This window comes from Archocentrus centrarchus, chromosome 12 (genome assembly GCF_007364275.1).
Source record: "Archocentrus centrarchus isolate MPI-CPG fArcCen1 chromosome 12, fArcCen1, whole genome shotgun sequence".
NCBI lineage: Eukaryota > Metazoa > Chordata > Actinopteri > Cichliformes > Cichlidae > Archocentrus > Archocentrus centrarchus.
The window spans coordinates 22,873,014-22,933,961 of record NC_044357.1 but is presented as its reverse complement, the minus strand read 5'-3'; the positions used below and the strand labels follow the sequence as shown (position 1 = coordinate 22,933,961).

At 41.3% G+C, this 60,948-nt stretch overlaps 1 protein-coding gene across 2 annotated transcripts; it reads right to left on the bottom strand.

The window, feature by feature from the left end:
- Nucleotides 1-633: 633 nt before the first annotated feature.
- On the bottom strand, nucleotides 634-28,743 carry sh3bp2 (SH3-domain binding protein 2). Of its 2 annotated transcripts, none has more exons than XM_030742877.1 (13): nucleotides 28,556-28,743; nucleotides 8,538-8,677; nucleotides 8,335-8,437; nucleotides 7,151-7,268; nucleotides 6,741-6,808; nucleotides 5,458-5,543; nucleotides 5,287-5,367; nucleotides 4,525-5,179; nucleotides 4,192-4,315; nucleotides 3,835-3,890; nucleotides 3,462-3,537; nucleotides 1,876-1,935; nucleotides 634-1,760 (listed from the first exon to the last, which is right to left on the bottom strand). In XM_030742877.1, the coding sequence occupies exons 2-13, from the start codon at nucleotides 8,671-8,673 to the stop codon at nucleotides 1,632-1,634; spliced, it is 1,692 nt and encodes a 563-aa protein (XP_030598737.1). In that variant the 5' UTR covers nucleotides 8,674-8,677; nucleotides 28,556-28,743; the 3' UTR covers nucleotides 634-1,631. The 2 variants fall into 2 exon arrangements, with proteins under 2 accessions (XP_030598737.1, XP_030598736.1); XM_030742876.1 differs by lacking the exon at nucleotides 28,556-28,743 and adding an exon at nucleotides 19,393-19,754.
- Between the last annotated feature and the right edge of the window lie 32,205 nt (nucleotides 28,744-60,948).

The following is a 60,948-nucleotide window of genomic DNA, read 5'->3' as shown; positions in this document are numbered from 1 at the left end:
TAATGGTGTGGTGGATATTTTCTTGGCACACTTTGGCTCCCTTTGCACCAACTGAGCATTGTTTAAATGCCACAGGCCGCTTGAGTACTGTTGCTGAACATGCTCGTCCCTTTACGACTAGTGTGCTCCATTTGACGGCTGTTTCTAGCAGGATAACACACCATGTCACAAAGCTGTCAGATGATCTCAAAGTGGATTCTTGAACATTACAATGAGTTTGCTGGCATCCACAGTCACAGGATTTCAGCATCTTTGGGATGTGGAGGTTCACAGAGGACAGATCTGCAGTGTGGTTATTAAGTGGTGTATTCAAGATCTGACCACTGATGATGTGTGCTATGAACAAGAAATTCAAGGTTTTCTTTTATAATCTCAACATATATTTCTGTAAAAAAAAACAAACAGTATATTTACATTTTTACACATTTTTTTTTTTTTACAATACATACATACATTTACATATAAATATAGAGGGGCATTTTATAGTGCTGTACAAACAGGACACACAAAAACTCACGCATACGCAAAACCATTCAATTTCATCACTTTGTTTTTACCTTTCAAGGACACACAACACTGTAGATCATTTCTTTCATTTAGAAACCCCCCCCCCCCGCCCCCGTCACTTTCTATATCAGAAACCTGACAAAGAGACAGTTCCAGCCTGTAATGTCAAACTTTTTCTAATGTTAATTAATTTCTGAAGCATAAGCATTTATCGCAGGTAGTAGTTTTGGACTGTGCACCCAGAGGAAGGAGTTAGCCTGTAAACGACACAAAGATAAAGCCGATAGTTTGCTCAGTTAGCTGCATCTGTTTGGGATGATGAATCGTAGTCATTCGGGCCATAAAGTGGACAGACTGGAGTCTGAAAACGGAGAGCCGGTCTGTCCTAATATGCACACTTACACACCACCAGCATTAATGTAGTTAAATGTTGGCTTTTGGATAAACTTTATGAAAACCTGAATTTCATTTAAATCCAAAGAATTGGCAGTTATGGCTGAACTTTCATTTTAACCCCAAAATTAAAATATATGAATCTTAATGACAAAAGTGCATAATTAAATTAAATTAATTTCTAAATACCATTCAAAGCTTTGAGATGCTATTTATGTTATGTGTACAGTATAAGTTGATCAAATATAAGATTGTGCTTTTAATTTGTTAAACATCCAACCATCCATCCAACCATCCATCCATCCATCCATCCATCCATCCATCCATCCAACACTCCATCCCCTAACCCCTTATCTATTTGCTGGAGTGCTGGTCCATCCTGGGCAGTTTGCTAGACCATTGCAGGGCCAATGCAGAAGCACGACTTCTTTTTAAAGCATTTGGTGTCACAGCGCCCCTTTGTGGTCAAAACACATCACGACTGTCAGACTGGCCGGGCAGGTCTGTGGCTTGTTCAGCATGCATAAAGCAGCAGGAATTTACAGCAGATTTCTGATGTTCTTTAAAGATGTTTGAGTGTAGCTTTGTCAGAGTCTACTTCGTATAGTTTTCTCCATGTTTACGGTGCATTCCAGAGCACATCAGAGTTTTCTGCACTGTGACACAGACTGATTCCAGCTGCTTCTTCCTCTGGTTTCAGTTACAGTTCAGGGAGCTGCCCCTGCAGGCGCTCATGTCTTTGTGTAGGGCATCTGCAGGCACAGTGAGCCGTGGTGAGGAAGAGGATGGCAGTGGTAGTGTTCGATCAGCGTACACAGATTGGGGAAGGTCACATCAGCTTCCAGAAATATGCAGTCATCCTGCCAAAACAGCCAACAGGAGGCTTTATTACTCTGATGTGTAACTTCAACACAGAATATAATGCATACTTTTATTATACAGCTAAAATACAACAGAGCGCAGCAGGGTTTTTACCTCTTCAAACAGTCTGTAGTTTCTGGCTTTGCCTATGCTAATGTCCCACACCACCAGCACCTGGTAACACACCACAGATTCTTTTATTTAGACCTTTAAATCAGGAGCCCTATTCTCATTTGCATAAACATCAGCATCACAGACTTTAAGACGACTTTAAGACTATAAGATATGAGAACAAAAGTGGCATAAAGTGATCTACAGATGATATAAGGTAAGATAAAGTGGACTGGTGCTTAGTGCTTTTCAAGTCTGACCACTCAAAGCTTCAGACTGCAGGAAAAATATAGCTTAGCCACTTCAACAGGCTCTGATATTTTCTGTACTTTTTTCTGGACATCTTTTGCATATTTTTTATTCCATTTTATTTTATTTTATTGGATTTATTGAGCTATTTTACTTCATTAGAGCTATTTTTTTGCATTATATTCAGCCTTTTCCACAGTGTTTTATTATATTTTATTTAGATTTTTACTTATTGAGGTCCACATTGTATTTAAAACAGCTCTTTGTCCATATCATTTTGTTATATTTTATTTAATTTCTTAAAATTGAGCTCTAGTTAAATTCAACTTGTTACTTTTTTAAATTGTATTTTATTTAGACGTCCACTTCCTTTTCTATCCTCCTGAGACCCGAGCTCCTGTTTGCGATGCATTTTCAATTTCTCTTAGATATTTTGATTAGATGGACCTGAAATGTATATATACTAAGCTTCCTCTTTGAACAGGAAGTTGTATTTTGTTACATGGTTGTTACATACTTTTGTGAGAAAAAAAGATGTCCTCGGATGTGGACACTGGAATTATTTTATAGCATAGCACAACAAAAACAACATGACTTAAAGTATAAAATACTATTGAGCACAATGACGTATAAGGTGCAGCAAAGTCAAAATGTAATGTCCCCCATTTGTGGATGCAGGGTCTTAGGAGGCTATGTAATTGAGTTTTTCTTTTATTAGTAATTTTCCTTTTTGTTTTGCTTTCTTCTGTTTGGTTTTTATTATTAACACAGGAATGAAAATAAAGTATATCAAATTGTTTTACATCTTATCTTCATGTAGTAGTAGTCGGTCTCTTTTAGCTCTGCTTTTGGTCTCCACCAACATGCGCACAGCCCCTAAAGCCTCACTCAGACTTCTGTTATTAGCAGCTAAAGTATTATTTTTGCCAAAAGTCATAAACACTAGATCCCTAAAATATGTTTTATAAAACAGGAGATGGACATAAGGACATGTTTTTGTTTGTTTATTTTATTTTAAAACTACAGATTATTTAAGATTATGTTCCCAACGTAATCTCTGCAGAACACAGCCTTTTGAAAAGCATTTTCTTGCTCAGTGTTGATATTAAAGACAAAAGAAACCAGTAACAGAAATAATGTGTTCATAAAATGTACACGTATACTAATTATATCACTTTACTAATTTTACTTTATTATTATTACAAATTTTTAGGTATTTCAGTCCAGAATGACTAAAGATGGCAGTTAAATCTGGTGCTTTAGAATTCCTTAATGATAACTATGTGACACAGACTGGAAATTATTACTCTTTATTTAGCTACTAGTTAATTAATTATTACCTTTGCTGTTTTAGTTCCTGAGTTTCTGATGGCGTACAGTCCATCCTCCGGAGGAGTCGGACTCTCTTTGAATAACCTGGAAACACAAAAATAATAACTGGTTATGAGTTATTAGTGGAAAAACATTCAATAATAAAGTCTGAAATTGAAAAGCAAATGTCCCTGTGTGCTAACCTGAATTAAACTTAAAGTGACATTCATAAAAAAACAAACTGTAAGAAGAAACTAACAACAGTACATGAAATAAAGCAGAAAGAAAAGCAGCTTTTAGCCACTAGAGGGCAGAAAACACCACAAAGTGGCACAGCTCAGTTTACTGAAGAAGCGTTTCAGCTTCCAGCTCTAAATCTGAAAATAAATATGAGTTACATACTTTTCTACGAAGCTGGTTTCATTTGAGTCGATGAAGGCAGAGTCTGGCAGCTGCATCTGCAGATACAGAAACAGCTGGTTAAACAACGCATTGCTGGAGCATTTTGACGCCAGGCACATCTTTCAGGTTATTTCTGTGTCAAAACATTTTTCCCATACAGTCAAATTGCAACATAAGTTATTCTACATAACTACATACACGTTAATAAAGACTAAAATCCAGATAAATGTCTTTTAAAATGAAAGGGGAGTTCTCTGAGTGCAGTCATGATGATAGAAGGGGTTATCTAAAGCAGCATCTATTCCCACGGTAATTCAGCATTATCATGGGGTGACACATCATTTCACTCGCTCTTACGTTCTCATAGTCATCGTCAGAGTCGTCTCCTCCACCGTGTTTGGTTGAGTCGTGTTTCCTCCTGAAATCCGCAGGGGTTTCAGTGCTGAGGGAACGGAAGCTCTGGCCCTCTGGAGATGTTCTTCTGGGGAGAAAACATATCTTAGTCGTGTAGGGAAGCTTTTTTACATTCCTCTTTTCTACATGGGCTCAGTCGGCAAAACACAGTGTGCCAATGAGACGGCTTTGGAGCTATTCAAAGGTGGATGTTTTCACTTTGCAGTCACACAAAATTAACCTGAATTTCACTGTTGAGACAATAATGCAAAGTTTTTTTGTTCAAGTCGGACTTACTGGAAGGGTGTTCCCGGTGACCTGGTCTTGGTCGCAGGCAGCAGAGGTTTGACTCCTATTACAGGAGGTGTGGTTATCGATGGTTTATTGTGTAGTTTAAGTAGTGGAGAGGGTGGAGCGTGGCCAGGCAGTGCTGGGTGACTGGAGGATGTCGGACTAAGGAATGGATTTGGTGGAATCGGCAGGTTTGGTTTATTGCGGTGGTAGTTGCTTCCCAGTGACTGGCTCCCTCCAGAGTTAGGGGGACAGGGGCTGGGACCATTTAGGACCATCCTGGTCTCTAGTTTTTCACAGATGGGCAGAGTAGCCGGTGACTGGACCAACACGGCCGGCGTAGGCCTCCTGTCTCTCTCATTGCCCGTCACCCCCACGGAGGTCGACCTGCCTGGTTTCTTTAAATTGGAAGGAAGAGGTGGAGGGACCGAAGGGCCAAAAGGTAAAGGTGGAGGTGGGCCTTTGCTAGAGTCCTTCTTTAAGCAAGGAGATGGAGGGAGTGCAGAAGGTGGAGGTTTCTTGGGGAGCAGAGAGGCTGGGGTTTTGTGTTGTGACGGGATGGGAGGGGGCAGGACTTTGTGGAAACCTAGACTGGAGTCCTGACGCTGGGAGACTGGCACGGGTGGAGGAGGGTAAGAGGGCGGTGGACCTGTGGGTCGACCTGAGCAGGAAATGAAAAAAAAAGAAAATCCGTATGAGTTCCTGTTTCAGGTGAAGATTATTGTGTTAAGGAGTCATAACTAGAGGGAAAGGGTTGGAGGTGGTCACCTGGACACGATGGGGAACAGTCATTGTCTGGCTTCAGATAGTCCTCTTCATCGTCATCATCATCATCGTCCTCACCATAATCTTTACACAGAAAGACAATTTATGAACACACAAATATCATACATCACAACCTTATATCTTATGCATATATATTCATCTTTGAGGTCTTACCAATTTCAGTGGTATCGACAGGATGTTTAATATCCATCGGTCTCTCGATTGTACCATAGAAACTGTCTGCATCTGAATCTGAGTCACTGTCACAACAAAGAAAAGTGCATCATTAATAAGTAATATGCTAAAAAAAGGGGGGGGGGGTATTGACTGCAGGATCACTAAAGAGTCAGAAGGTTGCTAGCTTACAAGCTAGCAAGAAAAATTGAAACTTATGTCAAGATATTCAAGCGTTTTAATACTGAATAGCAGTAATAACTTAAACTGAAGAAATTCATGTTGTTATTACATCAGCTAGAAGGTGAATACATTTCAAAAATCATGAATACAGGCACAAAAAAATGTCACTGTTGAACTATTTTGGACAGCTGATGCCTTCAGCTTCCTGCTTCCAAGGAAACTGTGCAGTGTCAGGGAGCTTCCTGATTGGCAGCGCTAAGTTCAAATTTCGAGATATTAACATGAAAATTTATGATACGTAACTCAAAATTTTGACTTATTTTCTCAAAATTTGGGGTTACTAAGTCGAAATTTTGAGTTAAGGATGGTGATTTTTATTTTTTAGTGGCAGAAACAAGCTTCCGTAGATCTGTCACATTGTTGTGGAGGAATTTTAGCCCTATTTAGCTGTTTAATTCTAGAATACTTTGGTATACAGAGGAGCCCAAATCATCACCCCTCCATCACCATGCTTGACAGTTGGTATGAGGTGCTTGTGCTGATAGGCTGTGTTTGCCACTGTGCATTAGGGCCAAATCTCTCCACTTTGGTCTAATGTGTCCAAAGGACATTGTTCCAGAAGTGCTGTGGTGTATTCAGATACAACTTTGCAAACCTAATTCATGTTGCTAAGTTCTTTTTAGAGAGAAAAAGCTGTCTCCTGAGAATCCTTCCAAACGAGCCCTCCTTGTTCAGTCTTTTTCTGATTGTGCCGTCATGAACTTTAACATTTAACATGCCAACTGAGGCCTGTAGAGTCTGCGATGTAGCTCTTCGGTTTTCCGCTGTTTCTATTAACATCGCACGGTCTAACTTTAAATAAATACATTTCCTGGGAGGTCCAATCTTTTCTGGGAAGATGGTGAGATTAACACACACCTGAATGCTGCAAATCAGGGAAGTGCCTAAACTTATGCTTTTATAGAGGTAGTCCGACTTGCTTAATTGGCAGCACCTGGCTGCTAATGTTTGAAGTTTTGTTAAAATAACACGACTATAACCTTTATTAAAGACACAGAGTTTGCATTGTGGTCAAATATGATAGGAGTCACTGATGTTACCTTGGCAGGAGGGCCTCTTTCCTGTCGTTATAGTGGTCTATTTCCCTCCGAAGGTATCGCATCCATTTCTGTAAGACATCAAGCAAAATATGACAAGTGTCTATGTGAAACTACATGCATTTAAAATAAAAACAAAACCTGAAGAATTTAATGTTTTGCCCCATTAATCTAGTCTAAAGACTGAAACACTGGGATGGTGGTCCAGCTTAAATGTATCTACGATTCTGCCAACTCTACTTTGACCAACTCTGAGAAACCCAAAGTGATTTTAGAAGTGCTTCTAAATCTAAATAATTAATAATAATTATTTAAAAAAAGAACATCTTCATCCCAACCTAGGTTTTCACTTATTTTTGTGTCGAGCTAGCTTTAACACATCACGGTCTTCTGGTATGTCTCCGTGTTCTTACCCTCCTCTCGTCCTCACTGGCTGCCGAGAAGAACCACGTCCTGTGTTTCTTACTGAAGTGGACGATCTTGAAAGGAAAGACGTTGCTCGATGTTGTCTCCTCCGCTGCTCTCATCACTCTGAGGAAGAAGATAAATGTAAAATAAGATAAAAATCAATGTTCTGCTCCAGTTGCTGGAAATGTACAACAACAACAAGTGCAACTCTGCTGCTAATGAGCCAAACATCCATTCTGCTGAACTGTAATTGAGATAATTACTACCTTAATGTGGTAAATTTAAATGTAATATACAGTAGTATAGGACTATTAAAAAAAAAAAATCAAGGAGTTTATTTTGATTACAATTTAAGTAAGAGTCCGGATTATTACTGAATCACTGGCTGTGAGTTAGGCTGTGATCAGACGACCTTCTTCCCTCCTTAAAGCCACGTTCGCACATACAGCACAGACTAGGAAGTGCAATAAGATTCCAACCACTATCTGTGGGGAAGACCTGGAAAAACATCTGGAAACTGCCCACCACTCCTTCAAGACTCAAGTGTCACAAAGCAGAGAACATGAGAACATCTAAAGCGGGACGCTTTCTACTCCAACCACCTAATCTATGAGCAAGTTTCAAAATGAGCAGCTTCACTGTGTGCCGGCTGTTATGTGCTGTGTTGCTTCTTGGGGAGTTTTTCTGTCTACAATAAGTACTTCCTCTCTTCCTCTCCTGCTCTCTCCCTTGCTTGGCAGCTGTTTTCATTTTTAAGACTTCTCCTCAGTGTACTGTTGACATATTGGGGCTCCAGAGGCTTGTAATAGGTACCGCAGGGCCATTTTTGAACAAGCACTCAACCTCTTTTTGCATTAAACCTTATAATCCACCCTTATTGTGTACATAGATGAAATGCTGTAGTAAAGCAGACATTGAACCAGTTGGGGTGTGAGCGTCTCTGGTTCTGAGTCCCACAGATGCACCAAATAAGCACACAAGAGGGTGCAGGTGCAAAGTGAGAGGGCAACAGTCTAATCATAGCTGTAGATAAACCCGGGTTTCTGCGGCTCAGGGGGAAGTGGCACACATGTCAGAATCATTAACCTCAAAGCACACACGTTATCATATTATTACTGTTCAGTACCAGTCAAAAGTTTGAACACACAAACTTGTACACTGGTACTGTATAATGATGCCTTTTACTGACCTGTTGTAGCCATTGAGAGAAAACGCCCCCTGTGGTGCAGCAGAGGTACTGCTCTTAAAGTAGTACACGCAGCCCTTGTGGATGATGATGTACCTCAGTGGCCCTGTGAAGCAAGCAACACGGGTTAAGACTGTGGTCTGAAAGGTGCTGTGTTAATGAATACTGCTTTTTATGTCTTTTTTTAAAAAAAATCATAGACTCACATTTCATTAGGCTGAACTGGCTGCCTCCCTTCTTGTGGAGGTATCCCGCAGTGGAAACGCCTCCCGGCATGGTGAGGAGGTTCTGAGCCCCGATGGCTCGCATTGGCACCGGCCAGCACATCTCTGAAGATGACATGGTTCTACGGCAGAGCAGAGGACAGAGCGTGGTGTGAATAACTTCTCCTGTTCTAGAAAGAACCAAATCTGCCCTGTGGGCAAACCCGCTTCCTCTCCAGCTCAGCTCCGTTCAGGGCGCTCTGAGCTACATCAGCGCTCACACGCAGAAATAGAGGCAAGACCACCACAGACATGATCACCCAAAACAACCAATGGTGAAGTCTGTTTTTGGGCTACACACATAATCATAGAACCGGAGTTATGAAACAGTGAACAGACTGGTACTCGTTTAGCACCTTTCCACTCAGCTGAGCACTCAAAGCAACTTCAGAGTCTCATTCACCCAAATTCTCATTACTTTTGTCGTAACATGGAGTAATGGTCTACTGCTGGTCACTGGTCCGGACAGGGATCGCTATAATCAAATCTCTATAAACAAACTAAAAACTAAAAAATTCTGACACTCTCAGAAATTATGGGTCAACTAAGGTTAACATGACATATACCATGAAACACCATATTACTAATGGGAAATGGTCTCAGTGGACTGGCAGATGCAGAGTTGGAGCCCTGCTGAGTCCGCCGAGCTGCTCAGAGAATCCTGTTTGAATTGGGCAGCTCGACAAAGATGAGTAAAAGAATGAACCTAAACACTTTCCCCTCACTTTCTTCTATAAAATCCTTCTCCTGCACCTGATCCACGTGTTGCCTACCTCCTGTTGAGCTTCTTGGTGATGGTCTGAATGGTGCCATTCTCCCTTAGTACGCTGACCGCGGAGGCTATCACAGTAGAAGCTATAGCCGGCAGTAGGTCCATGATAGAAGTGAGAAACTCTTTCTCAGTGCGATTTTACTCGCCCATCAAATCTGAGCAGAGGCAGATTTGTCCGTCCGATTTTCAGCTTCTCTGATCAAACTCTGTCTCATTTTCTGCTCTTCGCTGTCTCTCCCTTTCCCTCTCTGGCTGCCTTTGCTGATTTCTATCAGTTTCGCTCTCCCTCGCTCAGACGCTCAGGCTGAGGTGGTGCAACTACATGAGTGCAACACACGATTACCGCATGAGCAAACACACATTTTTAGTTTACGCAGGAAAAACACAAAATCCTGTCCTGTCCTTTTTCTGACTGTCCAAGGCTTAAAAGTAAATGTGTGTGAGTGTGAGAGTGTGTGTGTGTGTGAGAGAGAGAGAGAGAGAGAGAGAGAGAGAGAGAGAGAGAGAGAGAGAGAAATAAACATCCCTTCATCATGCAAAGTGTTTATGTGTAACTTCCAGTCTATCACCAGCATCTTTTGGCCTCAAAGGGGAAAGAAGTTCAGGAATTAAGTGTTTAGGTAGTAAATCCAAATCCACTCCCCCTCCCTGAGATAAAAAGACCATAGAATTAGATGGGAATGTGCTCATTTACTGATCTTAAGATGCAGGTCCTAGCAGGGCACTTCACAGATTACTCTGTGTTTAGGCCCTAGTATATTTGAAATAAACCTACAATGAGGTGATGATGATGATATGAAGGACTGAGGATAAACGGCTCATACTTTGGGGGAGACTTTGACGTGAATATCATAAAGAATGAGGAAAAAAATTGGGCTCAGAAATAAACCCCCTGCTTAAAAAATGACAAAACTGTTGCAGGAACGTAGTTTTATGAATTACTCTTCACACAGGACCAGTTTACTGTGGCAGACCCCTGACATCATAGCATCCAAACCCTTCCACCGCAATAAAGTGCAGTTGATGGTGAGTAGAGCAGGTTACAACCATTATTGGATTTTGTCAGCTTGCTGTATGGCACCAGAAGCTGCAACTGACTTGCTTGTCTTGTAGACAATATACTTAGTAGTGCAGTGTGTGTACTTTGGTCAGTGCAATGTTATATTAAACTGAGCAGAGAAAGCTGCGCACTTATCAAATACAGAAACTGTGGCTTTCAGCTTTTAGACTGTCGTGCAAAAATGTTCTAGATGTATTAATTATAAAGCCCATATAGTCACACATCTGAAACTAAAGTCTTGCAAAGACAGTTTAAACAGGCATAAACACCAACACAACAGTATTAATGCCTGACCAACTGCTTGCTGTTAGCCAACCAGCAGGTGTTGGCATCACCTGCAGCATACTTTCTCAAAGCAGGCTGCATGCAGTTACACTTGTTAGCTTGAGCGCACTCCAAATAGCAAGCACAAATATAGAAGTAGGTGACTTCAGAGATGCAACTGCCCACAATCAGCACGTTCCTGATCTGTCACACATGTTAGCAGTTAGCGTAGAAACTCACGCAGTGCTGTCATTTCTAGCGCCATTTAGAAAAGATGTTCAGATCTGCTATACATTTTGTTTACAAGGTGACTTTGTATTGCAGATTTATTCTGCTCTGAACATTTTGAAATGCTTATACAGATGGATGGGACATGCTCCCACAACTCCAAACAATATTTATTGATGATGAAGATGATAAACAGGTATAACAGTCTGTCTCTCTGTGTTGGCCCTGTGACAGGCTGGTGACCTGTAGAGGGTCTACCCAGCCTCTCACCCTATGACAGCTGGGATAGGCTCCAGCCCCCCCCCCCCAGAGTAGGCTAGAAGCTGTGGTGGCAGCAGCCCCACCACCTCCCAATCACCACACCCTACTCACAGTGTAACCAAAGCAGCCCACTTTGAGAATTAGAACGGAAAGTATGTTCACGGTCAGCTGGAGGGCGTGAAAGTTAGCTGATAACACAGGCAGAAAACAGATCACCGAGGTAACACTTCTCCCTATTTCTGACCTTAGGCTGCCCTGCTTCTTATCTCTGTATGTGTGTGTGTGTGTGTGTGTGTGTGTGTGTGTATGGGTGCGCCTAGGACTTCAAAAGTACATACAAAAGCTATCATGTGGTTCGCTCTCTGCCTGGCCCCATGTAATGTTTACTGATAATTATCAATACAGACCTCAGCAAACACACAAATACACGGCAGCCGTTCTGCAGTTCATCTCATCACAAGAATTTCCTGAAGTCCTCGTTCTCACTGCATCTCAGCCAGCAGAGAGAACTGAAACAACACAATGGTGATGTGACTGTGCACTCAGCATTTTGATGTTTGCTCTGGGAAGTGGGCTAAATGCCTTTTTTTTCCACTGGGGGTGTGGATAAAGGCATGTATGAGGTCAGCGTTGCAGTGCTCTTCTGCTCTCTGGGTTGTAACTGTTTTAGCCGTGCTTCTCCAGGAATTTAAAATAATACCCGTTTTCCCCACCTTATGTTGGGGTGTTTGAGCCCGGTCCTAGCATAAATGGGGGCTCTTCCGGGATCATTTGGATTCTTGGATCACTCTGCACCAGTCTCACACACAGTATTGAATGACTGGCCCCACATTTGCACATCTTGACTCATTTTCAGTCTGGCTGCCTCACCTCAACAGAATCTGGCAACTTTGTTCCCAAAATCAAATTTTATTGCATCAAAATGCAAAATTTTTAAATATAGCACAGCAGAGACAGCACAAAAAAGGAAATCCTGTTCGAATAAATAAAACAGAATTTCCCCCGACGCTGTCACATTAGGTCACTTCCTAACAAGTAAAACAATGAAACTTTCCACGTCAGCAGGGTGACAGGCTCTCTGGGTGCTGATTTCACATTTTCTTCTTCCATCGTGCGGCTCTTGCATCACAGATTTCATGACCAAAATACTGCACATAGCAAAAGACCTCAATGACATAAAACTAAATAAATAAATAAATAAATAAATAAAATTATCTCCCAAAACCTTGCAAAGTCACACCAAATAAAACTGCTGTGGGTTTATTTTGAAAGAAAAGTAGTGGGACTGAGCTTTAAACCCTCTCACCTCACCTACTGTTTTTTTTGAAGTTCCTGAAGAGATACTAATCAGAGAACTGCTGTTTCTCAGGAAGGGAAGCACAGCCCACATACCAGACGCATTCTAACAGATTTCCTCCCCGGACACAAACACAATGTCTGCCCCGAGCAGCGGTTTAAAAGTGACTTTTCACATTTAAACTGTGCGCTGATGCCAATTCGCCGTCCACCTGAGACAGAGGTTGAAGTTTGTTTCAAAGCATTCAGATTAATCAGAGTGGATATCAGCAGACAGAGACAAGGTGAACAGACTTCACGAGAAGATGATTGTGCAGAAAATGCTGTAATAAAAAGGCAAAGACAATTAAGAGGCACAATATAAGTTACATATCTTCATCTCTAACAGCCTCTGCACAGAGCCTGAATTGGGCAGAGAAACTCAACAGATCTTTTAAAAACTCGTCAAAGAAAGGTTAAGAACGGCTGCACTGTGTGAGAGCAGACAGACAGCAGCAGGCTGACTGCTCATTTCCAGACTGAAACTGAAAGTAGTGCAGGTTTAAGGTGGAAATTCCCCCAATCAGATCCCAGGAAATCTGCTTGTGTTAAATTACCTCATACAAAACCAGTGTTGCAAAGAAATACAAGATAACTCATTAAAATCCTGTGCAGTACAGAGTGGCGTACTATGTTCCGCTGAAGGACATTAGATTAGAAATAAAACAGGTTTAAGTTGTAACTTCAAGCATAAGAGTACAAATCAAATACATGAATTTTAGTATTTTGTAATATTTTGTATTGGAGTAGCTTTCTGCACCCAGCCTAACTTATCCTCATATTAAAAGTTTAAATTAAGCTGGAAAATCCCACCAATCAGACAACAGCTGCAGCCTGGATGTGACCTGAAAGGCACAGCCAGGGGCAAAAAAGTAGTAAAAGTAGTAGTGGTAAACTTAATTGCTGAAAGTGCTCCAGGGTCAAAAAGCCTCCAGCATTGTTTCAGCAGCATGGATGTGATAAGCCTCAAATTACACCTGAAAAGGAATGCTTCCCCCTTCTGATTATTTCATTGTGTTTCTGTATGTGTGTCTGTGTACACCGGATCCCAGACAAGATGATTTAACGTGTTTAAATGTGCCATAGTTGGTAGAAACACCTCTAAGCTCCATAAATGCTGCCGTGTACAGTATTAAAACTTCACTGAAAGTCACATTTCTGATCTGTTACAAGGTTTGTTACACAACGACATGCAAAAAGTCGTTCCTGGAAACACTGCACGAGCATCAGTATAATTTTACTACAAATATCCTGCTTTGGGATATTGTTATAAATTAGGAGTTTACTGATCAAATGAGAAATAGGGTCATTCTCTCAAAGACTTCTGTACAAGCACAACTGTTTACACAACCAGAGGAGTCGCCACCTGCTGGTCACTGGTAAGAATGCATTGCCTTCACCTGCCACAAACCCTTAGCTCTATCTAAGTGAATGAGCTCAGAGCTGCTAACTGGATTCCCTTTAATCTTCAATCAGGAGTTTTAAAACATTTCTTCCTGTTTTCACCCACAAAACATCCAGCAGGGAGACTCCAAAATAATCTGCAGCTTTTTCTCAGCAGGAGCCACCGTTCATTAGATCAGGGCAGCATTTGAAAGGTGAAAGGCTAAACTAAAGGCTAAAGGAGGAGGACTACTGCTGAGAGTGCACGGTAAAAGCTGGACATAATGATTCAAATAGTTTGGAGAGACTGGAACTGGAAAAGCGGATCCAAAAACAAACAACAAAATGCAGGTCGTTTTCTTTGTTGATGCATCATGTGTGTTCTGCAGCGACCTGAGGAGGACAGGTGGTGTCATGGTCACAACGATTTCATGGGTCTGACTTGTGAACTGCACACAAAGCCAAAAATCAACTCCATCTCTGAAGAGGTTTTAATAGATTTCCAGTTGTGTTCTTGTGTTGTGAGTCGTTAGTTTGTCTACAGACCACAGATCAAACTAAGACGTGCACACGTGTAAGCACAAGTACCTCAGTACCCACTGTACATGTCACAGATCTCCACATCTGTCAGGTGTCTGCAACAAAAAAAACCCACCAGCGTCCGCGCAAAGTGTGTGCTTCGTGCTCAGACCTGATAACGAAGCCCCTGACTGCTCACAACCCCAGGCTCACTCAAAGGTCACAGGTAAACCGCTGACACAGCTGCAGCTGACGGAGTGCGTCTTGTCCAGGAAACGGTGTCATATTGTGCTGCAGTTCATGTCTGCAGCGCACTTCCTGTTCCCCACCTCCCCTACGACCGACCACGACGGATCCTCCACCAGTTCAGCTTTTCTCACTGTGACTTTAATACTCAGGTGTGAATTCATGAATAGAAACTGAGGGTGAGATGATTTGAGATGGGTTTATTGTAAGTCATCAGTGTTCCCTTACTCCTGCCTGTGAAGCTGAGAATGATTAACACAGCTAAAGTGTTGTTGATTATCTTTTTTTTAATGATCATATTACTTTTGAATATCATTTCACACATATCAGTTCACAATGCATTATATCAAACACCATTGTGTGTTACTTCTAGGAAACAGCCACAGCCTGATACTGCATTTACGTGTAACTACAATAAAAGACGGGTTTCCTCTTTTTTACGTGCCATTTCTCATCTCCCTTGCGGCGCAGATGTTGACCCACTGCTAGTTCTGACAAAAATCTTCAAACATGAATTCTTTAATACACCTTAATAACCTTCAGCTTCTTTTAGCAGATTTTATGAAAACAGCTATTTTCAGACTTTCCTGCTTCAAGAAAGTCAGTCTGCTATTAGTCTGCAATCAGTTTATGATTAAATGGGGCCACAACGGCAATTAGACACAATCTGTTTGTGATAATATGCCAGTTAACTGCCATAAAGTGGAGAAAATTGCACATTTGCACATTAACGTCTTACATTCAGAGTCCAGGAAGCCTTCAGCAGTCTGTCTGAGAGCGGCTGCAGTCGGTCCGAGTAGGACCGCGATTGTTTGGAGGCAGTTTGCCTCCCACCAGATGACCTCTGCAATCATCTTGCAAGGATGTTGTCATCCTATTTTTATTCTAGTGTTACTGAGCCACAACTGTGTTAAATCATTCATTGCTGTTGCAACAATGCTACAATATATATCGTTTAGTTTCTCTTCATCCTGGAAGTAAATCACAGGAGTCGTTCCTCTGACTCGCTAGTCTAACGTGTTGTTGGGAGAGCTGTAAGTGGCCTCGTTTTGGCCTTATAGTTGTGGAACTGCTGCTAGGTGGAAAAAGCGGCCCAGGGCTTCTGCTACTGAACCCAAATCATGGTTTCTGTGTGTCTGCATGGGTCAGACTGATGTAAATTTCACCATCAGCCAAACACAAGAAACAAAGCAGACCCTCACCCTGCTGTCAAGAAGTTGCTATCATGTGAAACTAGTGGGCCATGCCTTTATTCAGAGCTGGATGAGCAAGTTAACCTGTAAGCCGCTCTGAGTCCAAACAAAGGGTATAAATGCAAAAAAATATCAAGTCTGAGACAGAACGCTTCACTTATTATGCCAAATTTTGCCTTTTTTGTGCAGCTGGTCAGCAACTGAGTCTCCAAAAAGCGCATGCAATCTTGTTCTTTATGGGAATGCCTGATGATTCCAGTGAAATCTCCTTGGTTTTTAACATGAAATGAATTCAAAGAACAAGTGACCAGCGGTGCGTGGGCCTGTTTGGTTCCTTATTAATATGGAAAATTGGAAAAGAGGAAGAGAAACAGAAAGTACTCTTTTAGCCTACACACACATACACACACACACCTGCAGCAGTGGGCTCATAGAAAGCTGAAATAGTAAGTACTCTTTCTCTACCTGCATCATTCCTTCCTGTGTCCAAATATGGCAGTACCAGTCAACAGGAACTGCACCGCCGTCACACTTCTGTAACGGCTGCAGGAAGGATTCCTCTCAGACTGATGCACACGAACACACCGTCTAAGTCTGCTGCTCTAAAGGATAAAAATACCACTGATCCCACTGCGGCTGCTTCATCTCTCTAAGATAACAAATTAGAATTTAGCAAGAAACAGAAAAATGAGCGCGTTCAGAAAACGAGAGGAAGGAAGAGTTGAGATTTTGCTCTCTGGCTGCATGCCCACCCTCCCCCACGACGCAGGGGTCGAAAACGTGAACGCACTTCCCGTAAACGTCTTCGTTTCCTTTCTCTAACGCAGAGCCTTCTGAGGAATCACCGCGATCAGAACTGATGTGAACCGGGCACCATCGTGGAAACTGATCTCCACTGGAATACAAAGTGGAGACACACCACCAAAACCATCAGTCACGATCCGATTTGATTCAGCGTGTTTGTTTTTAGGGGTGAAAGTAACAAATTACAGCTAATCCTGTTTTTGTAATAAATTCAAGACATTTTTTTTATTCAGATATTTAGGAAATACAAATACTTACATCCTACTTTGCATGCGTCTTTCATTCTTTGTGAATGAGCATCAACAACATCCCTGCTTCGACTTTGGTTTCAGAAGAAATCTGGTCCAATGTTTCATTATAGGGAATCACACCTTCACCTCGGGGTGTCTGCGTCCACTGCTTTCTCTTTACTGCCACCTCTGATGCATTCACACCTGTAGCCTACAGCTTATATTCTCATAAACACACTCGGCATGATTCATAATTGATGACTTGTGTTTATTATGACTGAATGCTTTTGGCTGAACCCTGTTATATTTTAATAGACTCACTGGTTGCTCTTCTTCCAACAAAGTATTCCCAGCTGCCTTTATTATACTGCCTGGGTTATATACATGACTGTAATATAATTTCTGTAGTATTTAAATGGTACTATTACAATAATTTCCAGCTCCATTGTCATACTCTTGGACTCTGCTAGAGTAGCTTTGCATGACTCATGGTTCAAAATAATCCTTAATCATCTTTGTGCAGTTTTACCTTTTGCAAACTGAAGCTTTACTATGAATCTCTCCTTTTGAATGAAGCATTAAAGCAAATAAAACTCACTGTAATGCAGATTATTTTTTTTAGCATATGGAACCAAACTGAGCTCAGTTGGTGACCTTAAAGTGAGAAATCATTTTTGTTGGTCTCAGATATTTTCTGCCGAGCCTGAATGACAACATGCATTTTAGCAAAGATTGTATTTGTGCAAACCGCACTTAACTTCAGTTGGGGGGTACTGCACTGTTTAGCTTTACGGTAACATAATTCCGTTTTGTCAGATGTTCCTACGTCCCCCTGTTATGAATAAAGTTTCCTCTGGTGATGGAGCTGTGGCTGTAGTGGCCGCAGAGAGAGAGCGGTTCCATTTCCTGTGAAGCTCGTGCTGGAAGCCTGGAGAGGTGGTCACTGCAGAAGTCACAGCAACCGTGGCTCGTGTCCTGCTGCTGTGCTTTTAGTTAGGATGGTTACTTTCACCAAAAAGCAGTATTTGGTTTGCATTTTTGGGTGAAATACACCCAGGTTGCATGCTGAAAAATGCTAAGTTGGGATTGACACAACTGTCTCGCTATTGCCATAACCTGGTGCACCAATCAAAATGCACCTTGTGCATAAATGAGCCTCGCCAGAAGTTTTGACAAAATGACACTATCCGATAACCCCGGGGATGAGAGCGAGCTGGATGAGCTTATAAGGTACAACAAAAAGGGTGTCTTTGAGTTTTTGAACCAATAAGAACGATACGCAGTTGAAGCATTTTGCCTGTTTTTTGGTAGCAGTTATCCAAACATCTCAGATGGTTGCACAAAAATAACCTGCGGATTGCCTCCAGCCCCCCCCCCCCTTCCCGCAACCCTGAAAAGGATAAGAGGAAGAAAACGGATGGATGGAGATTCCAAGGGGTGAAATTCCAAAAGTCAGAAAATAGACAAAAGTCTAAAGAAGACAAAGAAGAACTCACAGATACACAAGTAATACGCTATTCATACATCAATGTATCACTTATGTTGCTGACCCAGAACTTTTCAATCTTACATCAATACTTTTGGAGAAGTACGTTTACCTGCTAATAATCTGAACCCACTGTTTACATCCTGATCTTCAGCTTCAGTGGCTAAAAGCTGCATTTAGTTTGTGAAATGTGCCTACTAATGCCTAAAACAGGACATGACCTAATGTGCTGTGTACTGTCATGTTATTCTGTTGCATCATATTTAGTCTCACTGGGTACGCTCAAAGAACCACACACTTCGCAGGTTTAATGGCCTCTCACAACTCTTCTTTCTGCTCTACTAGAGCAGATTTCAATGCACAGTTTAATTCCTTCACTTGATCCTGTTGTCATGCTGTTTTTGACTGCACGGTGACAGTGTGCTGAAAGTACAATAGGTGCTACTTTCGCTCCCTTGTGTAAGCGTTGCTCGAGGTGAGCCGGCTTTACTTCTGTTTTGACAAAAGGTGGTAAAATGCTTCGGTTTCAAATGGGGGGTGAGGAAATTTGGATTTACGCTTTGGACTTTTCCGTCTTCCAAACGAGGTTTAACTTCTTCTCAGTACTTCAGGCTGAAATGCTCCATTTCACTAAGGAAATTCTCTAGCTTAACGTTGCTGTTTCGACACTCGAGGCAGCAGTGAATGCAAGCCTAAATTCTCTCACTTCGATTATTCTAACAACCAGACCAAATGCCATCCAATACAGATGATGCAAACCTCACTCTTACTTCAGCGGTTTCGCACACTTAAGACCAAAGATGATAATCAAATGACTCAAAAGAACCACTAAATAGCAGACACCTGCCACTCGAACACAAAAACCAACCAATGAGACATTCGCTCCCTCAAACAAGCCATAGAGCTGGCCATCAGACTGGCCCTCAGGTGAGGACGTGTTCAGGGACACATCCAAAGATAAAGAGACCAGACGAGCCGTGTCAGACCCAGCAGAGTGAAGGAAATGTCTGAACTTACATGATATCCCTTTGTTCCCGAATACACATCCTGGTGCTCGGTTTGGAGGTCCGTGCAAACGACTTCTTCTTCCTCACCGATGGAGCAGACATGTCGGCGGACATGACAGTGGCAGCACAGGATAATATACCAGCATACTTTTCAACCCACGTGGAGAGACAGCGGACGGATGTACGGTTGAACGGGCACAAGGTAGAAGGGATCGAGCCACAGAGTCAAAATAAGAGTGGTTATGCGTGGAAGTGTGAGAGCAGAATGCAGATGAATGAAAGAAAAGATGGGAGAAAATTGTTAATGGAGGAAGAAAAATAAACAAATAAACTAATTAAAGAAAGGATAGTGAGCGGAGAGAACAATCAGCTGTGTCGATTAGGAAGTCTGTTGATGATCTGAACCCCTGATACTCTGCCAAGCGTTTCCTGAGGGGGGCTCCTCCTTCGGCGCTGGCACCTCATTGGCTGACCGGTTTCAGCGTGTTCCTTCCTGCTTTCTCAAAGACGGCGTGCGATAGGCTGCTGCCTGTAGCCCACACTTCTGCAAACGCACATCTCATACACTTGGACACCCAGCTCCTGAGAAATAGGCCAGGGGACTTTCCGTAGCTCAGGACTGGAACAATTCAGAGGTCGAGCACAGAGACGCAGAGACGCCTGAAACAAAGCTGAACTTTTGTGCTACTTTCTCGTGTGTAGCAGCGTAACTATAGGAGATTCCAGCTTCCTTTTTGACCCTTAGCACAGACGTGTGGGCACTATGTGAAAGATTAAAAAGGCCTATACAAAACAAATAAGGTGCTTTGGTGCAGAGCTGGAAGAACAACAGGATGCATGTGTGTTGCAGTGCATAAATGTGTGACTACTAATGTGTTTGATTGCATAAATAGAGAGCCCAGAACATGAGTGAGAACTTGGCGATGGAGGGGGAGAGATCTCCACCTGAATCAGGATCAGGGAAGGGAAAGAGATGATGGCAAAGACAAGCACAGAGAGACGGATGATGAAACACGAAATGCTGTCAAGGATGGACAAACTTTAAGGACATGCAATGGTGACATAGGGAGTGAAAAGAGATGAGTGCTCAGTGCATGATGGGAATCCCCCAGCAGCCTGAGCCTGTAGCAGCATAACTAAGGGGTGGTTCAGGCTCACCTGATCCAGCTCTGACTGTAAGCTTCATCAAAAAGGAGAGTTTGAGAGCCGGTTTGTGTCTCCTGAATCCAAAACTCCCCCAGTCTCACAAATTTTAGAGACTAAAACTAAAAAGAAAAAAAAAACAAGCACCCTCTATAATTTTACTTTCATTTAAATTAAGATTTGTCTTCTATTTACACATAAGGCTTAGTTTTGAGTTTAATTTTAGCTCACTGCAATAACCTTGATATTGTCTGACAGTTTCACTTCTTTATAAAACTACAAACATCACCAGAGGACACCTGTCTGACTTTTTCCCACAGCACTGCTGTGAACACACAGGATGCTCTATGATTAATAAAACTGGCACACTCCCCCTTTAATGAATGTATATTACATATTGTAAAAAACCCGCACCAGTCATGAGCGGCCCTGTATCCATTTCTCTCTATTCTTCCCTCAGGTCTTAAATCAGTTTCGCATTTCCTAGTTTTGTTGAGCCTTCCTGGCTCCACTGCTCTTCTTTCCCCTCGTCACTGTTTCTCAAACAGCAAGAAAACAGTTCAAACTATATTAGACTGTAAAATAACTACACCCACTCAAAGGCTCAGTGAGTGATGTTGTAATTTAGTCGAATACAAGAATGTGCAAAAATAAAAGCGCACTGGAGTGTGATGTATCATTTAACCGATTCAGGACCAGCCAAGGCCCTGCATACTCTGACGCCTTTTAATGTATTTAATTTCGTTGTATGTATAATGACAATAAAGTTCTATTCTATTCTATTATTTACTGCTGTTAAAGCAGATGGGCTGCAGAAAAAAAAAAAAGAAAAAAAGACCACACCGGATGTCACGCCTGTCAGCGGATAACAGGAAACGGAGGCTTACATTCACATTGACTCACCAACACTGGACAATAGAAGACTAGAAAAACTGACTGATCTGATGAGCCTCGATTTCTGCTTGATGGTGGGGTCAGAATTTGGCCCTTTATGACCACAGTGTACCATCTTCAGGTGGCTGCTTCTACCATGATAACACACAAAGCTGTCAGATCATCTCACACTGGTTTCATCAACACGACGGTGAGCTCACTGCACTCAAGTGGCCCCCGCAGTCACTGTCGGGATGTGGTGGTATGTGCAGGCCATACCAAATCAAAGCCTGTGTTCCTCTCCCTCAGATGGGAGATGCTGCCGCAGAATGGATGTTGGTACATTCGAGCTTTCAGACACGCTAAACACGGGAAGTTGAAATGATGTCAATCCTTGTGCAACGTTCGGGTTCTCATCATCAAATGCAGCGGGTGAGGATATGCGGTCATTATATCAACTGGTTTGAACTCCATCAGCTGATTCATTGAATACTCACACGGAAGATGCGCCCACCTATTAACAGAAAACACTCCTATTCTCAAAAGATGTTGGGTCACTGCTGAAAATAAAACATATGTTCATTGCGTTTGCATGTTTTTATGTTTTATAGGAATATGCTTCTGAACTTCCTTCTTCAGTAGAAGAGCAACACAGAGACAGATAGTACATCTGATGGTGTTAATAAACAAGGAACTGCTATCATATCATCAAAAGTGTAAACATATATGTACTGTTGTGTGCTGGTTGGCAGCTCTGAGGTGTGAAACGGACGGTCAGAGACCGAGAGGTGCACAGAATCCATTTTTCCTTGTAGTTGTGCAATCCGCACAGCTTTCCTCTTCAATGAACAGAGTGGAGAAAGTTTGGCAATAGCGGTGTCGCTCTATACAAAAAAAATTAAGCATTAAATATGATATGAAAGACTGAATTATGCTGTGTTGCACCACGCCTCTTAATCTTTGAATTCAGGTGTTTTCGTCCTGGCAGCAGAACGCTGGACCATCCGGTCTACATGTGTTCTGTGGATTCAGCCCCTCTGGGTAATATATTAGGTTAAGGTTATACATTAAATGAGCAGAATTCAGCCGTTTTTAGTTGAAGGCAGTATGTATGGAGGTTGGTTTTTGAGCAGTCGTGGGGTACACTATGACTTTGTCCATTAGGACAAAACCGTCAACACGGACTTCTGATGCAGTGCCCCGAGGCATCTGAGGAAAAACAGTCAGAGGAAATGCTCTGAATGCCAGCGTATTCAAAATGCCAGACTTTTTGCCTCCCTTCAAGTGAAAATGAAGTCAAAATATCACACTGGAAAAAGATCACGCATACATGGAAATGGTACGAGTGCAATGCTACACGTCAGCAATAATGAGAGATCTAATAACAGCAGCCGCAGAGATGCAAGTGAAGATCAGGAAATTTGGCAAGAAAAAAATCCCCCAATGGCACCAATAGCCAGTATTGATTCCTCCTAAATTTAAACAAAACGGGGATCCAGTTCTTCAAAATATAAACATTGCTGAAATTTAGTTTCACAGAAATGAAATTTCTTAGAAAGTTTTTTCCGTAATGACACTCATGGTTCCTTGGTACATGCTAAATTGGATGCTATCTATTTTCCAGCTTCCAGCTATAAATATCGATCTTGATTCAGCAAGATTCCTCTCCAGTTGATTTGTCAGTTATTTATCTTTCCCAGGAAGGTAACTGAAAAAAGGAATCACAACTGATTTCTCACATTAAACATTATGCTAGAATAGACTATAATAGAACTTTAGTGATCTTTTGCAGGAAACTACTTTGTTACAGCATCAGTAGCAGCTAACACTAATACCATAAGATACAGTGAGCATGCAGGACAACCACACAAACTGCAGCTGCAACTGATCAAAATAACACTACGCATCAAAGAGAATGACTTGCAAGGCTGCAGCAGTATTACAGCTCAATGCGACATGCGTGCGGTGACATTTAATATACATACAATTGTGGACTGCTGGTTCCTGTTACACTTAGTCTGAAACCATGAGGCCTCAGTTTGACAGCCCGCACAGCAAAAATTTCCAAGAAACAACCAATGAAACTTCAGGAGGGCTGCTGCTTTTACTGTATCTGAGTCAAACAGTGACTAATGATCTATATATATGATATCGGTGTGAAGTACCAGTGATGTCAGTGGCGATGCAGAAAGGGAATCAGAACCAGTTCGTGTCCTGCTGGCGTCACATGATGCTTCTCAGCTGAAACCACTAAAAGTCCTCTTCTAACCTGGCCAGTCAGCATTTCCTAAAGATACGCAAGTTTATTTACTGCACTGTATACATTTAACCCCAGGAGGGCTAAATTGAAAATATCACTATATAATCTTAAATAATACAGTATATTAACCCTCAAGTGACAGAGGTGTTTTTGATGTTTTCAAAAATAGACCCTCCCTCATACACCTCACAGTGGTTTGTTTCACTGAGGTCCACAGAGTTCTTTAACATGGTTACATTATAGCTATAGGGCAGCCACATCTCCTAATACATTCTTATGGAGGCAAGAGGTCTGTCCACAATTAAATCCAATTTAACACGCTGAATTTTCAACCAGTCATGCAGTAGGTTTGATTTCCTATAGTCCACCTGTGCAGCACCTGTACGCACCAGCCCAACCAGAGCTAAGAGCTGATACGGAAATACTGATGTGATATTTATGGCAAAAAGGTGCAAGACTATTTTCTTAATGTATTTATTATTACTTATGTCTTTATTGTGAATAGAACAGAGGTGAGCGAGCAGAAGCTGTGCTGAAATTGGACAAAAATCTAACCTTTCATGAAGGTTTAATGACAAAAACAAACTTGAATTTGCAGCAGATCAGAAGTATGAGCAGCCAAATGAACCAACAGAAAGGATCCAGTTAGACGGGATCTTCAAAAAAACATCGAATTATTTTAAATGACAGAAACACACGACGAGGCTGCGGCTTTACGTGGCTCCACATAAAGCAAGAGTTCAAACGCTGTCAGCCAAATAATAAAGAAATTTTATAACTTTTTCTACCCCGACGTGTCCATAAAGACCCAGAAAAGACTTAAAAACCAAACCACGTCTCGCTGTAACCCCACTGTGCAGCTGCTGCCAGCACAGCTTCAAGCAGACGTGGAAGCAAACTGAATGCAGCCTTTGGTATTAAATTGACAGTAAGTATTGCATGAAACATGCATCTCAGTAGGACTGGGAAGTATGAGTCATTACAGAAATGCTTATTGGGATATTTTCTGTTTTCTGTTTTATAACTTTAAGGGAAATGGGTACAAAAATAGCAAAAATAAGGTTCTGGGCTACAGCACTTCTTTCTTACTGTAATCTCCATAAATAGAAGCTGCACATTAATATGTAGGATTTTTTTTTGGCACCCAAAACATGTTTGCAGGGTTTCTCCTGCTTCTAACGAGGCTTTTGATGGATGATTACACATGTAAGCATGATTGCTCTCATATAAATGCTGCATAAAGTTCAGACAAAGACTCTCTGTTACTGTACTTGACACATATAAATAAATGTTTCTGTTATTTTAGGCCTTTTTAAAAAAAAAAAAAAAAAAAAAAAAAAAAAAAGTTTGAATAAATTAAACTCCACTTTAAAGAAATGGTCCTGGTGATTTTCCTGAGGTAAGCATCATCTTTTTTATTGGTTTCATCAGGTTTTGGTTGAATGCGTGATGCAAATGTCTATTTGCTCAGAAGAGGAATGATTGCTTTTACCAAATGCATCAATAACCACCACTTATAACTTTCCCTAATTTCCTTACATTAGCAAACAGTGACTGGTGGGGATGGAAATCTTGGACAAATATCAGCTGTCCACACTGGCAGCCCTGAAAACGTGTTGTTGGTATATCAATTTAAAGAAAGATGCAAGCAAACTAACCGTGAGATTCTTCATCACGCAGCAAGATAATGACCCAAAACACACAAACTACAAAAGGAGTTCATCGGGGGCAGGAAGTAGAAGGTTTTAGACTCGTCTAAATCTTATTCACTTTAATCTGTTTTAAGTTTGTTCGTTCTGAGACCTTTGCTAACAAGAAAAATGGGTTTTGGGTCGTCTGATCAGATCCAGATGTAAACACCTGGAAATAAAAGCTGAGATGTTGATCTTTTGCCTCATATTGATTTCTTGATGCCAAACCCAAAGGTTTGCAGTCTACAGCAAAAATAAAAGAATTGGCCTCACTGTTCCAGTGCTTTTGGAGGGGAGTGTACATCAATACAATGCAATACTTCAGCACCAAAAAAGGAAATGTTCATGCATTATTGTTGAACTGTATGTTACTCAAGTTTTAGCAGTGATCAGAGCCACAGGACTCTGCTACAGAGAGTGTAAAAATGTGCGTCTGTGGAAGTATGAAACTAATCTAGCCTCGATGTTCATTCTGTTAATAACCTGTTATGTCATACGCAATGTTACAGAAAGAAGTGAAAGAAGTATTCTGGAGTAATGACTCCTAAATCCTGTAGCTATTAATAGAAGGAGGCAGTCTGAGCTACAAAATTCAACATATATATTTATTTGCTCATATATACTGTAGTTCTTAACCATATCGGCTCAATTCAGTCAAAAGATAGAAGAGATGTAATTGTAGGTAAGTGGAGACTCTCCACCTCCACAAATGAACCCCACAGGTCATTTGTGGAAGCTGTTATTATGACTTATAGATTAAATTTAATTTCCAAAGCTCTGCACTGAGAGAGAGGGATTGTGGGAATGCAGATGCTACGGTGACAGACTGGCATGCAGTGACAAAAAGACCCAACAGCAGGTAGCCTGATGGGGAGGACACTATGCACATGTAAAATGCTGATTGGCTAAAAAGTTATCTTGACTAGGAAAGGGAACAACAGCAGAGGAAGAATCATGAAAAAAAAACAAAAAACAGACCAGACCATTATGCCTGTGCTGCAGTAGCTCATCAATCACAATTTAAAGGTTATCAGCTGCAAAAAAAAAAATAAATGTGATCTTGACCTTGAGTCCAGTTTGGGTGATGCCCCATTAGGAAATCATTAAGTTTGATTTAATTCTGACCAATATTGTAGGAGGAGCAGCGATTCTTGTAAACTGTGGACGGACAGATGATCGTCACCATGGGGTGAGCTCATCGTTTCTTTGGCCAGATGACCTAAAAATGGAGCCACGGGAAGCACCAAGATTCTTCACTGATTTGAAGATTCAGTTTCACTTCTCTACAAGACGTTCCTTGAATAATTTAACTTCTGTGTTCCCTGCAGCAGCGGCTACGCTAAAGGACAAACCATAGCCTTAAACCTACATTCTTTTTAATCAATAGCAGGGGGTGATACCTGTGGTTGCAAAAAGATTTCCTGTCCTATAGAACTCAATGGAAAAACAGGCCTTAGGCTTGACCTCTGTTAGCACTTTCCTGATGAGGTTATAGTTTTATTGAAGAAAGTGTAGCAGTTAACACATTCGCCGAACACACCACAGATCTCGCTGGGGGTCTCGACTGCCGACTGCTTTTAAATGCCAGTAAAATAGAAACCACATATGATAGAGCAATAAGTCTTTTTGCATATAAAACCAGAGGATTTACACTTACGCATGATGCATTCAACATGTCCCAGAGCGCTGCATCCTTCCTCTAAGGGGTTCGCAAAAATCCCATAGAAAGCGCTAACAACAACACGTACTCCATGCACTTTATCATGTGCATTAGCATGTACAGCTATGACATTTCTGTATCTAGCATAATATGTAGATACAGAAAATGGTTTTCAATTTCTCTGTGGGTTAGTGCACTCTTTAGCTACCTTATGTAGTTACTATGGATTACCTTCATACATATTATTATAATTAGGGTTCTGATAGTTGTAATATTCCACACAATGGTACTACAGCATGAATAACTGTAACGATATGGTGTGGCAGACTTCTTCTATTATAGGTCTCAAAGGGCTACGACAGAGAAATATACAGAGCGAAGCAAACCCAACCCTGGATAAAAAGGAGGGCTGCATCAAGGCATATATGCAGACCCATCTGCTGTCGTGACCCCTTGTAGAATAAGGGGGTAGCTGAAAGTACCTACTGTACCTACATAATGAATAATATACGGTAAATGGACTGGTTCATAGATAACACTTTTCTACTGTACTTGAGCACTCAAGGCACTTTATACAGCATGTCTTCATTCACCCAAGCATTTTTTTCCTACACCTAAGTGCTTTCTATCTAACCTTTCACACGCTGTGATGAACGCATCAGAGAGCAACTAGGGGTTCAGTATCCTGCCCAAGGATACTTTGGCACGCAGACTGAAGCAGACAGGGATTGAACCACCAACCTTCCTACTTATATGAAGTCTATTTTATACATTTTTTACAAAAGAAGAATAATCCAGGGTAACTAGCTGTAGAGGCCAGCCTTTGGCTAACTGGCTAACTGACTAATGACCAATGGCAGCAATGCACATCTTGAGGTCTCAAATGAGGATTTCAGAAACCAGTGGGTGATGTCACAGTACCTATAGCCATCTTTTATACTGTCTATAAAACTTCCCATGGACCCTGGGGTGAAACTGGGTGTGCTGATAACCAAGAACATAAAGTCAGATGTTGTTCTTCCATTGCTATTGGCTTCCAGTGATGAATTCCTGCTAATGAAGTTTGAGGTGTTTGGAACAAACAACTGATTTCATTGTTCCCTGTAGTGGTCAAAAATATCTCCTCTCACTTTGCAACTCTACAGGATGAGCTGGGTTACACAGAGGTCATTATTAGTCACTAAATTGTTAATCTGAATAACAGGAAGTTGTACGACAATTTTGAAAATCATATAAAGACAGAAATTCTCTGCAAGATGTGGAAGGTTGAACTGAATGAAGCCTCGCATTTCACTGCATGTGTCAGTATGTCTGTCTCTTATCTCTCTGGTCCTGTGAATTCATCCATTAAAACCAACAAATACAACACATGTAAGAAGACACAAACTAGTAAAAGCTTTCTGAGCACTTGCATGTGGACCACCATGTCTTTCTGGTTAAAGAACTCTAACAGCCATGCAGACATCTCTTAGCATATAACTCGAACAGTCAAACAACACACTGCACACATTTTGGATGAACTGTTGAAATATTTAATGTAACTCACCCATGGATCGCCGCGTCAGCTGTGTAGCTCCTTTGTCTGTGTCATCAGTGGTTTCAGCCCTGCAGAGCTCAACTTCAGCCCACTTCACTTCCTGGCCTGCCTTTTTAAAGCTGCTGTCGACAGTGTCACAACACCCTCCCATAAACCACAAGATGTAGCACTCATTCAAACACAGACAGGCAGGCATACAAAGCTAGCATAAAAAAAAAAAAAAAAAGAAGCAAACCTGGCTACTGAGCCCTGCTCCTTTGCACGATTAGCCATTTTATGGTGTTACATTAACTCTCCTTTGAAGGATTGTGGAAGGTTGAGTTGCTTGAACCTTTCCAAAAAAACTGACACCAGTGTGACCCTATACATGTATCAGGTTTCACTGGCTGCAGGGCTGCCGCCAGAACTACGCCACTAACTTCCCCTTTAAAGCGCATGTGGACCACTCCTCCTTCTGGTCAGTAATTATGTCATAAACAAACACTAACCTGCAGCTATGCATACAACCCCTTAGTTATTCTAAATGGTGTATTATGGCTAAAAAGAATTTGAAGAAGGTGACGTGCGAGGAAGTTGGTAAGATCACTAAAATCCAAAGGTTTCAAAGGTTTACTGAATAGCACGAATGTGATCTGTGTTTTCACTTTATCAAAACTCTACTACGTAACCTCCATATGAAAAAGCGCTATGATATCATCCAGTGGTGTGTGTGGCCTTTTTGAAGTCAAATTTATCATTGCACCAGTACCATTTTGGTTTAATGGCATCAAAAGTGCTAGTTGTACCCTGTATGACCATTCATGTGACAAATAAACTTTGATTTGATTTGATATCTGGTCTCCTCTTCAAGGTCAAATGAGGCTAAAACAAACAAAGAAAACTAAATGAATATATATAAAATATGATACTATTCCCTTAACAGTAAACACTGCCAAGAGAGTGAGCTGCCTCGGAGGAGGTTTGTGCTCTTTGTATAGGAATATAATCAGGATCCTAACCAGTTGGTAACCATTTGAGCCGAGGCCCCCGCTGCAAAGAGTCATCTGCAAACCCTCCCCAGTCTGTCTGAGAGTGATTGCAGTCACTCTGTGTTGGACAATGATTGTTTGGTGACAAAATACCTCCCACAAGGGGACCTCTGTAATTGTGTTGTAATCTGAGGGCGGTGCCTGTGGCAGGAAGATGCCCAGTGACATAACGATCAGATTAACCCCTCCCTCCATATGACACTGCATGCATATATTTGCAGCCTTAAATTAAAGTCAGACAGATTATAAAAGTTCCACTATATGTGTAACTTGCAGTTCTTCCTTGTGAACCAAAGTCTGACTGTATTCATACAGTATACATTTTCCTCATGAATTGAAGCTCCAAAGATTTGCTCAATCATTTTAAACTCCACTGATTAAAAAAACAGTTCCTTTTGTGAAAGGTTTTGGTGCCAATGGGGCATGCTTTCCATCATTAGTAGAAAATGCATGTAAATGTGTTGATGTTTAGTATGCAACGATTTATTTTTTTTTTGGCACGTATTTTAGTTCATTAGTGCAGCGGCATTATAAATGATGTGTAGCAAACCAAAGGAGAAAAGGAGCTTGGGTTTGATCGGTGCTGTCAGCGATGGTGAGAAGTTTGTGTTTTTGAAAAGAACTGAAAAATTGTCACCACTTTTATGTTGAAACTGCACTCATGCTGTAATATGTGTGTGTGTGTGCGTGTGTGAGCGAGTGATTGCGGTGATGGGGTGTGGCTTGTGGCTCAGCTGCAGGGGAGGGGTGGCGCAGTGGGTTCAGGGGGGCGGAGCTTAGGGAGGCTGGGTGGCTCAGCTGGCCAACATGATGCGATTGTGCGTTTCCTTTTTATGCAGCAGCGTGCTGGGACCGGCAGGAGGAGGAGCAAGGAAGCTGGTGCCACGCACCAGAATTGAACAAGTTATTGTACAACAGCATTGTGTGGAGTCAGTGTGTGCAATAACGTGTTATCCTGAGTCAAAACGCTGCATCCTGTAACAAGCATGTTACAGTGATACATCTAGAAGCTGAACCACTGGAAATGAACACTGAATGAGGAATCCTGTAAATGAGTGCATGTTTGATTTGATCCTGTTCAGTGCAGTGGGTCACCTGTGATTAATGGGCTCGTCTCATTCGTGCTCACACACAGAAGTTGTTTTTCTGTTCTTTTAGCACGGTGAAATCTGTTTTGGGCTCGTGGTAGCCTAATTGAAGATGATATGAGTTCATAACTTGCAGTTATTTGCCCCCTTCCTGATTTCATACTTTGTTGCACATGTGTTACACTTAAATGTTTCAGATCATCAAACAAATTTTAAAAGTATGCTGATGTGCTCTTGGAGTAATTTTGGTAGCTCGGCCACTCCTGGGAAGGTTCCCCACTGTTCCAAGATTTCTCCACTTGTGGATGATAGCTCTCACCGTGGTTTGTTGGAGTACCAAAGCCTTAGAACTGACTTTGTTTCTCATCTGTTCTTGAGTTTCTTTAGATCGTGGAGTGTGCACTGCTTTACTTTGTCAGACAGGTTCTTGATTACACAGGTGTGGCAGTAATCAGTCCTATGGGTGGGTGTGGCCAGTGAAATTGAACTCAGGTTTCCAAAAAATGTATCTCGCCACAGTTAATTATTGATTTAGGAAGGTGGGGGGGGGGTTACTTTTCCACATAGGGCCAGGTAGGTTTGGATAGTTTTTCCTTAATAAATGAGATCATCCTTTCAAAACTGCATTTTTTGTTTAATGTTACCCGTCACAGATCAGCTGTGTGGCAGACAGGAGAAATCAGGATTACCGTATTTTTCGGACTATAAGTCGCTCTGGAGTATAAGTCGCACCAGCCAAAAAATGCATAATAAAGAAGAAAAAAACATATATAAGTCGCACTGGACTATAAGTCGCACTTTTTTTGGGGGGGGGGGGGGGGGTTATTTGATAGAATCCGAGACTCAGAGCAGAAATTCCATCTTGAAAAGCAATTTAAAATAATAATGGATTAAAGAACAGGGCGAACACGGTTACGCCTACGTTATGCTAACGTAACACATTCAGCTACATGACGCACAACGAACAGAGTACGTGTTCGGTATGTTAACGTAACATTAAGTTATTCAGATAACCATTTCATAAAGAACATGCTAACAAGTTAACCAAAACATCAATCCATTGAATTCTTCATCCTCGGTGTCACTTCTTAACAAATCCGTACACTCCGTAGACGAAGCGCCGCTTCCTCTTCTGTGTCGCGTTAGTCAGACTCGTCGTCAGCTGCAGTTCCAATTATTCCAGCCTTTCTGAATCCCAACAGGATGGTTTGGTTGTCACTGAAGCCCATGTTTTCTTGATCCATCCAATGACTTCCAGGAACGTTGGGTGGCGCATTCTCCCAGTTGCCGTTAAGCTGTGCTCTCCATCCATCATCCACTGCGCCCACAAGTTACGCAAGACTGCCTTAAAGCTCTGGTTCATGGAGATGTCAAGTGGCTGGAGTATTTTGGTTCATGTGTTATAAATTTCACATATAAGTCGCTCCGGAGTATAGGTCGCACCCCCAGCCAAACTATGAAAAAAAGTGCGACTTATACTCCGGAAAATACGGTAACTTAACTTCAGCTTTATTTACTGATGGTAAACAAGGGCGTACAGAGTTGGAACGGGCCAGCAGAACAAACTAGGGAAACTGGACAGCCGGACAGCAAACAGAATCAGAATCAGAAGGTTTTTATTGCCATATGGGTGAACAGGTTCACAGCCTTAGGAAATTGCTGCGGTACTTCGTGCGTACAGAAAAAAAAACAAAAAAAAAAACAGGGAGCAACAAGAAAGACTGACTACGGACATACAAAACACCAGCTCAACCTGCAACACAAACACATCCAAAATCCAATGATAAACTAGGAATCTTAAAAAACCTATCAGAAGAAACTCAAACAAGACTACAAAAACACAAAACACTAGGCAAGAGACCCAGGACCACGACAGTTAGTCCTGGGCTTGAATTTTGTGTTTATTTTTGGATTCCTGTGTTATGTTGCTTTGAGTTCTCTTTGCGTTTTCTAGTTTTTGTACAGCAGATATTCATGGTTGGTTTCTTACATCCTCGGGCTGTTCTTAGTTTTAGATTTGCTCTCTAGTTTAGCTCTTGATGATAGTTTGCTAATATTCCCTGTTTCAGTTTGTTCTGCCCTCCCTGTGTCTCTCCTGTCTTGTTAAGTCTCATGTTTTAGTCACTTCCTGCTTTATTTTGGGAGCCTTTGTCTTGGGTGTTTAGTATTCAGCTTTACTTCCTCTTGTGTTGTTTCCGTGACTGCGCTGTTTGTGTTCGCCACAGCTGTATTCATTTCCCCTAAGAAGCCTGTGTGTGTCTAAGAAGCCACAGTTGTGTTTTGTTGGTGTATCAGTCTTCCCGCATGAAGTGCTGCCTGTAAGTTAACTTAACCCCTTAACTGGCAGCAAATAAAATCACCTGAAACAACTACATAACACCCTCTGGTTATTATTGGCTCTGAACAACCCATTTCATAGCCTATTAATCGGCTGCGTCTGGTCCGCGGGCCGAATGAAGTGCATTTATATGGCAGGCTAGACCCGCCCATTTTGACTGACACCTCATTCGGCCAATCATGTTAAGAAATGGGTTTCCCAGAGCCAATAATACTCAGAGGGCGTCACGTAGCTTTGTCAGGTGATTTGGTGCAGCCAGTTACATGATTGGCCGAATGACGTGTCAATAAAAATGGGAGGGTCTAGCCTGCCATATAAAAGGGACTACAAACGGCCCGTCACCGGGCCCTTGCCAGTTAAGGGGCTACGTTTCTGTATCTGTGTCTTGCCGGAGACGGCATTTTGGGGTCCTCATTTTCATTGCATGACAAATATGCAAAATATGGAAATCAGAAAGGGGACAAATACGCATCCTAACCCTAACCCTAACCCCACACTCCTGGAAACCCCAGAAGCCCCGGCCCACTCCTCTGGAGTCACAGGTTTTAATCGGATCTCCCACTCTTTGTAGCTCTGTGGCTGGTGTGGCCTCCAGTTGCAGGTGTGGCTGCTGTGTTGGGAGTTCACTCACGTTTGATGGTGATACAAGTTCTGTGCAAATGTTCTAACAGTGTAACACTTCAGTTTGTTCAGCAGCAGATTTGCTCCCGTGATCTCTTTAACAGTGTTCATTTTGACAGCAAATTTTGATTTAGTTTTAGTCATAGTCTTTTGACGAAAATGTAATTTAGTTTTAGTCATAATTTAGTCATCTGAATAGTTTTAGTTTTAGTCGACGAAATTATCTTAAGAATATAGTCGACTAAATCTACAGTCGATTTAGTCGACTAAAATATTTAGTCGACTAAATCGACTGTAGATTTAGTCTATAAAGATTTTACACTCTTTATATATATAAAGAGTGTAAAATGTAAAGGCTAATCCACCACGGTGTGGAGATTTTCTCTAAACACAAACGCTAAACTGGGAAAAACACTTTACCCTGCATGACATTAAAATGCTGACCTTTGCATGGAGATCTGGGTGACTGGTTTGCAGATGTCGTTTAATATTTGTCGTGTTTTTACCCGAGATAGTCGCCCCACATGGTTTACACATCGTTTGTTTGTCACGGCATCAAAGGACAAATGTGTCCATACATCGGCTCTTCTCTTTCTCCCTGCTGACATTGGTTACATAACTTTGCAGCCCAGTTAATGCAGTAGAAATTTCTTCGATTACATAAATTGTCATTGCACATCCAAAGACTTACTGAGTCATTATCGTTGTAGGACTTGTAGGCTCACTTTACCCTCACTTTGCTTTACTTCTGGGCTATTTAACCATCCAGTTCATCCGAATTATTAAAAATTTATGTTCTCTCAAGGTGATATGTGTATGTATCCATGTACAGTAGCTACATTGCCAAGAGCTGACCAACATTTCCCAAAACCTGCCACAAGCAATATAAAATAATCAGCTATATGATTGTATAAAATCAGTCAGTTGGACTTATGGGTATAATCACTGTCACTTTAAATGTGAAGTATTTGGCAGGAAGGGCATATTTGGCTCATCTTCCTTAGTGTACAGGGGGTAATCAGACAGTTTCTGTCTGCTTGTCTTCCTGCAGTGTATGCATAGGGCTCTGTGGCGGTTTGGACAAAATGGAGGGGGGGGGGGTTAACCACAAGATAAAGAATATCTGCTCTAATAGCAAGCTGCAGAAACCAAGTGCACCATTTAAGTAAACAGGTTAAAACACAAATAACTGAGGAAAAAGTTTTTGGACTAATTCCCCTTCTGCACACGGTCGCGCGCACACATAAAAATTTAGTGGAGCTAAATTTAAGATTTATGCGGAGGTGTGAGTCAGACAAGAATTTTGGTGGGATAAAATCTTTTTTTTTTTTTGCTGCATGGTTTAACAGAAAGGCAGACACTATTGGAGAAAAGAGTGTCCACGCCCATACAGCAGTGCGACTGCAGCTGTTTCAGAAATGTTTGAGCAATAAAAAGATCCATAATTAAGGGCAAAGTGCACTCCAGATTCTATTCTTGAACATCTAAATCTCACTAGTTTTGTTGATTTATGTTATTATGCCAATCACAGACTGGTTTCTTTATTAAGTCCTTCTTAGCTCCTCCACTTCAAGAACTTCAAGGTCCCAGAGCAGACACAGTGCATGAATTTGTAACTACATGAAACAGATCATAACGCTCTGCAATAATATCAGCCAGTCTGAACCTCGTGAGGGAAGAATACCCACAAACCTTCGCTGGTAAAAGCTCCACTGCTGTGCCTTGATGGGAAAGCGTGCCTGCTTTTGCCTCTCTGGGTAATTCCAAAAATGCTGATCCTACCCACAATCATATTTAAATTTAAGCTGCTTATTTGTTTCATAGTGAAACTTCACGGTTCCCTGAGGAGATAAAAACAAACTGCGAAACAACTGAGAAATCACTTGCATGAATTAAAAGAAACAGAAACAGAGCTATTTTTGCCCCCCCTCCAAAAAAAAGGCCACCCAGACATTTTGTTTGACTAATATACTCTCCAAGACAAGTGAGTCAATTCAGTGCAAGTGAGTAATATATTGTACAATTTTAAATACAACCCATATAAAGCAATCCTAAAATATGATGAGGATGACGTTATGTGTGTGCCTCTGCTGCAAGCAGATTTGTTTACAGTAGCCTTCATCCATGATTTTACCCCCCACATTACCTACCTGGATGGCTGTGCAGTAGTTACCTAACAGAACAAGGACCTAATGATGATAACACTTCAGCTGCAGGGTCCTGGTATTGTCGTGGCTTACACAATGAACACTTGAGCCATGTGCCAAGTCGCTGTTCCTTCAATTGTTTAACATGTGTTCACGCTTGATCATAAAATTCTGAGCCAATAGACCGCCATAGGAACAAGGACAAATTGCACCACAGCTTCCTGTTGGGGGAGTTGTGAAGGTGCTGCAATATATTAATGCTTGTAAATACTCCTTAAAAATTATGTGTGGGAGTTACCATGCAAAGAGTGATTTGCATACTGCAATGTTTTTCTGAGGAAGGGACTCAGAGGGGAGACAGATTTCACAAAAACGTAGGTGTATGTGCAAACAAGGCAGGTATGCAGAGAGGTGGGTGGTGTGTGGAGACAACACAGGTGGGAGGAAGGATGTGTACAGAAACTGCTTCTCTTTGTTTAACAAATGATGGGAACACATCTATTCTAGAGACGTCTTCTTCTGTTTGGTCTGCAGGAGGATGTGAAACACATTTCTTTTTAATTCACTTTGAATGAAATGTTAATCATGTTTGGAGGTTTCGAACCGCAAAATACTGCAAGTATCAGCTCAAAATGCCAAAGGTGCTTTCAGTACTGCATAAAAACAGCCAAGAGTGCGCTTACACATTAGAGTCTATCCAGAGGGCACTAATGTGAACAATGTTGTTTTCATATTTCATATTAACAATATCCTTGTAGTTAGCCATGGGGTGGCAGATTATTAAGCTCCCAGATTGGATTCAGGGGACAGACACCCCTCTATGTGTTTATACTCCACTCTGCATTTAATCATTAGTTATTATTAATCTCTGTCTCTCTTCCACAGTGTGTCTTTGTCCCGTCTCTCTCCCATCAGCCTCAACTGGTTCTGCTGGAAGTTTCTTCCTGTTAAAAGGGAGTTTTTCCTTCCCACTGTCCCACAGTGCTTGCTCATAGGGGGGTCGTTTTGACTGTTGGTATTTCTCTGTAATTATTGAAGGGTCACCCTGAGGTGACTGTTTGTTTTGGCACTATATAAATAAAATTGAATTGAATTGACAAGTATACACACATACTCAAATATATACATACACTCACTTTGATCTTTTAATAAGTGGTGCTGAAGGTTCTACAGTATGTTTTAACTCGAGGCCAAGGCCTATTATCTTCACATTAGTGTTCATAATTGCCTACAACTGCTAGTTTCTCTTTGCCAACATTAAAATGATTTGTTTGACAGCACCAATTGGACTGACCAGTACTCAGTTGGGCTACTGTGGGGCTGACTCAAACTCCCTCCTCAGCTAACAGTTCTGATAAGATGTAGAGTTCATCAGTGGCTACGTCAGGGAGATCAGTCCAACACAGGTCAGAAGAAGACAGGACAGCGGGGGCATAGAGCATCTATTTACAAAACATCCCGGAGACAATTTGATAAGCGGCAGTCCAAGGCCACCAGGGAGCCAAGTTATTCAGTTATTCACCACCAAGGTCTGGAAGAAGGCCTGAATTGGTTAGAATGTTCAGGAACAACCCAAGAACCACCAAAGCTCAAATCTACTGTGAACACCAGCATCACTGTCCACAGTAGCTTCAGTTTTACATCACCACGGCCCAAGAGGGTGCTGACCAAGAAAGAAGCCCCTGCTTCAAAATCGACACCTTCAAGCTTGTTGCCCACATGGACCAGCTAAATGCCTTCAGGAGATAAGCTTTATGGTCAGATGAGACAAAAATTGAGCTATTTGGCCACAATGACAAAAGGTATGTTTGGAGGAGCAAAGGTGAGGCTTTCAAACCTAAGTACACTGGTGGTGGTAACGTCATGCTCTGGGGCTGCTTTGCCACCACTGGTAATGGTACATTGCACAAAGCGAAAGGAATAGTAAAGGTGGAGGACTACCTCCAAGTTCTTCAATTTCACCTCAAACAGCTAGATGGTTGAAACTTGGACACAACTGGGTGTTCCAACATGACAATGATCCCAAACACACATCAAAACTGGTTTTGGAATCGGTTAAGCAGCTTAACATTAAGCTTCTCTAATGGCTGTCCAAAACCCCCCACCTCAACTCTGTTGAAAACTGGTGGACTACACTACCAACCAATCTAAATGAGCTTTAGCAATTCTGCCAAGAAGCTTGTTGTTACCAAAAGCATCTGGTCGAGGTGTATGTATATCTTTGAGCCTATTTGAGAAAATCTCAACAATTAAAAAAAACAATTCTTGTTTTTTGAAGCAATATAAATGAAAATTATTTCAGAGGATAAAGTACACTGTCATGTATTTTGAATTGTTATTTTTTATTTTGTACATTTGTATAACACTTGAGTGCAAGCTGCAAGAACAGTCATAGTTAGAGTCAAAGTTGTAACAATGGAAAAACAATGCCATCAAAAGCCAGTAATTTTCACATGGCTTTAAGTCATGACGTCTATTTTGGTTTCATATTTGGTTTTCAAATATTTTAAGATATATTTAGTGCTGACTTGGATGTCTGAAGGTCGTTTTAGTGGGTGGGGGGAGACTGGCTCATAGGTATACGTCTCTGTGGTTATATGTTTCCATGTTCACAAAAAAAAGTCTACATACCCAAAAATAGCCACAGAACTGAAAACTTCCTGTGTTTGCAGAACTTATGCAAAAGTGAGTGCAATCACACTTTATGATCTTTATTGATATGTCCATGTCTCCACTGTTTTGAGAAAATGTGCAGTGCATTCATAAACGTCTTACAAATAAATAAAAAAATAAATGAGTCAAAACAATTAAGCAGTTAGACATAAAAATGTATACTGTGGTGCTAAATTTGAGGCTATAGAAACTATAAATAACAAGTAGCATGTTGGTCCTGCTTATTTTCACCCCCTATGAGCAAGAATTTGGCAATTTGAATTTAAAGATCTTAAATGCAACATGTGGTGATTCAGAGGTCTGGAACCAGGTCAGATACAATCAGCAGTCACAGCTGGTAACAGCAGGTGGGTTGGTTTAAAAGTAAGTGTTTTTGTATGAAATTCTTTCTCATCAGACAGATGTGATTGATTGCACGTAGGTTGTATCAAAGTTAAGTGACATTTAGTCACTCAACCAGAGCGATGCTTAACCATCACGCAAGCCTGTGGACAATAACCTGCAAGGAAAGAAGGTTGCTGCTATTAATGTTAAATGTGCAGTCTTATGCACAGAGAAACAACACATTTCAGCAACACTTTCAACATGATTTGATTATTAAAGAAGTGATTGAGAGTTTCAGATTGCTCTTAAATACATGCAGTATTTGTACGGACAACATTTAACCTTGTCTGTCACATTGGGTTGAGAATTACTCTTTTTTTTCTCATTAATTGATTAGCAAATTAGCCATCAGGGACTTCCTTAGTTAAGATCACATGCAGGATGTCGTGAATAATGATGGACAAGAGGCATACTCAACTGTAATATTGTACTAAAACATGAACAAACTCCAAAGTACTGACTTTAAAAATGACTTTATTCTCATTGCATATTCATGTTAAACCTAAAAAGCTCCAAAGCATTTTGGCATGGAAGACTACATGTGGGGGTTAAACAGGCTACCCGAACACTGGACTGCACTCTTCTCTTCCACCAATAAAAACCTTCCACTTGTGGTGTTACACCAATGGCAAACTTCCACCTGGGTTGTGGGGGAAATCATGTGCATGACCAATAGGAATCTTCAAAACCTGCACCAAGTGAAGGAGTCCAAAAGGGTGCCAATGCAAAGGCTGCAATATTCATCAATTTTATATTAAATTCAACCCACAGTAGCCTCAATTGCAGACAATATACAGGCATGTGAAAAGAAAGTTTTCACAGTACTCTATGTAATCCTGTGAAAAGGTAAGTACAGCCTTACTGCTTCCAAAGAAATTAAGAGGGAGAGTAGTGGCCAGATATTGCTTGCTATCAAGCACACTAGACGTTTTGGCAGTTTCAGGTGTGTGTTAACATCCCAGCAAATTCACCCTAAGGTTAGGTTAGGTTAAGTTTCCAAAGTTGAATATGAACAAAATACAAGACCTCTGGAACAATGTCCTTTGGAAAGACAAGACCAAAATGGAGATGTTTGTGTCATAACCAGTGCAGGAGCTAATTTAATGAGAACTCTGAAGCAAGATCTGGACTCACGCACAGCGCTCCGTTTAACAAGGTCTATCGTCACACAAATTAATGAATGCTCAAGAGAAATACTGCAATGCAAGAGTTCGCAGGTGGGAATGGGGTCACAGCTCTGGGGAAGTGGTGAGGTTAGCCAGTTGGGAATTTTCCGGAAGCCCAGGTGACGGTGGAGGGTGGACAGGCAGGTGAAGTTTTGAAGGCAAGCAAATGCAAATCTTTTCTTCAATGGAGCAGCCCAGCCCAGAATTGCAGATGAACACAAGAGGAAGTATCCAGCTGCCGATGCAGGTGACACACTGCATGTGACAACAATCTGGCAGAAAATGACAACAGGAGCCAGTCCTTAAGAACTGACTAGTACTGAGCAATTCAGGAACTGGTGTGTCAGCTGGAAAGCAGGAAACCGGGAGGCTCTGTGAGCAGGTGGAGTCCAGGAACAGGACCTGCATACTTCTACCTGAGAGTGAGAGAGGCTGAGAAGAAAAGGAAAACATACCCTGGACCATGACAGTTTGGCGAAAGCATCACGTTTGGCGAAAGCTAAACACAGTGTATGAGCACAAACACGGTGGTGCAGAGGTGATGATTTGGGCTTGTTTTGCAGGCACAGAATGTGGGTACCTTGCAGTCACTGAATCGACCATGAACACCTCTGTCTACCAACTTCTTGAATCAAATATGATGATGTCTATCTGTCATGTGACAGTCATCTGGTTGCATGACTGAAACTAGGTCATACAACAGGATAATCATCACAAGCACACCAACAAAATGGCTAAAAAAAAAAAGAATCAAGGTGTTGCAACGGTCCAGTTAAAGTCCAGACTTCAAGCTGACTTAAATGTTGTGGTGGGACCTTCAACAAATGCCTGTGAGCCTCAATGAACTGAAACAATATTGTAAATGTTATTTCTGCCAAATGTGGTTCTACAAGCTATTGAATCAGGGGGTGCAGTTTTTTCACCCCTCTTTACATATGAAGGCTTACAAAGGCTTGTAATGTTACTATCATGGAAGTGTATGACCATAGGGTAATTGATAAAGCCTGTGCACATGATATAGTTGTGTTAACCTGTCCTACACATGTCTTTTTGTGCTTCCAGTAAAGTAGATAGACACATGCTGTTAATACTGCTGTTTTGTGTGACATCTTTTTTCCCCTGAGTTGCCGCAATGAGGGTGGAGGACGTCTAATTGGCCTGACCATGAAAACCACAATAGCCACAAAAATAGAAAATATGCAAAGTCGGGAAACCTAGTATTATCTTTAATAAACTTTCTGTGGTGCATATGTCTTACCATAATTTCCTTCTCATGAGTATTATCTGAGTTCATGCTACAGTCATAGTATATCAGAAAATATTATGATGTTAATGGCCCAAGCAGGACAAAGACCCATAACGCAGCTTCAGCAGCTTTATACATGATGACAGGTTGTTTCTCATGACTCTTCTCACTTGTCATTTCTTGGTAGCCGCCTATCACTGTCAAAGATGTTGCGGCATGAAAAATGATTCTTCACCCAGTAACAGCAAAGGTCCTCATCCTCTGGCTGCATTTTCATACTTCAGCCTTCACAACACAAGAGCCTGAATAAAACTTGCTCTAAAACCTCTGAATATTTCCATATGTGACTCTAAACCATGTGAAACATGTAATGAAATATCAGGTTGGCTCTTTATTTTTGAATTAAGGATAAAGTCTTTCTCATCGCATGTTCCAAAGTGAGATACAGAGCATTAAGTCAAGAGCGGGATATAATAAAAACAAACAAGCAGATGTAGTAAAGATGTAGTAAACCAGATATGACGATATGTGAGTCAGAGCAGAGGCAGAGGGTGTCAGTGTGTGTGTGTTTTTTAATGTGTGAGCGTGCATTAAAAGGGGATGCTGCTGTTTCCCCTGTAGTGACAGTAACATGCATCCTTCCCACGTGTCACATCACTGCTCCTCCTCCCACGCTTCTCGCAGAGAGGAACACACAGCTCTATTATTATCCCTGACAGGAAGCACGCTGAACCACACCAGCGAACTCAGTCGACTCTCACTCAGTCTTTTTACCTCTCTGTCTGTGACTCATCGCTTCCTTTCGGTTGTTTGGTTGATGCGTTCTTCTTTCAGCTCGCATCCTCTCGCTGCATCTCTCTGCTGCTTTCAGCCTCAATAACTTTCAGTTTTCTTGAATGCTTTTTTCCCTCCTGCTTTGTCTCGGTATTGTGCATCGTGCCTTTTGCTTGCCTTGCAGCTTTCTGGTTACTGTACCTGACATTAAAAGATCAGTTCTCCTGAATTCCTCCTACATCTTGCGGCCGTGCAGATAATTATGGTTTCAGTTTTTTAAGATCGAAAGATAGCTGCCTCTGACTGTGCATTCATGTGGTGTCGCAATCCAAATGTCACCTAAAGTCAACAACAATTAAAAAAAACCGAAGGGAGTTAAAGGTACAGTCAGGCGTGTTTTCAGATTATGTAAAAGAAAAGAATTATTGTACTCACAAATCTAAGTTGATTGGTGTGCAATTACATCTTCCAACAAATTGATAAATTCTTATAAGCTTTTCATTTATCTTTAAATGAAAAACACTAAACATGCCTTTGAAGGTACAAATGTAAGCCTATAACATAATTTTTCTTTCATGTGACTAATATTTTTGTTTAGTCTTTGTAGTTTATAATTGTCTCTGCACAGTTTCCAGTTTTTGCTTTGTCTTTTTTGGGTACTTCCCCTCGTTTTGCACTTGTTTGCACTTCTTGTGTTTATCTTGGCACCTTTGTCCCAATAGAGGAGAGGAACTCACACTCTACTGCATAAGTAAACTTACGTAAGTAAACTAAGTTATCTTTAGGCTTTAAGCTTCCTTAATGTCAATATCACTATGTATTGTGTCCTTTCTCTGCCTGTCGCTGAGTTTGACTAACTGTGTGGCAGTTGTACTTCAAGCCATACATGACTGCTCCCTCGCACTAATGATGACACGCAGCTGATGCCAATATTCATTCAACCCGCATGTTAAATGTGGTTTGACCAACTTACCGACAGGTATGGCAGAATAGGGGATGCTGCCCTCTGGTGGTTATTAAAGTACACGGCTGAAACGATAAAAAAGGTCTAGGATAGCTGATGAACAAGTTCCATCCCTGAACAACACCACCATCTAGTGGATTGCTGCTGGCACTACAAGCAGGCTGTCTACAACTTTAACTTTCTCTGGTGATTTTTTTTAATGTTGTTATAAATAAATAAACCACTCTTACAATTTAGAAAAACTGGTGATGCAGTGAGGTCGACAAATCTTTTGTCCTTCAGGTGCTCCTCCCCTGTCACACCAACCCTCTGCATGTCCTCCTTCACTACCTCCAATATACTTGGATGTAGTGAAGGAGGTATATACTTGCCCAGCTCTCTCTTTATCATATTCAGGATATATGCAGTATGCAATATCAGAATACATATGTGCGCATGTGAGAGGGAGGCAAGTGTGATGGTGAAGAAGGGGTAGAGGTGATGAAGGTGGATGAATTTAAATCCAGACAGTACACAGCAGAGGTGAAGAAGAGAGAGCAGGCTGGGCTGATGATCTGCTGTGGCGGCCCCTACAGGCAGCAGCTGGAGGAAGAATGGTTTGTATTGTGTTACTGGAAAAATACCATTTAAAAATAAGTGCTGTACATTTAGAATGCTGCTTTAATTGTTTCTGCACTGCACAGTGACTTCACCACAGTACTGTAATTATGACATTATTATTAGTCATCTCAGTGCGCATCATTTATGGTAAAAAAGAGGACTTTGTGCATGAATTTTTCATGCATACAAATACTGCAGCTATATCCTCCAGTTTTTTCTCCTTTCGAGTCTCTCTTCCTGCTTTTTCACCCACACTTTCTTATTCTCCGATTTTTTACAAGCTTTGCTAAAACTTTTCAGGAAATGGAACAAAGGCCAACGAGAAAGCCATCAGTGATTAAAATAGTAGCTTTGTGGAGCCAGTATAAGATCGAATAAAATGGGTAAACCTAATAAAATCCACTAAGAAAAGACACTGTTTCCTCTAATAAAACTTTTACACTCTGTGTGATTCTGTAAACACCATCAGAGCGCGACCAAATGAAAAGTCTGTCTCGTGTTCAGGGGGACAAATCCCCGAAAACCTCACACTCAGCACTGCATAAAGCAGGTTGTGATAATAATGTCATATCTGTCATGTGTAAGGTGAAGGAAACAAGAGTCATGACTTAATGATGATCTTAAACAGGAAAACATAAAATTTGCTTCAATCTGCATGAAATGTGAGATCTCATCTGAATCCTAAAACCAGGATACCACACACACGCACACACACACACACACACACACACACACGCACACACACGCGCACACACACACACACACACAGTCCACCCAAACCCTCCTCAGGCTTCTCAGCCCAGAACAAACCTGATATTAAATAGTGTATATTTAGCTGACTGTCTCTCTGTATAATACTCTCACATCCACACATACAGGCAGCACTGCAGGACCTTTGCTTCTTATACAGGACTGGAAGAGTTATCAGTAATATAAAAAACACACATGGTAACACTTGGTTTATGCACCTGTGGCCACAGAAGTGATTGGAACACCTGAATTCTGTGATTTGGATGCATGAGTGAATACCTTCGTCATGTGTAATGGGACATTATAAAGTTTGTCTGGTTAGCTTCATGAATCAAATCATTGAAAAGAAGAACAGTAATGTTATGACCACTTATCCAATTCAGTATTGCATCATGGGAGAAGCTGTCAGAAAGAGGAGGGGAACACCGGCAATCCAAATTATTACACAGACTGACCTAGACCTGTAAGTCCGTACCTTTAACCCTACTTCTGTAACACAAAACATCCACTCTACTGGAAAATCAGCATGATTACTACGCTGGCTAATTTTATATTGATGGATGCCAATAGCTCTTTTAATAAATGAAAATGTTAAAAGACTCTGGTGAAGCCATTTTTCCAAAATGTTCCTTTCTCACAGCAGGAGACAGTTTGTATCTGCTGGAAATATCCTGGTTTAGGTGTGGGCACTGAGGAGCATGCATGAAGCGGGTACAGCAGGCTGGAGGGCAACCACTTTTCCTCTGGTTTCCACTGTCTTCTTCTATAATCTTCCACTTATAGTGTATACAGTACACATGCAGTGCTCAGAGAGGCACTCCTGTCATGAGGTTAAAAATAGACCTCCCTGGAAATGTCATTTTAGCAGCACGATGACTTTCAAAATAATGTAATTACCTGCGATTTCACAAAAGCAACAAAGCTGTAACCTTAAGTGACATATTTAAATATTTATATAGTGGAGTATTTTTGGGAGCCGCCCCCTCACAAAGGTGAGGATTCCAAGCATGGAGCTCATTCCAGCAAATGGAAGACAAGACCTCATCTGCGGAGCGACAGAACAGCACATGGAAAACACGGTGAAAATAGGTGCTGGTTCCTCAAAACAAGCATACTCTCCATTACTGCAGACTTATTTTTTTAGCTCAAAGAAAGATGACTGTGACGCAGCAGTGTGTCAGGAATCCTTCAGCTGCTGTGACATCTTATTACCCTGCTAGTTGGTGGATAGCATGAAAAAAAACGTTAGAAGCAATTGGAAAATTGGAGAAACTCTAAAATAAGGGATATGACATGGAAAAGTCTTCCCATCCATTTTCTGGACTGCTTTTCCACTTAGGGTCACAGGGGGTTGGAAGTGAGAGGCAAGGTACACCAGGAGAAGTAACCAGCCCACAGGACCAACACCAGGAGACAGTTTACGTTAACCTAACATTCATCTCTTCAGACCGGAGATCATGCAAACTCCACGTGAGAAGGAACGAGCCACCCAGGAGGCTCAAACTCAGAACCTTCTTGCTCAAAGCGTCAGAGTGCAAGCTCACCAGATTACCCTGAGCCAGATACTCCTATCCTCCTAACTCAGCTCTCTGCTGTCCCTTCTGCTCTCCAAATAACACATTTCAAAACCTTACATCCATACAATAACCCCAAGCCAGCGAGTTTAGAGTGAGGTTATTGTAGGTCAATTTATCCAGAGGCTGTCTTCAGGTTACAGATGAGTGCCATTGTAAAGCCATTTCCTCCCCCAGAAAAAGGGCCTCTTGGCTCGGGTGGCTGGCTGGGAGTGCCAGCCTCCTCTTCCTGGTAGTCTGTAATTACTGTAGGTTGAGCCAATAAGGGCTGGAGTCTCAAGAAGGAACTTCCTTCAAGCATGTTTCAAATTAGACGTAAAACACACGTCTAAGCGTGTAATCACATGTTCGCACATGTAGCAGAAGACCGTGTTTAAGCAGAACGTGTGCTTACACTTGCCCATGCACACGCTCTGTCCAGGTCTCATAAAGAGCTTTGTAGGATGTTTGTGTTTTGCGCTCTGCAGACCTTTTTCTCTGGACAGTTTCAAAAATAATTGCACCTTTCCACCACGCTGCAAAAAGCCTGTGAAATGATCAACTTTCTGGTGGTGAAATTCACTTCAGGTTGGGGAAGATGGTGGGGGTAGAGGTTTGGCTAAATATCAAACAAAATATCCACACATGATGGAAATAGATTACAAAAATATCACATCATCGCTCTGTCACATACTGGTGGAAATGTGCTGACTGTCCATCAGAGAAAAGGTTTCAGCATTGTCTGAACGGCCTGTGGTCGGTGACAAAGCATTCAGTCTACTCCTCAGTCTGCTCTGAATCTCACCGACGCGCTTACAGCAACTCTGAAAACGTACAAACCAAACCAGGGGACAGTACAGAGACCAGAGGGGTTACGGCTGAGTCAGTCGCCAACTGTATCTGTGGTTTTACTGTAATTTCCCAGAACTGTACAAAGCAAGGATTCATTTAGCCTCAAGACTACAGGAAATGTGGTACGAGCCAAATACATGGGAACAATTCTGGCTTATTACATTGTATGATGTGCCAACATATAGGCCTACAGTAAAGAAAATAGCAATAAATTATAAAATATCACTAAAATCTTTTTTTTTAAATATCTGGAAATCCAGATATGAAATCCAGTTCAACCTTTCCTCATTTTGGAGATCCGAACATCATGTGGTGATATTAGCAAAAGATGGGGTCATTTTTGAAGGACAGAAATCTGTTGCTGCATCTTGCGAATCACTGATGAATTTTTGCACTGGTTCCAAAAAACATTGGTTCCAGCTTTTTGGCTTTGGCACCGGTGATTTTCTGGGTGGAAATGTGAAGAACTGGTTCTAGTTTGGGCATCAGCACCAGCATTTTGGTTTGACAAATTACAGTTTATTTCAGCAACATTACACAGCACAACAAAGTGGAAGTTTGGGTAAAAGTAGGGAAACAGAACCCACTGATCACAATCACAGCCACTGATGTAAGTGGTTCCCAAACTGGGCCAAACTCAGTGAAGTGAAGACTCATCTTGAAACAGATGCAGTATATTTAAATCACCACCACAAGTGAAATGACCCTTTTTGAAAATCTTCATTTAACAAAGGTATGATTGGATATAATTTTCTTTTGTGGACGATGTAACCACATACTTGGCAGCATGAGTCAGTACCTTCTGTAGGTCCCTGGTCTCTGACATCAAGCTTTTGAACAGAAAATTCCTGATGGTTTTCCCACATTTTGTTTTGAAGCTCTGCTTTGAACAGACCGATGTGGAACCCTTCGCTGTTTCCTTAAACTCTTTGTCACAAACACAGCTCATTTGAGCTTCTCATCTTTGGTGCTCAATCTGAAACCCCTGATTCTAGTTTATGGATTTAATGGTGTGACATAAGTAGAAGTGTACTCACTTTTTTCTATTAGACTTACCTGCCAATGTGGGAGTCACATAATTTTCCTGTCAAAAGCAGGCTTCATTCAATATAGATATCCATATTTGACTCCCTCTTTTGGTCTTTTCTGCACCTTTACCTCCATTTTCTAAATCTTAAAAGACCAAATGATCAACTTGCATTATTTAATCCACCAGCAGCAGGTCTTATGACTCAATTTCGGAGTTACTGGAGACCAGATTAATCACTTTGCCACCAACAGCATTGCACATCTTCTTAGACATTATGGCCTGTGTGATTTCCTGTGTTTCCACTGGTTTGTGTCGCGGTGAGCCGTACATATTTTCACCAACCTAAAAGCTATTTGGCAGCACAGGATGTTTGCTGGAGCGGCCTCAGGACTGACTGAAAACATGAGGTTTATGTGAGGTCACTTTCAGGTCCGACGGCTCCTTCACTTCCTGCATTATTTTAAAATCATGCACATGCATACAAGCGTATGGAGGCCCCTACGTGGCCACAGCATGAATTCTTGAGGCCACACTGTGTAGGACGTACGATATGCTTTTTGTGTGTGGATGATTATGGCTGCTGTATTCCCTCTGAATACAGTTTTCCTGCACAAAAATGCCAAACCTCAATCTAACTGTACTATGATATGGACTCCCACTGTGACCATAAGCATATTTTATACAGATGTAAAACTGTTATTTATGATTCTGATTAAATTTAACTCTACTATGCTTGGTAAGCAGCAGTGGGAGGAATGAGGAAACTCACGACAGTGTTATATAATCTATATGAGAGAGAACATCATTTTTTAAATCTTACTCCTTCTGGACATTGGCCACGTGTACAGCACCTGAGTATAATTACATGTTGGTCACTTACTTCAGTAATGTTTAGTGTCTTAGTATTTTTTAAGGTTTTGACACATGCATATTATATTTTGGCTCACAGGGACTGCATGTGCATACTACACAGTTCATCGATGGTAAGTGCAGCAACTTATTGCTGTTGGTTTGTGAGCTTCACATTTTGAAGCCTCCACTTTAGCTTTAAAGGCTTTTGGCTCATTGCACAGATGCACCACATCAGCAACAGCACAACCGTGTTGAGCAGTACAGTTCAGTGATGCTGTTAGCAGTGGTAAAACCTTTTAGGAAGAAAAAATACTGTATTATTTTTGTGCCAGAGTGCTCTAAGTTGGGCATTTAACATGGAAATTTTTAGGGACTGAGTTTAATAAATTTTAAAAAGACTCACTTTGGAAACCCAGAAACTACAGTTTTTGGCAAACTTGTACCAAGAAGGAGCCTCCAGGACTGAAAAAGGAAGCACATTATTTTTTAACGTTGGATGTATTTATATACACTAAATTGCCAAAAGTATTCACTCGTCTGTCTTTACATGCATATGAACTTAAGTGACATCCCATTCTTAATTCATATGATGTGGGCCCAACCTTTGCAGCTATAATAGCCTCAACTCTTCTGGGAAGACTGATGTTGGAGAGAAGGCCTGGCTCACAGTCTCTAATCCACCCCAAAGGTGTTCTATCAGGCTGAGGTCAGGACTCTGTGCAGGCCAGTCAAGTTCTTCCACACCAAACTGGCTCATCCATGTCTTTATGGAGCTGCTTTGTGCACTGGTGTGCAGTCATGTTGGAACAGGAAGGGGCCATCCCCAAACTGTTCCCACAGAGTTGGAGCATCAAATTGTCCCAAATGTCTTGGTATGCTGAAGCATTAAGAGTTCCTTTCACTGGAACTGAGGTGCCGAGAACAACTCCTGAAAAACACCCCCACACCATAATCCCCCCTCCACCAAACTTTACACTTGGCACAACGCAGTCAGACAGGTACCGTTCTCCTGGAAATCACCAAACCCAGACTCCTCCATCAGATTGGCAGATAGAGAAGTGTGTCATCCCTCCAGAGAACTCATCTCCACCACTCTAGAGTCCAGTGGTGGCGTGTTTTACACCACTGCATCCAATGCAGCTGTCATGGAAACCCATCCATGAAGCTCTCACTGTTCTTGAGCTGATCTGAAGGCCACATGAAGGTTGGAGGGCTGTAGTGACTGACTCTGCAGAAGGTTGGCAGCCTCTGTGTCCTATGACCCTCAGCATCCACTGACCCCACTCTGTGAGTTTACGTGGACTACCGCTTTGTGGCTGAGTTGCTGTTGTTCCCACTTCCACTTTGTTATAATCCCACTAACAGCTGACTGTGGAATATTTAGTAGAGAGGATATTTCAGACTGGACTTGTTGCACAGGTATCATCCTATCACGGTACCACGCTGGAATTCACTGAGCTCCTGAGAGCGACCCATTTTTTCACTAATGTTTGTAGAAGCAGGTGCTTGGTTTTACACCTGTGGAAGTGACTGGAACACCTGAACTCAGTGATCTGGATGAGTGAATACTTTTGGCAACATAGTGTAGTTGTGCAGGAAAATCAAAGCAGATCAGCAATTTCTGAAATACTCACATTCAAAAGCACCTAAATCACCTTTATTCCCCATTCTGACGCTCAGTTTGAACTTCAACAGGTCATTTTGACCACGCCTAACTGCCATGTGATTGGCTAATATTATATTTGTTTTAATGAGCAGTTGAACAGGTGTGACTGCTAAAGTTGGCAGTGAGTAAATATACTGGCATGAAAACTATGGCTTGAAATGATTGGAGAGTTTGAAATGGAGAGAGAATTAATAAAAGACAAAAAGACAAATGATGAAGTTTTCAGGACAATAAATCATGCATTTTCCCCACAACTCTCACAGCCACAGGTGCCCGGGGACCCAGCAATCACAAAGAAATGTTTGACTGGTTGAATTTGGTGTGACATGGCCTTCCTCTCGTCCAAAAACAGCAGCTAGAAGCTCTTCTGTTTAGTCTGCCTGTTTTGGTTCAGATGTTACCTCAAAACACAAGAATTCCCCCAAACCTCAAGCTTATTTTGAAAAAAAAATAAATAAAAAATAGACAGTGACAAATAACAATATTTCACGTGCATCATATGTTTTTATAAATTCATGAATGTCAAACCAGTTCTCACGATTGCAGATTTTAAACAGATTCACAGCACAGTTAATGGAGCCTTCAGCTTTCGCAGGAACAAAAGATAAAACCAGAAAAATGACAGTCATTTGTGACAAAAGCTGTCCATGCACACACAAATACGTGTCATATAAAAAACGCACATAACTGCACAGACTCATACACATCTCAAAATGCACTGAAGCTCACACACACACACACAAAGACACGCATCTTCTCAGGGTCACACAAATACATTAACAGTTTGCTTTTTTTAGTACAGACACATTAAAGAGGATGAGTCTGCTGTCATGTGTCACTGACCGCACAGCTGCCCCCGCACACACACACACACACACACACACACGCATACACAACTCAAAATCTTTTCGTGTTGCTGCCACATGCAGCGAAATTGGAACAGCTGGGATGGTGGTGGTGTGTAAAATATTTACACACACAGACACACACACACACACGCACAGCATGTAGGTTCAGAGTCAAGAGTTTTATATTAAACTCTTAAATGTGAATGTATTTATACACAGTTTCATTTTAAAGCTGTGATCCAGAAGGAAAAACGTGACTCCACTGCGACCGTCTGTTCAACATTAGGAGGAGCGTGACGAACCCTCTGAACCGATCGCACAAAACAAAGACTCACAACAAGGACAATAACTGTAGTTCTGTGTGACCTTCCTTCACACAAGGTGAATCATCACTAAAGGCCTGTTTTTTTCTACACCTGAAGTATTGATTCGTTTTTTCTGCCTCTGAATGCTTGAGAAATGTGAAAATATTTTTGATATTTCTGTTTATATAAACTGGAGGACAAAGATAAAGGAGAAAAGCACGTTTAGCTCTAAATGACAGAGTGTTGAGCTCAGGTGTGCTAATGTAACTGTAATTTAGCTTTAGTAGCTCCACGACTATCGTGGCTTACACGCTGGCTTACAGAGACAGTCGGCGCATGAGCTAAAATAGTGACCTTCAGTTTCCAGAACAGCCAATTCAACCACATTTGCACTGAAGTCAGCGTGGTCACAGCGGGGGGATTACTCAGCTGGTTTTGGTACTTACATACTCACAAACACCTACATCAGTCTAATGTACAGGACACAGATCATGTGAGAGCGTATTGTCGCTGGGAATATTTAAACAGATGTCAAATAATGCCATTTGTTTGCAATGAAGTGAAAATCTTTATTTCAGGCCATGTTTATATGATGTTAAGTGACGCTGAATTGTAGGAAAACTACTAATTAGAACTTGTATATATTTATACGTGCGCGTCTGTGTGGGTTTAACAGCAGATGCTGTAAATGAAGATGGCAGCAATAAGGTCACACGAAGTTTGGGAGCCTGTAAAAACACAAGTAGAACGATTGGCCCAGCCAGAGTTGTGCAGTGCGTGTGCCATATTGTGGATTATTAGCGACACAGGTAGCTGCGCCATCATCGGCCAACGCTGTCACAGTTTCAGGTTTTCACCACAGTCTCACGGCCAAAAGAATTTGCAGCACTAATGTCTAAATGATCTTTTTATTTATTATGGTTATTCCTCATTTACTGGACTTTTTCAGTTAAACTGAAAATATCGCAGTACAAAAGCATACACAAACAGTTACAGTAATACAACGTTACACCCATTCCATCCAGGCTCCTGGGATGTAATGACCCACACTGAGCAACAAGAGAAATGAAGCCAGCCGGAAGTTGCCAAATGCTTTAAGACTTTATTGGTAACAAAATCTGCTAAATAACAAATATGATGACCAATGACGTTTTGAAAATGAACATTAATGCTAAAGATCTGATAATGAGTCATGACTGAAGCATTAATTTCTGGGTTTATCTGAAGGATTTCCCTCCTGCTCAGTTCTTTTTTCAGTTTCTCAGGTGTTTGCATAAACTGGTGGTGTTGCCGCAGTAGTGAATAGCATTCCTACACACATCAGAGTTTGCAGTGTTTTCATTTTCAGCTTTAAAATGCCCGTCTTTCTCTCTGGAGTCATGCAGTCACTCACTGCAGCCTCAGTGTGTCTGCTCAGTAGGTGGAGGATGAATATGACATGAGAGGACTTTTTGATGAAATGGGAGCAACATATTGAATTTAGAGGCAAAAAGCTGAAAAAGTATTGATGCCATACCAATACCAGTGTCAGTACTACCAATATGTGGTTCAATCTGCCCACTCCTATTAAACTCTGAGCTTGACCATCCATCTTTTTTCTTTCTTATCCATTCAGGGCTGTGGGAGATGACTGTAGCCTATCTCTGCTGTCATGGGGTGAAAGGCGTGGCACACTCTGGATAGGCTGCCAGTTTATGACAGGGCTAAGAGACAGACAACCATTAGCCTAACATGCATGCATTTGGACTGTGGGAGGAAACTAGAGGACCTGGAGAGAACCAACGGCGGCACAGGGAGAACATGCACACTCACAGAAAGGTCACAGCTGGTTGGTGGATTCAAACACGCGACCCTAACTACTTCACCCCTGTGCCACCCCACTTCATTTGCTTCATTTTTAATGTTTAATACTTTGTCTGGACAAATACATACCAGAGACATGGACGACTTGCAAAGCTTACTGAAAAAAAAGCAACAATTTGTAACCATGAACAAGAACAGATTGACTGCATTTTCATGACTATTTCACATCTCAGGGATGTCTATGAGACCTTGCTGAAAATGATGCTAATTTGCAGAAACTGTCTCTGCTGCAAAATGTTCATTTTTGTGTTTGCAGCAGCTACATTAATGATAGAAGCTCGTATTAACATGTAATGCTTAAAATAGACATTTTAATTAGCTGTCATTCCAGATAGCATAGACAGCTTTCACACATTATGTCCTACATTGTACTTGAGTACAGGAAAACTTAATGGCTGGTTGGGAATTTGACTGGTCTCGCTATTGTGAAGTGTTACTGTGTGGCTACACCAACTCAGCCACAGATACATCTTATATGGGCCACATGTGAGGCGTATCACAACATATGGGACACATGTGGCCCACACAACATGCACCAGCGCTGCAGCTGTGCCAGCCGTCATCTGCAGTTGTTCCAAATGTGTTTGCTATCTGGGTAACTGCTAGAAACTAAGATCTTTGCAATTTGCAAGTTAATTTCTTGACAAAAAAAGACGTCTTTTTCTCCTTTATGTGTGCCATCTCTGTTGTTACAGAGCTGTGTCAACCTGCTGCAGCCTTTAGCCTGCAAATGTCCAAGACTTATGGGAAATGGTGTACATTAAAGCCTGCTAGAAACATAAACTTTGTAACTGTCAGCTGCACTGACAAAGAGAGTACTGTTGGCTGACAGATCTCAGGGATGTCTAGGTTAAGAAGGTTAACATATGTTGAAATGTGTGTATACTGTGAGTAGAGAAGTGAAAATAGAGACATCTGGCAGACAGTGAAGATGGAAAATGTGACAAATTAGTCAAGTGGGATGATTATTTTTCATGTGACAGAGTGTGTAAAAATGAAGCAATGACTGCACTAAACTGTATTTGTACTTATCTTTTTTCTTTTATCATATATACTGTATGAAGTTTATAATGTCTGCATATATGCAATGATGTTTTTAAGTGCAGAAAAACATTCATAAAGCATATTTGCCAAAACTGAGTTTGTGCCTCTCTCCCCTCATCTTAGACATCTCAAAACAAATGACTGGGTAATGATACAAAAGCAGACTTTGTTCTTTTTTCCTCCTCTTCTTCTAGGAACTGACTGAAAGATGTAAACACATGGGAACTTCAGCCCACTCATGTTGGTTTATGAGGGCTGGACCACAGCTGCTTTTGTGTGTTTTGTTCTAAATTCACCACCTTTCTGTTTGTGTGCTGCTGCAGCAGCCACGTGCTAACTGCCGTTACACGTTTAATGACCGCCTTGATTTATCAGGGAAATTGCTGCTTCAACGCGTAGGAGCAGTGAACTGTGGCTCCAGAAGAAAAATGACTGCACCTGAATCTGAGAGAAATAAAAGGAAATGCAAGAAGACGTGACTCCTTGTTATGAAGTGTGCTGCTTGTATAGTGATACACCAACAGAGCTTACCATTTTCTGTCCCTCTACTCTGTAACTTTAGTTTGAAAAGCACAGACTTGCAAAAAACTATATATATATATATATATATATATATATATATATATATATATATATATATATATATATATATATATATATATATATATTTATATATATATTTATATATATATATAAATAAAAGAGCATATACTTGCTCCCAGCTGAGAATTTCACAGGTTTGCTATCAGAACTCTTCACTATCACTGCAATTAGCAAGCAGGCACGCCGCGCACTCCACCTGTCTCTGATACCAGATTATTTTTTTCTGGCTAGTACAGTATATTTCACCGGGCACAGACACTGTCGCTCACAGAGTGATCTTGTGACCGTCCTGTTCATGCTTGACTTCGCGTGGCTACAGAAAGCAAAATGGCGAGCAGTGTGAAACCGAGGGCGAAGAACAGGAAAATGGGAGTTCAATGGACACTTTCAGTTTTCCCATTGGAAAAAAAAATTACAGTTCCCAACAAAATGATGTCACTTCCTGTTGTCGTAGTGGCTTGTATAAAAAAATGATAGTTCATGCTGACAATGTGATGATGGATAATCCAATGTAGGAATTGCTGTTAGCAGCTGATTGATAAAACACCTGGATTATAATGTTTCTGTTGTGTACGCTTTTTATGTGATATCTGCAAACCCATTAGTGGAAGGAAACGGTGCTCTGGGACATGCTGAATGCATGATATGTAAGTGTAACTCTTTTTGTTTATATGCAAAATCAATTATTGCTCTATTGATCTAACTTTTCACCATCACTGCAATTGGCAAGCAGGCGTGGCATTTAGCATTTAACATTAGCAAGCTAATTACCATTAGCAATTTTGGAAATAAGAGTATTTTACTTCTTCATGGAATAGAAGTGCAAATTATTGAAGAGGACTTCTCTGCAACTTTGCAAAGCCATCCAGTGGCTTTTCAGTTTCTAAATACTAAATACAATACTATATCTCACTGACCATACAAATTCAAAAACCTGGGCTTGGAAAGCTGCTGAACCCACAGTGCAGAATGAGAGTCTGATCTCACTATCAGCTGTGTTGCCTTTACCATTATAATGCTCAAGATCACTTTTGCCACAGTGTAAATGTACATTTACTACCTCACTGTGGTCAGTTTTTAGTGCAGATATTTCACATAAACCCAGTTTATTAGAAATTAATGAATTAGTGGGGTCAGGGGCTGGTAGGAAATCTCCTGTAAATATTAAAGAGGGTTCAGGGTCACTTTGGAATGGAAGCTGTCTGAGAACCAAATGTTTATGGGGAGAGAGTGCATGAGGGCAGAGTCTATACATAGCTTTTAAATGAGGGAAAGTGCATGTTTTTATTTAATTATAAAGTGTTTTCTGGTTTAGTCATTTATGGATGTGTGACCTTTTGATACATTACACCAAAACACTGGATGATAAGTTTTCTAGTGCATTAAGTAAAGCCACTATACCACCACTACTGACTCAGAAAATCATCACTTTTATTTATTAACTCTATCTGGATCATGGTGATCAGGTGGGGCTCTCCACCTAGACAGATTGCTAGCAAGCGGCAACATCTGTGCTGAAAAGAGGTGCAGTAAATGGACTGGCACTTCCATAGTGCTTTTCTACTGCAACTAAACACCTATTGCTAGCACACACCAGTGGACTGGAGGCAATTCGGGGTTCAGTATCCTGCTCAAAGATGCTTTGATGTGCAGACTGAGTCAGACACACTGAGGCTGGCGACTAGAGCAGAAATCCAGCAGACAAAAAGTGTCAATACTCCGTCTTTAGATCTTCATCCATGTGACCGCGATTCCACCGTATCTTCAGTATGCACAGAACCTGTTGTACAGTCAACTCATTGCACACAGAGCTATTGTCTTTTTCCATAACACCCCCAACCTGGCAAAGCCACAAAGAAGGGGTTTTCCAACAGCAGCTGCCACAGTTTATCTTGTAGGTTTAGAGAACAATAGATAGGAACTCATGGCTTACATAGTGTGCCACAATGATACTGTGTCACACACACCACAGTGAGGATGTATAAGACATGAGGTTGGCTTGTTGTTCTGAGGGACTAAATTGTACCAGGTCACAGCAGAGATGCGCACTCAACACATTTACCAGAGAACGTCCTATTTTGCAAGGACAGCTTCACTTTAGTCTGGTTTGACCTGCAAGTTGGTGCTTATTTCCACATACACAAATTTTGGGTTGTCAAATCAACCAGTCCAGGACACAAGTTGTCTTTTGAGTTTGTTAAATTGATTTATAAAATTTGTGTTAAGACTATACACATCTACTAAAGTCTGCGTCATTCAAACTTTATGGTGTTTAGTACCCAGTGATCCCCAAGACCACTGGTGTAAAACCATTATATAAACAAAATGTGGCTCCTCCTGCTAAAACACAGAGCTGTAATTTAGCCGTCAGTGCATTAATCCAGAAGACAGAATTACACAGGTTTCCAAATGGAGGAACAGTAAGGCTGGTGGGAACAGTTTCCCACCAGACTACACTTGAATTTGTGACAACTTATAAGCCTTTACTATAATATAACTTCAGTGTTAACCCAGCATGTTCTGTTCTACGAAGCTGGATCACCTCTTTCTGCAGGTAACTGCTCTGGAGCAGGTCCAGATTAGAGATCATCAGCTATGAAATCACCACCTACTGACCAATCAGTTCTCTGGAAAAACAGTGTCACCACTTGTGCAAGATCCAGATAGTAGGAGAGTCTGCAGTTTTTAATAGCATCTGATGTCTTTGTGTTTCCTTGATGAACATCAGTAATAAATAAAGTAATAAACCAGCTAAGCTGAAGTTTTTGCAGACTTTGGACTAGGGCTGTGCAATTAATCGAAATTTGATTTCATTTTCGACTTTGGCTCCAAACGAATACAAAAACAGTGTAATTGGGAAAAAAATTATTATTATTAAAATGATTTTGTCACATTATGCTGATTTATGATGCAGCCTTGAGTCGTCGCGGCCCTACAATGCAACCTATGTAAGTGGCCAGCGACATTGCTGGCAGTTATGCTTGTGCAGGTCCATTATGTGTTAATTACCCTTAATTATCAAGCAGGAAAGCTACTCCGTAACCTGACCTGCACCTCCAGAGAAATATCAAATAAATATGATTAGCAGGGAGATGTCCCTACCAATATTTGCTCCACAGGACTAGTTAGCTCCGCACCGGACCCTGATTCATCACCAATCAGGAAACCAATTCAACTCACGTCCCTACCAATGTTAATACCAAACCTTTTGAATACATGCACAGGTCAGTCAGTATACTGTGACACTAAAATGTGAGCAAATTAATTTGGTCTATTTCTTCCTGATTGTAGAATAGCGTACAGGTGTGGAACAGAGGTGAAACTAATTAGTGTATATTACATAGTGTGTGTTTTATATAATGGTAAAGATTGTATAATATGAAAATTCTTCAGAGAAAGTATAACTATCAATATAAATTTATATAATTGGAACTGAAATCTCGTAAAAAAAAATTGTTACTGTGTTTTGAGATAGTGATTTTCATCCTCCTCCTTATTTCCTCATGCTTTCTCCTCACCTCTCTTCTCATCTCCAGTGAATAAGTGCCAGGTCTGATTGGAGTCTGAACATAACATGACTACCGCTGTGTGTCTTCACTGACCAAAATACCCCGTGCAGGCTTTCTCCAGCCCCACCCTTGGACAAATATAGCACTACACAGGCGCTTGTGGGTAACAAGACTGCTTTTAGACCAAAATATACAGTGCAAACATATGGACCTAAATAGTCCCAGAGATGCAATCAAAACAGGTAATTTCATCTAGCATCTTCATGTCCTACAAGTGAATACAGAATATTTACAACGGGTTCAGCAGCAATATTAGCAGTTACATAACCAAATACACATTTATTTGGTTGGGTTAAGGACTGCCATGACATATACACAAACATTTTTCTTTGTTTTAATGACACCGCAGCATTTTTGTTTTCCTCTTCTTGTGCAGAAGAACAATGTCAGAGCTTAACTTTATGACTGGTTTTACCATGTTGCTTGTTAAATGTTATTGGTGAGCAGAATACCCCAAAACACAGAACACCACCCTGTAAGACAGCAGCCAACATAACCAGAAAACACAGGCCTGTTGTGTGTTGGATGCATGAGCTGAATGTCATTCAAGAGAACTTTTCTTGGCGGTAACACCAGTCAGTGTGCTTTCCGGCACCAGTGCTGAACAGCAAGAGTCCCTCTTAACCAAACCCATATTTGCCAGCCGTCAGTACCCGCTGATGGGAGTGCCTGAGCCCTGGAATAATAATAGGCAGGCGGTAAGTGGCATGAGCTACCACAAGTACACAGATGTGAAAATCAGTAAGTTCATAAGGAAGCAGTAGTATAAGGAAGGTGATTAATGGGAAAAGGTCATAGTAGTCTCTGGAGCTTGAAAAAAGGCAACTGGACTTCTTTTTGTTTCTTGAAGAAGTTTCACCTCTCATCCGAAAGGCTTCTTCAGTTCTCAACCAAAGGTGGAGAGACTCAGGTATTTAAACCCCTGTGGGCGTAGTCCCCTGGAGGTGGTTATGACCCTCTTTCGGATGAGAGGTGAAACTTCTTCAAGAAACAAAAAGAAGTCCAGTCGCCTTTTTTTGAGCTCCAGAGACAAGAGTCAAGAAATGTCCTTGTGGCCTGCTAGTGCTACTATAGAAAATGTTAAACCATCAAAGTCATAGAGATTCATCCACTGGGTGCCATAAATGTCAATCCAGAATTGGTTGGAGTCCTTTGATATACAGACAACACTATCGCCACTAGAAGTGAAACCACAATCAGAGACTGTTTGATAATAATAAGGGATAATGAAGGGTGTTTTTTTTTTTTCTAGAAGTTTAAGTGTAGCTGCTGCAGCCTGCTGCCATCCAGTCAAAATATAAAGCACAAACCATTTGCTGTTTGAAAACACAGCTATTACAACACATCACAGGTTTCTTATAGTGACTTTGAAAAGAAAAAGAGAAACTAGACTGAAGTGGGTGGCAGGTGGATGTTCTTCCAAGTCTAAGTCATCCAAGTGGTGCAGAACCAAACTACTGATCCACCCAGCACTCTGGTGGTCCATTCCTTCAGATTGTATATCTTACATGTAAATGTAATAAATTTTTTGTTACTGCCTCGGGTTTGTAACAAACCTTAGGGGCTCCTTAATTACTCCCAATGTGACTTGCTGACTCACAAGACTGGCCAACTGTAGATGAGCCAGCATTGGCAAGTTACTAATATACTTGTCCATGTGGGTTTTCTTCTAAAACACTCACCACATCTGAATCATTTGATCAATCAGGACTCAGAAAAACATAATTCTGGTTTTTGGCAGAGCTCTGAAATTGTGGGTGGTGGATGGTAAAGCTGTTTTCCATCCTAAAATCACTTCGACCAGCAATGACGAACCCTCAGTCTTTGCTCACTGCCTTTGGGAAATAGAGGAACTGGAGGGAGTAAAGCACCCTCCAAAAATCTCTTCAACTGTGGCTTCTATTCCTTTTGAAATCATGTTACTAACATAACGACCAACTAATTTTACATCAGCTTGTGTTCATTTTATCATAACTGTTGTTATGTATGTTCAGTTGATGTCTAAAGAAAGTCGTTCTCGAAGCAAGCGTTGTCACTCGGCAGCCTTCTTGGCAACACATTCTTGCAGTTGCTTCGGCACAACCAAGACCAAGCGCCTATCTAAGCTAGAGCTTTCATTTCAGTCAGACCGCAGAAACAGGATCAGGGGCTTAACGAGCTAAGTTCAGGTTTAATCCTGGGTTTATAGTGTTACATATATAGATCAGAGGCCAATACATACAAAAACACCACTGAGCCAGGTGTGCGGATAGTAAGAATGTCTAAAGTCTTTGTCTTTTCCTGGTTCTTTATTTCCCAGCTGGCTGCAAGCAATAAGGCCAAAATTGCCTTACAAGCCACAGAACATCTTCATTCAAGCAACACCTTTATTTAACAGAGCACACAAATTATAATTCACATTTTCCCATGGCTTAATCCCAAATTCAAACACAATCATT

Excerpts from the sequence above, each read along its gene's own strand:
- sh3bp2 (XM_030742876.1), bottom strand. The coding sequence starts at position 19,496 with ATGTCCGCCGACATGTCTGCTCCATCGGTGAGGAAGAAGAAGTCGTTT. Across the intron at positions 7,269-8,334 it reads TCTCTCAATGGCTACAACAG|AGTGATGAGAGCAGCGGAGG; the intron begins GTCAGTAAAAGG and ends CTTCTTCCTCAG. Across the intron at positions 3,891-4,191 it reads CTGACGATGACTATGAGAAC|ATGCAGCTGCCAGACTCTGC; the intron begins GTAAGAGCGAGT and ends CTGTATCTGCAG.